At 45.7% G+C, this 72,089-nt stretch overlaps 2 protein-coding genes across 2 annotated transcripts in view; one reads left to right on the forward strand and one right to left on the reverse strand.

Annotated features, from left to right (window-relative positions):
- The first annotated feature begins 25,712 nt into the window (after positions 1-25,712).
- LOC125292875 (EMILIN-3) lies at positions 25,713-45,167 on the forward strand. Its single transcript, XM_048240395.1, has 5 exons — positions 25,713-26,243; positions 37,289-37,411; positions 40,728-41,053; positions 42,178-42,740; positions 43,187-45,167. The coding sequence occupies exons 1-5, from the start codon at positions 26,050-26,052 to the stop codon at positions 44,555-44,557; spliced, it is 2,577 nt and encodes an 858-aa protein (XP_048096352.1). The 5' UTR covers positions 25,713-26,049; the 3' UTR covers positions 44,558-45,167.
- Positions 45,168-61,130: 15,963 nt separating this feature from the next.
- b4galt5 (UDP-Gal:betaGlcNAc beta 1,4- galactosyltransferase, polypeptide 5) overlaps positions 61,131-72,089 on the reverse strand; it is a 41,760-nt gene continuing 30,801 nt past the window's right edge. The window contains exons 2-9 of the mRNA XM_048240446.1: positions 69,626-69,745; positions 69,092-69,205; positions 68,468-68,595; positions 66,808-66,924; positions 64,924-65,111; positions 64,137-64,259; positions 62,988-63,089; positions 61,131-61,371 (exon numbers count right to left, since the gene is read on the reverse strand). Coding sequence (XP_048096403.1) covers positions 61,224-61,371; positions 62,988-63,089; positions 64,137-64,259; positions 64,924-65,111; positions 66,808-66,924; positions 68,468-68,595; positions 69,092-69,205; positions 69,626-69,745 — 1,040 coding nt within the window. The 3' untranslated portion in view covers positions 61,131-61,223. The remainder of the gene's footprint in view (positions 61,372-62,987; positions 63,090-64,136; positions 64,260-64,923; positions 65,112-66,807; positions 66,925-68,467; positions 68,596-69,091; positions 69,206-69,625; positions 69,746-72,089) is intronic.

A 72,089-nucleotide genomic window follows, 5' to 3' on the forward strand; every position in this document is an offset into this window, starting at 1 on the left:
TAGAAGTGGCTACTTCATTCGCTTTCCTTGACTCATGGAGCAAGGGCGCGTGAATGTTATTACAACTTTTCGCCAACGATATGACAGTTTAAGTCCGCTTGATACTGTAAGGCGTAAGCCATTGGTTTCAAAGGAGATTTTATTTGTGTAAGCCAGCATAGCCTATTGACAATTTATGTTGTAAATAGGCCTACCTTATAATCCTACCTGTAGCTTAGGGAAGCTAACAACTTTCTATTAGGATCTAGTTTGTTAGTTACCGTTTTGTCATAACTCCCTGATGCATTTTTGCATTTAGAATAGCCAGAGCGTGTATATCTCAATCGAAAATTAAACAATATCGGGTGCCTATGGACTAGGCTGGGTGAACCCAGCCTGATCTGCCCGCTATTTATTTTTGATTTCTTAAAAGATTGAGCTTGGTCTGATGAAAGCCAGACTAGCCATGGACCTCAGTTAAACAATGCAAGGGAACATGAATCAGCCTATATTTGCACTAACAATAACGGACAAAAGCTTTTCAACTTTGGCCCGTTAAAATGTGTATGAACAGTCTAGCGACGATTTCATCAAGGCCCATTTGGACATGTCAGTTATTTGCACCACTGGTTAGATGTAAAACAGCATTTCGTTTCAGACTAGGCTACTGTTACTTAATTTGTGCATTAACAATAACGTTTCAGACTACTGTTACTTAATTTGTGCATTGACAATAAAGTATTACATGAACTAAAGATGACTAAAATCTTATGTAGAAGAAGAAACATTCACAAAAAATCCATCCATCCAAAAATGACCTTTGTTTTTGATAGCTGTTGAAACGGCATGGAACTGACAGAGATGTTTTTGTTTATAAATACATAAAAAATAAATAAATAAATAACATTATGCTGATACCTTTTGCTTTTCCCAAATACAATGTAGCCTACAGGTGTAAGTGACCTTTCATCAATCCAGTTGCAATGGATGAACTGTGATGAACTGCCCTACTTGTGATTGTTTAGAGATTTTAAAGGTTTTATAACAATTCTACATCTTCTTTGGCTATTCTACAATCTATTCACCTTTTCAGCACCAGTAGGGTACTTTCTGTGCAGCCGCACACACACACTCAGGCATGCCAAACAAGCATACACAAAAGTTTCAAGAGTGGGGGATGGAGTAAAATATGGAGACAAATTGAAGTGTGATTTATTTTCGCGGAACGGATGTACAGGACTGAGCGGCGGTCATATTTTGTACCGCTATGCGGTACATCTAGTTATAAAGATATTGTAGTACTTTTTTATATCAGTCTTTGAAAACTGAAAAAAAAAATGTCAATGTCAAAAAATCATTTTCGAGAATGAGGATTAAATACTGGACATAGATTAAATATTGCTGTTTTTCCTTTGTCTCCCTCACATTTTCATCTGTTCTTACGAGTAGTAAACAAAACCATATGATTCACTTAATGTTATACAAGAACAGAATAGAATTGAACAGAATTGAGTTCAGACTTGAGTTCGGTATTTTGGGTCCGGCCCTTCTAAACAGTCCCAGCTTGTCATGTGGCCCCTTGGGGAAATTAGTTGCCCACCCCTGCTCTATGTGGAGACTCTATGTGGGGAATCTATGTGGAGACTCTATGGGGAGACTCTATGCACTAAACAACCGGGAGCCTAAAAGCCCGTAGCGTCTCCAACCTGGCACCTTCTCACAGAGTACTGGACGCACTGGGTCAGTTCCACATATGGCTGTCAGAGGTTGATGAAGATAGTATCCACACACATACTCTTCTTGGTGCACTCTGCATGATGAAAATGATGGTCCTCGGAGAGTAGCGTTATGATTATGATGTTGATGTGGGGGTACTATGTGTGAGTGTGTGTATACGGTGTGTGTGTGTGTGTGTGTGGGTGGGGGTGTTTTGATGAGAGTGGCTTGCTCCTGAAACATCTGCTAATGATTTAGCAGATGTGAGTGAGCAGAAAGGAAAGTTTGTGTGTGTGAGTGTGTGTGTGTGTGTGTGTGTGTGTGTGTGTGTGTGTGTGTGTGTGTGTGTGTGTGTGTGTGTGTGTGTGTGTTGGAGCTAGGGGGGAGCGGGTTCTCTGTAACAACAGGAGCAGCATTGTGTTGTGACTAATTTGTGCGCTACGTTCTGCTTGTGTTTCGGTCCTCTGGGGTGGGGTGTGTTGCAAGACGGGGTGCTTGTGTGTGTGTGTGTCTAGTGGGGGGGGGGTGATGGTTCTATATTATTCTAACTGTTATTGTAGCCTTTACCTTCTCTATGCACACCAAATGTTTGGTGCTGTAGAGAGAGGTCAATGGTAGTTTGGATTGTGGCCCATAGTTGCTTATATCCAAACAATTGACCTCTAGAGATACACAGCCATTCAAACTGTTAGAAGTTACAAGAAATAAATCTCACATTTGAACTAATTTGTATAGTTTTCACTCACAGAGCGAGAGGCTGTGAAAAAAGATAAAAAGAAGAGAGATTTATAGAATAGAGTGCATCGATCCACATCAGCAGCTTGGAAAGGAATGTTGGCTCACTCCACCGAGGGGGTCCGTATAAATAAATTGTGTGTGTGTGTGTGTGAGTGAGTGAGTGAGTGAGAGGGACAGAGAGAGAGAGAGAGAGAGATTTACGTGTGTGTCCGTGAGAGTGTGCATTTGAAGAGAGAGCATGAGTCTGTGTGTGTATGCCCGCCTGTGTAAGAGTGTGTGTGTGTGTGTGTGTGTGTGTGTGTGTGTGTGTATGATCAAGAGGAGGGAAGCATGTGATGTGTATGGCGGCCCGTTGAGCACCAGTGCCTCCACTATCTCCGGTCCGCTCTCATCTCCGCCCCTCACCCTGCTCCGCCTCTCTTTCCCACCATCACACCGTCCACGTTGGGTCAAAGGCCCATTGTGTCTCTGTGTCTCTGTGTCTATGTGCTCGTCCACTCCAGTCCGGTCTGCGTCTGGGTCTGTGTTCTGGTGCGTTGCATTGCAGTGCATTTGAGAGGGCTGGCAAGGTCACTCACTGTCTTGCTTCGCTGCGTCTTCGCAGCAGCGCTTCTCCAGGCTGGCCATTCAGGACTCTGTTGGCCGGACATCTTGTCTGCTGCTTTTCTTTTTTTTGTTCTTCACTGTGGTTCGGTCATTGCCGGTAGCCATGCAGTTGTAGACACAGAGGAGTCTGTGTGTGTGTGTGTGTGTGTGTGCGTACATGTATGTGTGTGTGTATACTGTATATGTGTGTACTTGTCTGTGTGTGTGTGTGTGTGTGTTTGTGTAGACATATGTATGTGCGTGCGTGAGTATTTGTGTGTGTGTGTGTGTGTGTGTGTTGTGTGTATGTGTTGATGGGCGTGATTGCTGGGATTCCTCCTCTAACTGCTCCCTTTGCTCATCGCTCAACGCGAGGGATGTTTTCGTTCCACGGTCAAGCAGGCGTGATGGGAGGAGGCTTTTATCCGCCCATCAACTGTAGGTGAAGCCCCACAATGCTCCCGGCACTGAGAGCACAATGTGTGTAATGACTTTGAGTCTCCGTTTTGTTACCATCAATCCCAATGAAGTCTCGCTGCCCAAAGTAATCATTCCAGATTCACAGAGACCTGGTTTGGCCTTTAGGAAACAGCACTCCAACTGAACACTTTTGCTGGAAGGCAAAGGGAGGGGAATTTAAAGGAATTTGACCAAATATTATCAATTGTTATCTTTTATTGGCAGGTATTGGTTGATATTATTTTTCAGTATTAACATGTATTCCTGAGTTGGCGCTTGGAGCAACAGGAGAGCCTTTGTTCGTCTGGAAGAAAAGGGTTCAAGCTTCGTCGTGTCAATAACACAGAGATATAGGTACTTGTGTGTGTTCATGTGCACCCCCCACACACACACACACACACACACACACACACCGAACACATACCTACAGTAATGAATGATTCTAGGGCCTCTCTGCATCTGTCCAGAATAAATGTTGTCAAAGACTTTGCACTCTGTTGAAAAACATTTCCCAATTATGCCCGCCTTATCATTTTGTTTCTCTTCCTGTGCATAAATTGAGTGTTTGCTTGCATGCATACTTGTGTGTCTGTGCGCGCATGTGTTTTTGTATTTATGTGTGCCCATGTGTGTGTGTGTGTGTGTGTGTGTGTGTGTGTGTGTTTCTTTATTTTCCTTGCATGTCAGTGAGCTCCTGTGGGTACAGGTGCACTGCACACAACAAACACCTCATCCAATGGTAGCCCTGAAAGTGAAAACATTCGCTTTGATGCCTCTAATGCCCAAATTACAGCTGTCACCTGTTCAGCAAGACTAATTGCCCCGCTGGGCGCGAGGAGGCTGTGTGTGGATTTGAGTTAACTACCCCTGAGCCTTTGCCATACCGGGGCATTAACAGAGAGACTCTTAAAACAGAGAGAGAGAGAGAGAGGAGAGAGAGAGAGAGAGAGAGAGAGAGAGAGAGAGAGAGAAGCATGGAGGCCAGCACATGTCTGTGTTTCATGTCCAACATATCTGCTGTTCTATTTGCAGTTCCTGCTTCTGAGTCCATGTCTGCAACAGGGCAGGGACACGAATATGAACAGTTGTGAACATTCTGAGTCACTGTGAAGATCGAGAGGCTCATTTTTCTTCTGACTTGACATTCCCCTCTACCTGGGCCACCTAAAACAAACAAGAATGCATGTCCATTGTCCCCTGTTTGTAGTGACTGTGCTCACCTAACCGACCCCCCCTGGCACCACCCTCACCAACTCTGTCTCATACTAAACCAGCCTCTAGAGTCTGCTCCATTGCATACAGTAGTGCTTGGATCAACTCACGTCTGGAGTAAAATTATCCACTCCTTGCCTCTCCATCCCCGACCCCCCCACACACACACACACACACACACACCCCACCCTCTCTGCTTTATCCGTTCTTAATGACCCTAATTCCGTGGGCCATCTGAACGCTGTGGTTCCCATGTGCGGTTTGCATGGTGGGAGCCCTTTTAATTGCCATTTTGGAGCGGAGAAAACCATATGTAACAATTAAGGTCCTGCTGGGCTGCATTTTAAAATCGATGGAAGGGTTTTCAGGGGACATGGGTGTGTGTGTGTGTGTGTGTGTGTGTGTGTGTGTGTGTGTGTGTGTGTGTGTGTGTGTGTGTGTGTTTGGGGGGTTAGCAGTGGGAGGGATTTGCAGCGCTGCTTGCACTTTTTTCTGTTTATAATAAGGATTGGATTTTACAGGGTTTTACAGAGTAGCCCTGTGGCTATTCAAGGCATGGGATAACTGAGCCAACTGGAGCCCCATATAGAAGGCAGGCCGTGTCACCAGTCACCAGACAGCTCATTGTTTAAATAAGACCCAAGCGTAGCACACACACATGGCACGCCACGCAGGGAGAGAGAGTCGAACACATCCTGGGTAATGTGTATTAAATGACAGTGTGTTTTTGCCATGTCTATAACGGCATCACATCCGCTGTTGAGTTTGGTGACCGTGGCTCCATGGTTGTTTTAGTCGCACGACAGTGGCTTCGATCGCCGCCTTTGATCCAACACAAAAACCCCAATCCATTTTGGACAAACATTCGGCTCTAAAAAGGCAATATCATGTCACTGCAACATTTAACATCCTCCCGGCTTGGCACTTTCTCTCTCTCTTTCCTCTTTCTTTTCCCCTATTCTCTCTTTCCTCTCTTTCTTTCGCCTATTCTCTCTCTCTTTCCTCTTTCTTTTCGCCTATTCTCTCTTTCCTCTCTTTCTTTCGCCTATTCTCTCTCTCTTTCCTCTTTCTTTTCGCCTATTCTCTCTTTCCTCTCTTTCTTTCGCCTATTCTCTCTCTCTTTCCTCTTTCTTTTCGCCTATTCTCTCTTTCCTCTCTTTCTTTTCGCCTATTTCTCTCTCTTTCCTCTTTCTTTTAGCCTATTCTCTTTCCTCTCTTTCTTTCGCCTATTCTCTCTCTCTTTCCTCTTTCTTTTCGCCTATTCTCTCTTTCCTCTCTTTCTTTCGCCTATTCTCTCTCTCTTTCCTCTTTCTTTTCGCCTAGTCTCTCTTTCCTCTCTTTCTTTCGCCTATTCTCTCTCTCTTTTTGTCTGTGTGTCTCCTGCCAGCCTGCGGCCTGTGTTGCATGTGGCTCTCCAGCTGTTTTTTTCTCCATTTAATTGCTTGCCGCAGATATGACAAATGACGCCACATGCGGCGAGGAAAGAGAAAAGACAGCCAAATAAGATTTATGGCCCCGGCCGGAATAGTGTGGCCTTATTTATAGATGGACTTTTTTACTTCATTCTGCCCCAGTGTGTGTGTGTGTGTGTATGTGTGTGTGTGTGTGTGTGTGTGTGTGTGTGTGTGTGTGTGCTGGCGGCCAGTGCTGGTCCTTCATTCATGGAAGTCATTACCTCTGCGTTTTACCTGTCAGTCTGTCACTGCTGCACGTGACGGTCTTTGTGTGTGTGAATGTACAGTATATGCATGTGTGCATATATGTGTGTGAGTCTATGTGTGTATTTGTGTGTGTGTGTGTGTGTCTGTGTGTGTGTGTGTGTGTGTGTGTGTGTGTGTGTGTGTGTGTGTGTGTGTGTGTGTGTGCTTGAGGCCGTGTAAGTGTGGGATACATTTGTGTGGTTTTGAGTCCTTTGAGTATAGGAAAAAATTGGAAGAAAAAGAACGAAGGCATTTGTATGATACATGTGGCTGTCCATGAGAGAAACAGACATGAGCAAATGAATGCATGCATGTGTGTGCGAGAGAGACAGAGAGAGGGGTGTGTGTGTGTGTGTGTGTGTGTGTGTTTGGGGGGGGGGGGGGGTGCATGCCATGCTTATAGACAGATGCAATGCATTTGCATTTCCATATATGGAAAACGTTCTTGGTTCAGTTTCGTTTGGTACCATAATTATGTGGGTGGTCACCAAAGGACCGTCTACTGGACCACAGCCCTGACTGGGTAGCCAGTCAGCAGACCGGGTCACTCTCACTTCATCCAGTCATGTTGTAGCCATGCAGCCAAGGTCAGTGTTGAAAGACACACACACACACACACACACACACACACACACACACACATGCACACACACACACACACACAGACACACACACACACACACACATACATACTCTCCCAATCTCTCTATCTCTCACTCACTCACTGACTCTCTCTCTCTCTCTCTCTCTCTTTCTCTCTCTCTCTCACACACACACTCACTCATGCTGCCACAGGCCCTGCACTGCTTCCAAAAAGAGCCTCTTCTCCCTTCTCCTTCACTGGAAACCCACACAAAGCAGGAGTTGTGGATGTGGTGGTTAAATATGCAACCACATATGCAAATATGTTAATGGATGACAGAGTCCATGACCAATATCAGCGATCACACTCAGGAACTCCCACTGAGTGGCGGCTCACTAGGCAATCTGCTCAGGAGAGGGGACAGTCATTTCCACATGGACTTTTGTCTGACAATGCCCAGATGTGGAGTAGACACTGAGTGGACAGTCTGTTGCCATGACTTAAAGGAAAATTAGCACGTTGAGTCCCTTTTCTGGTTTGTTTTGGATGAACTAGACTGGTGGGTAACACTTTATAATAACTACACACAATTCATCAATTATTAAGCCTTTGTTACTTATTAGTTAATGGTTTGTTCATCATTAGTAATTTCTTGTTCATACATAATTTATCATCAGTAAAGCATTTGTTCACACAGTTCTAAATGGTTTGTTCATAGTAAATAAGCCTATATCTAAAATATGTTTATACATTATTGTTAATACTTAATAAATGATGCAATAATATGTGTTTTGATGAAGTAGTATTTTCATTATCTAACAGTTGTTATATACACATGCACTAATGATTAGTTAGGGTGAGGATACACATTTTATAAACCACTTCCTAATACTATAATTCATGATTAACTCAGGAGTTACAAGTGGTTAGTTAATGATATTTTGTGAGCTCATCTAAAGTGAGGACGTTTTATGCCTTGCAACTCATTTACAAATGAGTTATAAAGTTTACATTTGCATTTATTCATTTTGCAGACACTTTCACTCAAAGCACTTTGACATGTCAATGAAATTAAAGCAACACCAAAGAACTTTCCTTCTGTCGTACGCACGCTATTTGTTTAGCCAGCACCGGCTTTGCAAATAACGATGTCCACAGACAAGGTAGAATATTTTGCATGACTTATAAAAGTACGATGTATTGCGACATCAGATGCAAGTCAAATTTGTAGTTTCTTATGTCTCATTCCATCGAACTACAGATCCGCTACCCGATCTGGCAAACTTACATAGTACGGTTTTAGCCGATAGAGGGCCGCGAAGCGAATGCAAAATTGCCGTTCACCCTGTTACGAGTTGATGAACCACTGAAACGATTTTGGAAACATTATTTTAAGATAGAAAAAACTCTTTGGTGTTGCTTTAAAGGGCAAGCCCACATTGGTGGACGCCGGGGCTTGAACCCCCAACTTTATGGGTTACTGCATGCCAACCCGGCTCCCTATCCACTACACTACCTCTGCCCAGTGGTACACAACAGTCAATTTAAAAATATAATATAGATATGCGTGTTTACTATGAACAAACCATTTTAACTGTGTGTAAACATGATTTACAGATGAGAATTAATGTAGGAATAATGCTTTACAAACGAAGGATACAGCATTAATGATAGTTTACAGATGTTTAATAAATCCTTAACAATGTGTAGTAGAAGAAAACAGAAACTCTTGTATAGTTGTAGGTGTTTCTATCTGGGCCAGGGTAGTGTAGTGCATAAGGAGCTGGACTAGCATGTAGTTGCCTGAAAGGTTGAGGGTTCGATTCCCAGCTTTCACTGTTGTGTCAATGGCTTTCAATTTAACTGACATGTGTACGTCACTCTGCTAAATTAATGAATGTGAATGTAATCTTTATAACTCATTTGACTCATATAACTCATATGCCTTGCAACGCATAGAAAGTCCTCACTTTAGATAAGCTCACAAAATATCATTAACTAACCACTTGTAACTCCTGAGTTAATCATGAATTATAGTATTAGGAAGTGGTTTATAAAATATGTATCCTCACCCCAACTAATCATTAGTGCATGTGTATGTAACAACTGTTAAATAATGGAAATATTACTTCAACAAAATATTATTGCATAATTAAGTATTAACAATAAACATATTTTAGATATAGACTTATTTACTATGAACAAAACATTTATAACTGTGTGTACAAATACTTTATTTATGAGAATTAACATAGGAACAATGCTTTACAAATGATGAACAAAGCATTTTGTAATAGTTTGTAATAGGAAAATGATTTAATTTCTTTTTTCCCTTCCCATTCTCAACAACAGATCAATAGATGAGAGAGAGGAAAGTAAGAAGAAAATGAGTGAGATAGATTGGGGTCATGACATAGCCAGAGGGGAAAAAGGTGGTAACAGCATGGGCTGCACCATGTTTAGACAAGGTGAAGGTCACCTTTGGTTATAAGTCCTGAGGCCTCTAAGTCATTGTCCCTTAAAGGGGAATTCCACAAAGAATTTCACAAAGATCTATGTTTCTCGGGTCACCGAATACCGTTGATACAAAAAAAAAAAAAAAAAAATGTTTTTTCCTAGCTCGACATATAAGCTAGGTAAAACCGAATGTTTTCGGGGGTTTTTCGTATCGACAGTAGGCCTACTCAGTGGGTAGTTTGAGAAACGGAGATCTATGTGAAAAATCACCGGAATTCCCCTTTAACTGACCTGCCCTACACAGGACTCAGCCTGACCGTGTTTGATTTTGTAAGGTGATGATATATGCAATTTTGCTGGTCACATGATCGATTCCAAGTGTTCTGATTGGATGAGTGAAACAAGTTGCTCACCAATGACTGAAGTTCACCCAATAAAAATCAGTTGCCTGAACAGCATCACTCAGCAATATTGCCAGGAAACACTGCCATCTTCCCATCACATCCCCTTCATGTTACTTCAGAAGACTGAACCTGACTCCATGTATCTGATGCTACTAGGGTTTGGATAGGGCATCGTTTCCCAACTTTGGGGTCAGGACCTCATGTGGGGTCACCTGAAATTCAAATGGGGTCGTCTGAGATATTGGGTATTTTACAATTGACCAGTACATTACATTAAAATATACACACATTAAACATGGATGTTACGGCAGAGATCAGTTGCACTCTCTCTCTCTCAACATGTGAATAATTGGGCTCGCCAACATTTTGACCAAAAAAGCCAAAAAAGGTTGGGATTGGGAACCCCTGGGATAGGGCTTCTGTGTGTATGTTTAGTACCACACTATGCTTTGGGTCTATAGGCTGTGTGGACATAAGAAACTCTGTGCTTGATGTTACCCTCTTAGCTGAGTCTTCATAACTGTGTGTGTGTGTGTGTGTGTGTGTGTGTGTGTGTGTGTGTTTGATTGATGCTGCCCTATAGACTGATCCTAGCTGTGTGTGTTTGATGTTACCCAATAGGCCGGTGTTCCCCTTTAGGTTGGGCCTGAGCGTGTATATGTTTATTGCTACCCTCTTGGCTGGTGAAACCTCAGTATGAGCAATATATTCTATTTAGACTGGCCCTAGCGGTGTGTGTGTATACCCTCTAGCTGTGTGTATGTATACCCTCTCGACTGGCCCTAGTGGTGTGTGTGTACCCTCTCGACTGGACCGAGCTGTGTGTGTTTGACACCATACTCTGGACCTGGCTGTTGTAAACAGCCACTCCTGCTTTCTCACAGTGCCAAGTCAAGCTGCTCTGTGTTGGGTATTATTCCTGAGCTGTGTGTGTTTGATACTACACCCTGGACCCAGCTGTAAACACTAATTCCTGGCCCCTGCCCTTTCGATGGGCTGACCGCGGCCCTGTGTGTTTGATGCTCTGCGGTCCGGCTCCCGTCGTCCATTTGATCGCATGCCCTGACTTCCTGCCTCCGGTCCCTCAGGTTTGCTAGGCTGGCATTCCAGCGAGAGCCTGGGCCGTGAATCTGACCATATGAGTCAGATCGCTTTACTGCCCGGCACAGCCCTGCACTCTGCCGCTCCGCACAGGAAATTGAGAAAAACCCTGAGCTCACCACTTTCCTCCCTCTTCCTCCCTCTCTCTCTCTCTCTCTCTCTCTCTCTCTCTCTCTCTTTTGATGGAGAATTTATGAGTCTCTCTGTCTCTCTGACTTTCAACTTTTTGGAGTTTGTCTTTGATTGCAGTTTCTTCCTCTTCATCGTCTGTCTTCAGGAGTCGTAAAAACTGGGGGAGAGGAATGGGAAGACTTCAGGGTCTTTTTCCCCCTTTGTCTTTCTGCCTAGTAATTTGAAGAAATACTGAAATATCTTTAAGGTCCATGAACTGTCATCATAAATTCTCTTTGGTTGTCAGTGGCCTGGAGTTTTCTCCACTGCAGCTGCTGCATCATGGGACCTGTAGTCTTTTTAAAAACGGCCCACGACGGAGGCATTTAAAAGCCCATTTCACTTTTTCCAGGGCTCTCTGTTCACAGAAGCAGGTCTCATAAATTTCCTAGACACTCCACTTGGCATCCAAAGGGCTCTTAAGCCAGAACACCAGTCGAGAGAAAACAAAAGCGGTTTAAGAGGGTGAAGTGGGTGACGGCTCTTCCGTTTGCTGCCAATAAAAGTAGAAGTTGTGAGGAAGAAGACCCTCTGAGGTGGAGGTCTGTGGGAAATACACAAGTGTGCTTTCTCCAGGGGATGAAACACTAGGTTTGCATTTGTCAGTGTTTGGTTAAGAGTAGTGAAGTTTCTTTAGGACTCTGGAAGACAGGATAAATCCACTCAAAGGAGAGGATCTGGTTAGGCTATTAAGGTCTTTGCTGTAAGTCACGGCATGTCCAATCTGAAAATCCTAACCGAAACAAACAAAAACACACATAAATATATGCACCTGGACAGACACGCACACACACACACACACACACACACACACACACACACACACACTCTCACACACACACACATACACACACTCTAACACACACACAGGCATAATAAGGTATTTTGAGAGAAAGAAGCGTTTTATTCTCTCCTGAATTTAAATAGCTGTGATGTGGGCATGGTAACTGGCAGAAGAGCCAGTCACTTGGCCAGTACTCTAATGCCCGACTCAGTGCTGTCACTGTCCAGTTCAGAGGGCACTCAGAGGGTGTGGAGCCTAAATACCCTCGGCTTTAATCGTCTTTAATCTGCATAATTCAATTGGGAAATTCCCTTATCAGTATCTCACAGGCATTCCAGCATTCAGAATGGGATAGGAGTATGAAGCATGGATGTTTACCAGCCTGAATGTGTGTGTGTGTGTGTGTGTACAGTATGTGTGTGTGTGTGTGTGTGTGTGTGTGTGTGTGTGTGTGTGTGTGTGTGTATGTCTCTTGCTGACAACTTAAAGAAGCCCTATGCAGGTCTGGTTATTCCTTCGCTGTTTCTGGGTTTTCGCCGGATTTGGGCTCGCATTTTTCACGACATAGCTCCCCCTGCAGCTTCAGTAGCAAGTGACTGCTACGCTAAACCCCCACTAGCTAGCGAGCTAGCCATCAAGAAACCAAGCTAACACATACAGGGCTCACCCAAAGGTAGGCTACCTACAATTTCAACAGCAACAAAGCCAAGTCGGCGTCGGTTTTGCAGTCTTCTTAGAAACTACAATCTGACTACATTTTCGAGGCGCAATTGGCACTTCCGCTGAGCCACATCCGGATTTACCCGGACCGGGTCCAGAAAGTTGCCTATTAGTTTTTTCCGCGGAGAAGCGATAGGGGGAGACGAAGCACCCACCAAACGACCCAGAAAGTGTTGTAGAACTGTCAGAACGACTCTCAACCTGCATAATTAAGGTCATTTTTGCTAAAATTGTTGCATAGGGCTTCTTTAAGAGACTACAACTCTCCCCTATAGCCTCCTTCCATTGCCACAGGTCCTGTTTCAGAGGTCAAATCACTTAGCAGCCAATAAATATACAGAAATAAAATATTCAAACTTAATTCAAACACATGAAAAATAAATACATTCCGGCATAGTGCATTCAAATAAGGAAAAATATACCAAAGGCCTACACATAGATATTTGCATTTGTTTCTCTCTCTCCATTTCTCTATCTCTGTGTGTGTGTGTGTGTCTGTGTGTGTGTGTCCGCTGTTTTCTTTCTCTCTTCCATTTGGCTCAGTACCCCCAGTACCTTCCCAGCCCCGCTACAGTGCTTACACAGTGGAATCTTTGTTAGATAGCCACACCGTGCCGCACATATCTGAACACACAAGCCCTGAAGTCAACGTTTTTGGCCCTTTCCCCCAGACCCTTCCACTCAGTCAGCCACTCAACCAGGCAGGCAGGCAGGCAGGCAGGGGGTGCCAGCCACTCTGGAGCTGCCAAATCGGCTAGTGTTCTTAGGGTCTTAGGGGCCCTTAGCGCCCTCCTCTGTGGTCCAGACTATACTAGTGGGTCACCGGCCGGGGCACTGGGTGGCCAGTCTCCATTATAAACAATTCCAAAAAAGCCGCCTTGGCTTGGCAGTGGCATGCCATGGTGCTGCTGGTCAGAGTCTTTAAGCAGGAGGTAAAGAGAGGGTGCCAGCAGTGAGAATGGAAGCCCAGGTCCAGGGAAGGAGGGGGGGGGCTGTCTGTGTGTTATGGTATGGTAATGTTGGCCCGGGTGGCAAGGAAAGGGTGGAATTACTAATAGACTTGGCCTTGAGTGAGGCTGTGGAAAAGAAGCTGAAAAGAGAGAAGTGATTGACACATTAATAGAGAGAGAGAGAGAGAGAGAGAAGGGGGTGTGAGAGAGGGAGAGAAGAAAAGCAGGGTGTCAGCCAGAGAGGTAAGGGTGAGGTGTGAGGTTCTGGTGGTCCCGGTGAGGTCAGATGGACTGGTCAGTAGTCAGCCTCCATGGAACATTGGAACCAACATCCTTGACAACCCCATGGCGATCCACAAGGTTTCCACAGCTTTGCTTGAACCCATCATATTCTGTGTTCGTTTGGGGTTGAATCTGGAGATGAACTGTTTTGTTTTTTAAAAATGGCTGACCGCTTCGCCTGACCTGTGACCCAGACGCTTCAGAGCAGCACACAGTTAACAGTAAGCCCAATGTGCGCGCCAGAACCTCTTCCAGATTACATCTGATCAGTGCTGAAACGTCAGTTGGACCAGCGTTCGGGGTTTATTATGTCATTTGTTTTCTTAGAATGCACTGATAATGGAGCCGCAGAATGATTTCATCCAGCAAAGCAGAACATGGCTCTCCAGCCACCAGAGTAGCCAAGTCTACTGAAGCAGAGGGATGGCTGAGTCATTATTGAACTCCCACAGTGTAGTGTGTTTGTATGTGTGTGTGTGTGTGTGTGTGTGTGTGTGTGTGTGTGTGTGTGTGTGTGTGTGTGTGTGTGTTCGTGTGTGTGTGTGTGTGTGTGTGTGTGTGTGTGTGTGTGTGTGTTTGTGTGTGAGTGTTTGTGTGGGTATGTGGGTGTGTGTGAGTGTGTGCGTATGTGCGAACATTGTGGCTACCATCGACAAAGTATCCGCATAGCAACCACAGTTTGTTCCCTTGGCGTGGCACTTTACAAATCCGAGGGGACATACAAGCAGATGAAAGACCATAGCCAGGGTGTTTGGTCCAAGACGTATTACTTAGATTTATTGCTCACAATATGTGCCTGAACCCTGAGATTTTCTATCGCTGATTGATTATAATTGGCCCCTGTCACGATGAATGAGTGAGTCAGGATACAGTAAAAAAAAAAAAACGATTTGATTCCATACTGCTGTAGCATGCATGCTGGGATTGGTCCACTCTGGCACTGAATGTTCTGGCACTGATTTGGGCCGAAGCCTCTGGACCGACACTAGCCCTAGATGGGATCTGACCCAGCATCTGTTGCTATGTTGGACACGTGCTGCGTGGACGGACGTGAGTCTGCAACTCATCTGTAAGTGGACTAAATAAACACGCTTCACGCATGAGACGAAGCTGTGGAACTATGCACAGGCGCATAACCCGCATACCCGCATGTTCTCTGGCCCATAGCAAGAGGCTAATCAGGCAGATGAAGGATTTGCTCTGAAACCCTCACATATGTTCACTACACACAGGAACAAGAACTTGAGTGTGTGTTTTGCATGTGTGTGTGTGTGTATGTGTGAGTGTGTGTGTGAGAGAGAGAGAGAGAGAGAGAGAGTGTGTGTGTGTGTGTGTGTGTGGGGGTTCTGAGAGTGTAAGTAAGTCATTATTGTTGAGGAAACAAATCATAGGGAGGAAATGCTGTTTATCTTCAAAATAATGAAGCATTTGTCTTTCTGGTTCCTTAGAGATGCGTACAGTATGTATGTAGCAGGTCTAGGGCGGTAGCAACCCTGTAGCCCAGCATACTACTCCCTCTGCGGGGTGGATAGTCCTGAGGGACCCCTTCATCAGGCGAAGAGAGAGACCCATGGCAGCACACAGTGGCCCTGAAGTCCTTTCAGATGCGGAGCGGACCAACAGATCAGCGGAGAAGAGAATCTAAAGAACAGTCGTCCCATTCAGGCCGTGTAGCGTGTAGAGGAGAAGGGGGAGGACGGAGAGAAAAGAAAACACACTCAACTCCGTTTGGATCTGTGCCGGGGCTGTGCCGGGGCTGTGCCGGGGCTGTGCCGGGGCTGTTTTATATTTCTCTTTTTCTATCGCCCCCCCAGTCTCCCTCAGCGCTCTGCCTACGATAAAGCATGTGATCAGGCATGTGTGTGTGTGTGTGTGTGTGTGTGTGTGTGTGTGTGTGTGTGTGTGTGTCCACATCCACACCACCTCTGTCACTCTCTGTCTTCCATTTTAACTCTCTGTATTTCTCTCTCTCTCTTTCTCTCTCTCTCTCTTTCTCTTTCTCTCTCTCTGTATAAGGCCAGGATTTTTGGACCAAAGCAGCCAAATGACCACCCCACATCTCAAACAAAGAACGTTCCTTACCACACAGGGGTAACTAATTAACATACAGTCAATTTCTCCAAATTGACTGATGGCCAATGCAATTCTCATCTTGACGAGCGTCTGTGACGTCCCTTACAGGAATTCTTAGTTAAACTGCATGTATTTTGAGGGCTCGTCAGACTAGAGCAGTCCCTGAACTTTTTCAGTAAATTGCACCAAGCCTCTGAGCGGAAAGCTAGGCCTAGCCTGAAACTAGATTTAAAGGTGCCATGTGTGTTCATATGTGTGTGTGTGTTTGTGTGTGTGTGTGTGTATGTTCATGTGTGTGTGTGTGTGTGTGTGTGTGTGTGTGTGTGCGTGTGTGTGTTCATGTGTGTGTGTGTGTGTGTGTGTGTGTGTGTGTGTGTGTGTGTGTGTGTGTGTATGCGTGGAGAGGGGGAGTAGTCCAGCCCTCAATCTGCACGTTTTTAAGTGTGAATAATACCTGTTCAAGTGCGGCCTGTGATATCGGTCCAAAACTTTTATACTGCAGCCCACAAATTTGGAGAGCTGTCAGCTACTGTATAGAGGCAGGCTCGCTGGCAGCGAGACAGCAGAAGCTACAGCTGTCTAGGGAGGACAGTATTTTATTTTATTTTACTTTCATCCTGCGCTCTCTGGGCGTGAGCTGTACAGACGGATGGAGTGGTTTCTAAAATGGACTAGTGATTCTAAACAGGAAAGGGGAAAGTGAAGTTAATGTTTGGTGGAGGAGTGTGTGTGTGTGTGGGGGGGACCGGCTTTTAAATAGGCGCCAGCTCCAGGCCTGACATTGATTACTCTTCTGTGTGTTTGACAGAAAATATGATGTGTGTGTGTGTGTGTGTGAGAGAGAGAGAGAGTAAATGAGAGAGAGAGAGGGACAGACAGATAGAGGGAAAGAGAGTGCTGATGTGTTGGTTGAAGTCAGGGAACCTGTTGTTGAAATACACACACAAAAAAGCTGCTGCTGTTGTGGGTCTGGTAGATTGTGTCAATGGCCTTGAGCAAAGGTTCTCGCCAGTAAACCCCTTTTAATTGCTCGGCGAGTGCCGTGTTCATAAACATGCCTCCGGGCTGCAAACAAGGAGCTCATTGTAAAAGCCATGTGCATCTCGACACACCTCAAAGTCTCCCTGACCCCCATCCCCACCCCCCCCCACCCACCCGCTACCAGACCACCTCTCCTCATCCACCGGTACTTTGTCTGAGCAGAAAACAGAAGCACCCCCACACACACACACACACACACACACACACCGCTAATAATAAGTCAGCACTAACTGCACAATTTAAGGCGTACGTGTTTGAGCACGTGTGTGCTGCACAGCTGTGTCGCTATGGAAGCATCGGGGTGTGTGTGTGTGTGGGGGGAGGCGGCTGGGGGCCCGAGACTAACTGTGCCGTCTGACTGAAGAGAAGTGTCTCGGTGGACAGACTGTGTGTTGAGTGAATGTCTTGAGGTCCACCTTGAGTGTTTTTTTGTGTGTAAAGAGGGAAGTAAACTGGAGGAAACAAACGTTGGCGTGTGACTTAAGGAAAGCCAGGTCCAGGTGGAGAGATTGTGAGATGAGTGAGAGTGTTGTGTTTTTACATAAAGACAGACCTTGTGTGTTGTAGGACTCTGTGCTGTTCTGTGCTGAGATTGCGGTCTGGGTGCTGGATGAGATTGAGGGGGGAGGGGGGTTGTTGTGGGATGGGGGGGCACTTTGGAAGGGGGCAAGGGCAGTAATTAAAGCCAGATGCATGGTAGAAGTAGGGATATCTGTGGGGGTCTCTCGCTCTCTCTTTCTCGCTCTCTTACTTTCTTTCGCTCTGAGAGTGCAAGCTGGTTTGTGTGTGCATTCTGTTAGTGTGCATGCCTGTGTAACTGTGTGTGTGTGTGTGTGTGTGTGTGTGTGTGTGTGTGTGTGTGTGTGTGTGTGTGTGTGTGTGTGCTTGTGTGTGTGTGTGTGTGTGTGTGTGTGGGTTGATTGAAAAATCCAGGGAATATCATATGGCACCAACCACAGTGGCATACAGCATGCACATGATCTCATTCCCTTAAGTCCCATGGACACAACAACACGGTGTGATTAGACTGCTGGAGAAATCTGTGCACAGCACAGAGCTCACACACAGGTCAAGGAATGGAGAAACTGCTTACTGATTCAGCATGCCACACTGTGTACTGTCACATAGATATTGCCAGATGCCGTTGCGTCTTAACCAAATCTGTAGACGTTTTTGTTTGAGCTTTGTGAGATGGAGGCCTCTGTGGAAATAATGGCTTCTGAATATGGTGTGTGTGTGTGTGTGCATGCGTGCGTGCGTGCGTGCGTGCGTGCGTGTGTGTGTGTGCAGAGGTGGAGTGTTTTTGTACTGACAGGATCATATTTTGAGAGCTATGACAAAGTCTCTTCTGTTTTGGTCGATCATGTGCTCTGGAAAATCCTGTCCAGTCCAGCGTGGAGAGGGGCGAGGGGAGACGCAAGACGTGATGTCACTTCACCAGCCTCAATCACATTTACAGGGACTCCGCAGGGGGAAGAGGGGGAGGGGAACCCACCTGGCGGCCTGGAAAAGTGTGTGTGTGTGTGTGTGTGTGTGTGTGTGTGTGTGTGTGTGTGTGTGTGCGTGTGCGTGTGTGCACGTGAGCATATGAAACATGCGGCTGAGAAAGAACATATAAACATGTACTTTTTAAAAATAGATTTGATTTGACTTGATAAAGCTGGTATAATCATTATCAGTTTAATCAGTACGTGTAGGCACCATACATAGTGTACACATAAGCCACCTACGTAGGTATGTGATTTTGTCAATAAATGTGAGTAAACATATTGTGATTTTTGTGACCGACTAATTAACTGTAGTTAACTAATTAAACGTAGGTAACTTGAGAGCATGATTTGACTTTTTTGGTGATGTTCCAGAACTATTGCTTTACGTACAATGCACATCTTGAGAATATCAATATGAGGAGAATGAATTTGATTGGCTGAGGAGACCAGGAAGACATCTGACATTCAAAGCGTTTCAGAGACAGTCAGCATTTCAGAAAGTGAGATCCTAGGCAACAGGAAGGACTGTTTAGGCTCCTTCAAAGATCCCTGATTGCTGACCGCTTCAACCCTCTCTGACTCTTTCCTTTGTTTGTCTCCTCCATTCCAAAATGCCGGGGAGATTCCAGGAAGCTGCATGCAGACATTCCGGCCTCCCTCTGCGGGGAGGTGGGAGTGAAAGCCTCCCTGAAGGTCTGTGCGGAGGCCTCATGTGACCACTGGGCCACATCTGGCCTGAATCTGGGCCGCATTCCCCACAACGGTGTCCTCACCGTCCAGGTGAAAACTTTGAGGCATTTACAGCTTCCCACACACTGATGTGTACACAGTGGTGGCACTGAGCTGCCACCTTTTGTCCACTAGTGTGTATGTGTGTGTGTGTGTGTGTGTGTGTGTGTGGGGGGGTATCGAGTGGCGTCAAAGGTTTGGTTCTCACTAGGGGGATGGGGACGGGGCTGGGGGGTCAAAGGCGAAACCAGCCGCTGAAGTTTTAACAGAGACACTGAAGTGCTGGACGGCCCGCAAACATGGCATGGGCTAGCGTTTGGAAAACAAACTAGGACGAGTGCCCCTTGAAGACAAACAGTGAGAATGGTGTGCTGGAATCCTGATAAGAGTTTGACTTGGGCCGTTAAAAACGTCCTTTAAGAGCGCGTCGTAAATCTTGCCTTGCCGCACAACGACCTGTGAGGAGTCTGTGGAGAAGTACTTACCTTACACCCTAAATCTTTTCACCGTGGAGAACCTTGTGGAATGGGTCACCTGCCACTCACATACACACACACACACACACACACACACACACACACACATATATACACACACACAAGCACACCGCCTGGTGAAAAGGGAGCTAATTTACTGTTGTCCACTTGGTCCAGTTAAAGATGGAGATCTGATTTTATGGATGGTGTCAGATGTTAATGGTTGAGGTTTATTGTGTAAATGTTGGGGTCAAACCACCTATGATCACCACGCTCCAAACACACAACACACACACACACACACACACACACACACACACACACACACACACACACACACACACGCCCCACACACACACACACACACACACACACACACACACACACACACACACACCACAACTGTAGATGACTAGGAGGTCTTTAGGCAGTTTTGTGGATATATACCTCTTATTTCCTCCTCTCTGGTTGTGTGGGGGTTTTGCAAATGTCTGTTTGATAGAGGTTTCCTTTCTAGGGGAAATGTTGCCGTTCAGTCCACCACATCTCGACTACTAATCGCCTATGTCTTGTGGCTTCAGTGAGACACACTCACACACACTCTCTCTCTCTTTCTCTCTCTCTCTCTCACACACACACATGCTCAGACACACACTCAACCTATCAGGCTATTAGCTCTGATTGCCTGCACATGTGCGTGGCGCAAAGCTAACATTCCACTAAGGCGAAACTGCCTATAGGCTCTGCGGGACTACAGCTGGCGAGGGATTCCAAACGTGTATGAAATCCACATTTGAAAAAAAAAATAATATCCTGCCCATTCTCCTCTCCTCTCTCCTTCCCTCTCTCTCTTTTCTTCTACTTTCATTATTGTCATCGTTGAGTGCAGGCCATTTCCCAGGTCAGCACTGTGGGATAGTGCTCAAAGCATCGCTGGGCTAAGTGGCTTATGTCACGACTCTGGAATCCTCTCTCTCTCTCGGGCTCCTGCAACTGTGGCTCATAAACAACAAAGAATAGTCGCAAAGAAAATGAAAAAAAGAAGGGTGGTAAAGCCATATTGAAACGAGTAGAGAGCAGCAGTAGGAGGAGGTGAGGGTGTGTGTGTGTGTGTGTGTGTGTATGTGTGTGTGTGTGTGTGTGTGTGTGTGAGAGAGTGTGTGTGAATGTGTGTGTGTGTGTGTGTGTGTGTGTGTGTGTGTGTGTGTGTGTGTGTGTGTGTATGTGTGTGTGTGATGTGCGTGTGTGTGTGTGTGTGTGTGTGTGTGTGTGTGTGTGTGTGTGTGTGTGAGTGTGTGTGTGTGTGTGTGTGCGTGTGTGTGCGAGCGTGCGTGCGCATGTGTGTGTGCAGGATATGGATACGGTGGCTGAGTGTAAGCAGGCAGTGTGTCTGTTTCGCTAAAGAGGTTTTTCATTAAAACGCATCACTCATCACATTTCCACTATAGGCCCCAGCCCAGCTGGACGGAGGGCCACTGCACAAGCTCCCAGATGGTGGAGGAGATGGAGGAGAGGCCTCCTGATCACCAGACCCCTGAGTGCAGGGTAACCATATACACCTACACACTGCACCTACAGTATCCACACACACACACACACACACACATACACACACACACACACACACACACACACACACACACACACACACACACACACACCTCTGTTCACAAGGACATGATATACAGGTAAACACCACTGATCCAGGTGTGTGTGTGCTCACTGCCCCTAGTGTGTGTGTGTGTGTGTGTGTGTGTGTGTGTGTGTGTGTGTGTGTGTGTGTGTGTGTGTGTGTGTGTGTGTGTTCAGTACCCAAGAATGGGTCAGTGGCAGAGAATGAATTCCTGGCCACTAAGACATGATTTACTATGCACACACACACACACACACACACAGCTGGGCACAGGGACACAAGCTACGTCTAAACACTGTCCCAACAGCTTCCACACAGACCTCTCAGTGCTGGCCAATGGCACACCACTAGCCCCTGCTACAATAACCACACAAACAGCTGCAGCAACACACATTTGCACTGTGCTCCGCCAGACACAGGACGAGGCAAGGTCACCACGGCCGTTGCTATTGGATGACGTTGTTCAGGGGTTTGGATATTTGCTTTGGACGTCAGGCCCTGTGCATCTCATTCACGTCTCAACTCCTCCTTGTGCGATTCGCTCTCAAAGAGAGGGAGTAAAACTGAACATGGCTCGAAGATGACAAGAGTTTTTTGTGTTTCGCTGAGACACAGGGATGGGAAAGCAGATCTTTGCTGTGGCGTGGGCAGATTTTTTTTTTTTGCTTCATCACATTCGGCCTTTTTATGTGGCCATCTGATGCTGTGTTTACGAGATCAGAGAAAGAGCACTCCACAAATATGTTTATCTGCATAATATTAACATTTTCTAGAGGTGAGAGCACAGCACACAGAGCAGATATGTCAATGAAACCAGGTTTTTATTCTTTTTCCAAACACTTCAAAAGATTACGTCCAGTAAGATAAAAGCCACGTGGAGATGCAAGATAAGAGCGCTTATCACAAAGCGCTCACAGATGTTCTCATACAGCGTGCCCAAAAACAGAGGGGAATTGCGGAGCCACATATTTAACTAATCTACTGCAAAATTGCCGAATTAGAACGAGCCTGGCCGCAATTAAACAGATGCCCTGTGAGCCAGAGTGGATTTTGTGGGATCGCTTCAAAACCACTGCCATGCTGTTTCTGATGCCGCTAATTGCTTACCTCTTTGGCAGTAAGGAGTAAACAATGAAAAAATGTGAAAGTGAAGGAGAAAGTGCTCAGTGTGTGTGTGTGTGTGTGTGTGTGTGTGTGTGTGTGTGTGTGTGTGTGTGAGAGAGAGCTTTTATGCAAATACCGGTGTGAGATGATCACGGGTAAAGACACCTGCAGCTGGGTAAAATACCCCCTCTAAAATGAGCGTGTGATTGGCTATAGCTCCTCTCCCCCTCTGGCTTGCTCCTGAGTACCTGGTGTGTAGGGACTATCTCTAAACAGCTGTCAGCGATCATTCCCTCCCGGCCGCCCGGAGATAAACGGCCCTCGCAGGAGGCGACCGCGCCAGAAGAGACACATTTTCAAGAAACGTGATTTCCTCCTCTCATTCGAGTGTCAGCCGGCCTCACTCCCTGTCATCTCTCCCTCTCTCTCTCCCTCCCTCTCTCTCTCTCCCTCCCTATCTCTCTCTCTCTCTCTTTCTCTTTCTCTCGGCCCTTGCAAAAGATGGGTGAGGAACAGCACAGGAAGGAGGGAATAAGATCTTTTCCTTTTCTCTCTCTCTCTCTCTGGCTTCAGGCGTTGTTCCTTTAAGATAAAGAAAAAAAACCTTGACGACTCCACATGTTAAATGATCTGGGCCTCAGAGCTTGCGTAAAGAAACAGTGTCAATGCAGACGTCTTGTCATCTATTTATAAAACAAACGGCACCATACGTGGAAATGTGTGTCGGTTAACAGTCTTCTCTGGGGTTAGGGAGCGACGGATCAGATGTTAATCTACAGAAAACGCACAGCAACCAGATGGCACCCCTTCTCTCTCTTCTCTCCCTCCCTCCACAGATATCCCACAGAACAGATAATGTATTCCGCCCTACGAGACAGGAAAAGAGAGAAATTTGGAGAGACTCATGTTTTCAAGACATTTATCTGGGAAGGTCATCATGTCAAGTGTATCAGTATCACTCGGCCAGCTACGAAGTGCTTTACACTAGAGCGGAACAGTAGAGAAAGAGGACAAATATGCATTGTCTCTTCTCTTCTCTTCTCTTCTCTTCTCTTTTCTTTTCTCCTCTTCTCTTTTTTCCTCTTTTCTCTTCTGTCCTCTCCTTTTCTCCTCTCATCTCTTCCCTCCTCTCCTCTCTTCTCCTCTCCTCTTTTGTCCTCTCCTCTTCTCTTCTCTTCTCTCTCTTCTTCTCTTCTCTGCTCTCCCCCCTCCTCCTCTCCTCCTCTCCTCCTCCCAGCCTGTGCGGATCTGTTTGCCTAGTCTGTGGGGCTGAAGTGAATAGCTCTCTGCTCTCTGTTTGTCTCCGGGTCTCTTTGTTGACGACAGTGGCATGCCGATGCAAAGCAAACGGGGGAGTGTAAATGGCCGAGCTGGGCCATCACACAGGTGGGAAGAGGTCCAAGCGGACAGGCGAACAAACACAAAGGACCATGGCCTGCACCTGCGTTTCCTCTCCAGTGTGTGTGTGTGTGTGTGTGTGTGTGTGTGTGTGTGTGTTTGTGTGTGTATGTGTAGAGGGAGCACCAGGAATTCATTAGTTAATTGGAAGTTTGTTATGCTCGTCTACAGACTGATAAAGCCATAGCTGCAGGTGTTTGAGTGTGTAGTGTGTACTGAATGTGTATATTTGTGTGTGAGACAGATAACTTGTGTCTGTATTTGTGTGTGTGTGTGTGTGTGGGGGGGGGAGATAGGGACTTTGTTCGTTTGTTGTGTGTGTAAGACAGAGATATTTTGTGGTTGCCTGTGTGTGTGTGTGTGTGTGTGTGTGTGTGTGTGTGTGTGTGTGTGTGTGTTTGTATGTATGTATGTGTGTGGTCAAGATGGGAGATAGTTCCCTCCGTTGTTTTTGCAGTTATTGTTTTTCTCACAGCTGTGTTTCCCTGTGGCAACACATCTACAGAGAAAGCACATAAACCATGTTGACCTCACTCACCATGAGCCCCCCATGTGCAGGAGCTGGCCGTCCACTGATATGGCCCCATTACCCCTGACACAACTGCCCCCACCCCCCTCCCCACCAGTGCCCTCTCATTCTCTCACATCCTACTGTTGCAATAATAAGCAAACCAAGGCCTGACTGATCCAAGCATGGGTAAACACGACCTCCACTGTAGCCGTGGTCAGTGATGCACTCAACCCCCTCTCTCCAATGGAACGTGTTCCAGTTAGAAAACCATAGTCTGCCCATGTTCCATGATCTGCATTCTCTTATTCTCTTGCCCTCCCCCTCCCTAAGCCCCACAAACCAATACGATTAGCATTAATGAAAGTATGACACTGAAAAAGGATATTTTATATATTTGGTTTATTTTATTTGGGGGGGAGGGGTCAAAGGTCAGAATACTGTTCCACAAGGGATGTGGAGATGAGCCACATTGTCTCAGTTTGGGGCCGGGGCTTCTCCCGCAGTGCTGACTAGCTACTTTTCTACATCCTGAGAGAGAGAGAGAGAGAGAGAGAGAGAGAGCGAACAGGAGACTGTAGGTAAAGGATCATAAGGCTATGTCAACATGATTGTTTTGATGGTTATGGCTTTTTCGCTCCATCAGATTGGAGTGAGAGGGTGGAAGATGGAGAGAGAGAGAGAGAGAGAGAGAGAGAGAGAGAGAGAGAGAGAGAGAGAGTGGGTGGGGGGATACAGGGCTGGTTGTTCCCTGGGTGTCCCCTTTTTGGATTACATTTCAAGGCAGCGGTTTGGGAGGGGTATGCAAATGCCCCAGCCCTGGCTCCCTGCCCCCTTTGAAGAGGCAGAGGCAAGCTCCCGGTCAGAGAGGGAGGGAGAGAGAGAGAGAGAGAGAGAGGGGGAGAGAAAGAGGGAGAGAAAGAGTGAGAGCCTTCAGTCGTCTGCCTGCGAGAGCACAGTCAGCAGGTCCCTCCATCCCTCAGCTGGATTTGTGTATGTAGCTGTGTGTCTTTTCCCTCCTTCTCTCTCTATCTCTCTATCCCTCTATCTCTCCTTTCGCCCTCTCTTCAGACACTTTCTCTGTCATACTTTCAATGTCAGTCAACTTATTTCTCTCCCCTGTACCTCTCTTTTTCCTTTTTTATTTCCCTTTCTCCATTATCCTTTTTCACTCCTCTCTCCCTCTCTTTCTCCCTCTCTCTCTCCCCCTCTCCTCTCTCTCTCCCTCTCTTTCTCCCTCTCTCTCTCTCCCCCTCTCCTCTCTCTCTCTAAACCTCCTACTCTTCTCTGTGCAGTGTGTGATCTGTGTGTCCTGCTCTCTGTTTCTCATTGCGTGTTCTGCTCCCTCTAGCTGCATGGGGTGTGTTTCACACACGCACGGCTGCGCGTGTGTGTGTGTGTGTGTGTGTGTGTGTGTGTGTGAGTGTGAGTGAGTGTATGTGTGCAGGACTTCGGAAGGCGGAGAGACCATGCCAGCCCAGATGTTTCCACGGCTGCACGTCTCCGCGGTGACCAAGTGAAGGAGGAAGACGCTCCGGGTGGAACACTGAGGGGGAACGCTGCAAGGAACACAAATAGCCAATCACAGCCAGCGAGGGAATTGCACAGAGAGTGAACTTTTGGAGTTATTGAATCCAAAACTACTAAGAGACTTTTTTAAACATATTTTTTACCTTCCTTCTTCACCAAATTTGAAGTCTCTGAGATATTTTTTGGGGGGTGTTTGTTTATATTCTTTGACTTACTGACCAGTTGGATGATGGACATGATGGTCCCCAGTTGGGCTCTTCAGATTTTCACCCTTGGGGTCATGTTGGGTGTGTCACTGGTGGATGCAAAAGGAACTTTTTATGGAAACCCAGTCTATGGACACGGACACCGATATAACCTGTACAAGGGCACTGGAGTCAACCCACACTATAACCCTGGCAAGCCCATGACCCGTCACAAGTAAGTCACACCCTACTCACAGTCCTTACAGAAACCACCTTGTGTGTGTGTGTGTGTGTGTGTGTGTGTGTGTGTGTGTGTGTGTGTGTGTGTGTGTGTGTGTGTGTATGTCGGTGTGTGTATGTCTGTGTCTGCATCTGTGTCTTTGTGTGTGTGTGTGTGTGTGTGTGTGTGTGTGTGTGTGTGTGTGTGTGTGTCTCTGTCTATGTGTGTGTGTGTGTGTGTGTGTGTGTGTGTCTGTGTGTATAAGCCTCCCCATGTTTAACAACATTCACACGTCTGTGTTTGTGTGTGTGTGTATATGTCTAGTCTAAATCACTCTCCACTGGTTGACAGACACTGGTGTTGTTGTCTGCACACCTTTTGAAAATGCTAGATTGTGAGCAGCGTATGACAGCCACACATCATGCTGATGTCTGTGTACCTGCTCAGAGGAGATGAGTCACAAACAAACATGGAAGTTAGACATGCGGGGTGCAGACCAAATGAAGCGTTGTCTTTTTATTGATTATAGGAACTGTAAGCAGGCATGAAATAACTTAAGTCTTAACTGTCAGCTCTACAGAGTTGCACTGATTGACAGGGGACTTGTGATCTGTGCCTTGAGTTGTTGTGTGTTTGATGGGGAAAGGTGGTCTGTGTGGTGTGTTTTGAAATGTTTGAGGCATAAGAGGTGGTCTGAGCTCTGAGTTGTTTCATGTTTCATAGAGAAGGGATGACTTGGGCCTTGAGTTGTAATGTATTTGACCCGGGGAGTAATCTATGCTCTTGAGTTTTAAAATGCTTGATAGGGGAGAGGTGGTCTTTGCCTTGAGCTGCAATATGTTTGCAATATGTGCAGGTCTGTGCCTTGAGTTGTAATAGGTTTCATAGGGGGAAGGTCGTCTGTGCCTTGAGTTTAGAAATGTTTGATCGGGGAGAGGTGGTCTTTGCCTTGAGCTGCAATATGTTTGATAGAGAATTGGAGGTTTATGCCTTGAGTTGTTATATGTTTGATAGGGTAAAATTGCTCTATGCGCCTGAGTTTAGAAATGTTTGATAGGGGAGAGGTGGTCTGTGTCTTTAGTTTAGAAATGTTTGATAGGGGAGACGTGGTCTGTGCCTTTGGTTTAGAAATGTTTGAGGTGGCATGCTTTGGATTCTGTCTGTGTCCCTGACTGTGAGCTCTCGCCGGAGAAACCAATTACCAGTGAACTCACGCAGATGGTGTGTGTGTGTTTTGGAGTAGCCTGGACCACAGAGGTTATCTGCTCTCAGGCAGCTCTACCTGTTCAAAGGCAAAAAGGAGATGTGAAATATGTCCAGTCAGTTCATAGCTGCCAAGATTCATCTCCACACACCATGGCTGCCTCTGTGTCTTTTTGTGCCTATCACTCTCTCTCTCTCCCTCTCTCTCCCTCTCTCTCTTCTTCTTCTCTCTCTTTCTCTTCTTCTTCTCTTCTTCTCTTTCTCTCTCTTCCCACATTCCCACCATACCCGGACAGTACAGGGCTGAGCCAATTAGTTAACAAAGCATTAACCCACAACATTGTTTATGTGCAACTCAGTTCTCTGCCCCTAGCCATCAAACTGGGGCAGAAAGAGAGAGAGAGAGAGAGAGAGAGAGAGAGAGAGAGGGAGAGAGAAAGAGAGAGGCAGATAGTTGGTGAGAACTATGACAGTGGGGGGATGTATGGCCCTCTCCAAAGCATGTCTGCTCCCAGTTTATCTAAGTATAAGTAGTGCTGTATTTGTTTAATTAAGAACTACTCCTGTCACTTTTCAAGTAAGTGCACACTGTTACAAGTTACCAACCTAAACCTAAACGAAACCCTTACTCTGTATCGATCTACTTAGATAGATACTGAAGAAGTAAGTATAGTGGCTGAGGTTGATTAATATAATGTGTGACCAAATATATTCTGCTTAGCCCTTGTCTACACACACACATACCACACACACACACACACACACACACACACACACACACACACACACACACACACACACTGAACCTTCCGCCCTCCTCTCTTCTCTTCTTTTGCTTGGCTTGCTCCAGGAGTGGGATGTATCTGGACAGTTCCTCAGCTACCTGCTGCTCCCCCACCTCCTCTTTACACCCCACCCACCCCATGGGCCCTGCGACCACCCCACCCCTGTGGCCACGCATTCCACACCCAACCGGGACTTTTTCCAATCTCAGACGGCTCAGGAGCTTTGCTCTGCATTCTGGATGAAAGAGCTAAGATGCTTCAGTGATGTTGAACGCAGACACAGGGGAAAGTGTGGATGCACACATTTAAAACGAACAATTAAACAAACCAAAACAAACACACAAACAAACTGGATGTCAATCCAGATCTGTATCTGAATCTGATCTGAATCTGTAATCACAATACACAGGAAACTGGCTCCTTCCTAACTGCCTTTTAAACTACTTTACAAGTCTGTAGCTGTGACGCAGATGATCTCCAATTAGTAGCTGCCACAACAATAGAGGCATTCCCAGACTGACTGTACGCATGGACCATAAGCAGCCGAGTATAGATTTGATGTCATTTAGCGTACTGTCAACACACAGCTTATTTATGCATTATATGTGTATGTGTATGACGAGCGGCATGTCCTCTGTTGTTAACAGCTGCTTCTCTATAAATATGCACACAAACTCACTCACTGACACACACACACACACACACACACACACACACACACACACACACACATACAGTATGCACACGAACACACACACACACACACACACACACACACACACACACACACACAGACACACACACACACACACACATGCACACACACACACACAAACTCACACACATACACACACACACACACTCACTCACATGATTATAACCCAGTGTAGAATGCAGACGGCACTATTTGTGATCCAAACACCACGGTCCAGGCTGCCCCCCATGCCGTCCGCTTGGTGTACTCTGTGGCTGTGGGTCAGCTCCATGCCTCCGTCCGTCTGTCTGTCTGTCTGTCTGTCTTTCCCAGCGGAGCACACCGTGGGCTTTTCTTCCAGCCTCTGCCCCAGAGGGAGCCTATTGTGGCGCTGCCTTCATTGGTCGTGACATCTCAGACAATGACCACAATGGCCAGGCCCCACTGTAAGGAGACAGAGAGTCCAGCTGGGAGTCTCACACACCAACGCGCTCAGCTCTAAAACACAAGACCATTATCTGACCCCAGTGGCCCTGTTGCTGAAATGGAACTAGAAGAGCAAGGTGTGGATAACACTAAGATGATAGTTCCAGTACCCTTGAAGCACACATATGGATGCAAAACAATTGTACATCTGTACAATCATAATTTAAGTCACGCTGGACAAAAATATACGTACTTCATCCTGACAGTTGCATATTTGTGTACGTTGACAGCTGATGGCTTTGCTGGCTTCTGGTCTCCTACAGTCCCCTCCATATGATGTACTAGTCAACTCTGCCCTGGTGGCCATGGAGGTCAGCCAGACCTGGGCCATATCAGGGCCAGATCTGTCCAAGGGTCAGCTGCAGTTAAGTCAATGCATATTTAGAGGATTGTGCTTATTAACATAAAACTACTGTAAGTCAGACTTACTGAGAGTTGTGTGTGTAGTGGAATTGTGTCTACCTTACCTCACAAGAGCTAGATCTATTCAGCTTCAATGCATCTTCAGAGACCTGTATTAGCCATGGAATGGATGTTCAACCATGTATGGAACTTCCTAATGGGGACCTTAGTGACCATTGTTACCTATTTATTACAGATAGTTGTAAGTATGTGCACTTCTTATGATCTGAATATTGAATGATCAATACTTGATAACATGTATCATTGGACCCCCTACTGGTTTGATTACTTCCAAGTTAACAAGGATCATAATGAAGAGGGAAATGGCTCTCTCTCTCTCTTAAATTCTATGATGCTACATGATGATTGTAAAACAAGAACATGGACGGAGTAAGCTCAGTCAAAATTATGGATTACAGTGCCCAGGAGGTGTCATTGCATTGTCATTTCTTTTGTATTTCGAGAGGATGTGTGGTGCTCATTTCAGTAAATTGTGCGCTCATTTTTCTAAATTGTGCAATTGTTTAACTAAATCAAAACGAGAGCACAATTCAGTACAATGAGCGCACCATTTAGTAAAACAGACCATAATTTAGTCAAGTAAGTGCACAATTTAGTAAAATGAGCACACAATTTCTTAAAAGGAGTGCATGTTTTCTTGATTTACAACAAAAAATCTGTCAATGAGACCTCCCAGGCTCTGTACCAGATCTTCTAGGCTGAAGTTCTATTCTGAAGTTTTATAGCTGACTGACTATATATGCCATTGAATGAGCCAATCCACACTGCAGTAGATCCAGTCTTAAAGAGATTGATTTTCAAAGGCGCTTGCAGTGCGTTGTACCGAGTGAGGCTTACCAGGAGTTGTGTGTGCGTTGTGCAATCCTGTGTTTCAAATCTAGGATCATCCTCACAGCAAGATAAGCTAATGCTGCCATGTTTCTGCCTTAAATCAAGTTCTTTCAAGCAAATAGTAAAAAGAAAAACTGGCTTGGGATTTTGTTAATCGTCAGCAAATTGGCAGCTGATTTCTTTTTTTTCTTCCCTCTTTAAATACTCACAATTTCGAAAACATGTTTTTGGCATGGCAATCGAGTGGTAAACTGCGACCAGAAACTCAGTGGCCTCCTGTCAGGAAGCTCTGGTTTCACCCGAAAGAGATTGCAGCTCACAGGAGAGGGCTGAAAGCTTCTGCTTGGAGTTGGCTTTCTGTCTTCTCTGCTGTCTCCACAGGAGGGCTCATGTTGTCTGTCTAAGCGGGTTAGGCTGTCTGAACGCTGAGCCGGGCATGGATGGGACTGGTGAAGTGATGTAGGAGAACGAGGAGCAGGCAAACATCTTACCGCACAGTGCGTCTGAAGATGCCTACGGACAATGTAACAGATCATTACAAACAGATGAAGTGTGAGGGTGTGAGACAGTGTATTATGTGTGGGTACCTCAAGGTGTCTTAACGAGCGTTAATACAATAAATTAATTAGTATAAACATTTTCTGTCTTCCTGTGAGTTTTCCTGTGAGTATTTCTCTCACTCTCACTCTCTCTCTCTTTCTCTGTGTGTGTGTGTGTGTGTGTGTGTGTGTCAGCAATAGAGGCCCTACTGATAGCTAGAGGTCATGGATCAACCGGCATCCATCACTAGTCTGAAGTCAACTTCAAACTCAAGATGGGGGTCAGGTCACTACTGCACTCAAGCCATCCTTAGAGGCACATTTCAATAACTCAGCCTCCCTCTGCCTCTAGAAAGGCGAGCGCTGGTATTCAGCTTAATATGGTCTGAGCGCTAATCACTCTGACTAGCTCTCACTGTCAGGCATCTGTGGTTTTTTTTTTCTTTCTAAAAGGTGCAAAGTGAGATCTGTAAAAATCAGGGTGGCGCAGAATCAGCCTATAGAAGAGTGCGACTGTCCAGCCAAGCGGGTCCAGCCGAGGCTGATGTCATCTCTGTAGATGCGGATGAAAAGCCACGCAGTCAACGTTTTGTTTTAATGTTTTGAAATGTTTTCGGAGAGTGCTGCCAAAGTCACACAATGGTCCATTCTTTCCCTTCTGTGCGACGAGCCTGAGTGGTTTTTGATTAGATTTCGTGCGGACATCAAGCCTCACTCAGCCTGCAAGCGCCACAGATTCCTCGTGACGCATGCAGTGCAATTTCCATCATGCATTTTGGATAATAAAAAAAAATCCTGGAAATTGATCTCGGACTTTAATAAACACTTAATTTTTTGGAGCGCTTCCATGATTTAATATATTCCCCATGACTGCTAGGCGAGACTCAGAGCATTTAAAAAAAAAAAAAAAAAAAAAAAAAAAAAATTCTGAATAGTGAACTGTAAAAATGTGGAAGGATTTTCTGCAGTAAAGCAGATTATGTACGTAAGGAATTAGTGTGTATAATGAGAAGCTGTTGAATGGCTGAGTGTGTTTGCACACGTTCCGAATCAGCCTGTTAACTCTTCGGGATGCACACAAGGCCTCCGTGCCGTTCCCCCCACCCCTGCTGAGTGCTCGGGCTTGGGGTGGACCCCCTCTCCCCTCCCATCCATGGGGTAATTCACAGAGTGGGAGTGAGTTCTCAGGCAACATTGCTACAGAGTTTTTGAAAGTGTGAGTGTGTGAGTTTTGAACGGAGACACAAAGGCATGGTAGACCAAATTAATCCATGGATCTGGATCTGACAGCACTCTCACCCAGGGCTTTCCATTGTTTCTGAAGATGGATGGATTATGTGTGTGTGTGTGTGTGTGTGTGTGTGAGAGAGAGTGTGTGTATGTGTGTGCATGCGTGCGTGCGTGTGTATGTATATGTGTCCCTAAAACTCTCTTCCCATCCCGATGTCCCAAATCTTTCTGTCCATCCAGCAAACAGTTGCTCCAGGGCCCCTTAGCCGGCAGCTGGAATGTGTCAGGCTGCGTGTCTTTAAAAACTCTCTCCACCTAGTGATGTATCTGCCTATATTTATCCTTTCTGGTCTCTCTCTCTCAACTCCCTCTCTCTCTCTGGTCTCCCGCTCTCTCTCTCTCTCTCTGTGTAATAGGCAGCCCATTTGGGATGTTTACTCAACCCAGTCCACTCTCCTTCCCTGAAGGATTTGAGTGGCGTCTGTGTCCAGGCCTCTGTCCCTGTGTCTCCATATTTATGCTCGACAGTAATGATCCTCACTGAGGCCACTCTGACGTGGCGTTCCAGGAGTGACCCCACGATCTGTTGAAAGAGTGATTCTCTCTCGTTAGAGTCGACCAGACGACGAGGGAGACAGACACCGGCGACAGCTCTCTCACTTTCACTCGCTCACATTCACTCGCTCTCTCTCTCTCTTTCTTTGTCTCCCTCTCTCTCTCTTACACTCTCTTTATTTGTCTCTTTCTCTCACTCTCTTTCTTTGTCTCCTCTCTCTCTCTCTCTCTCTCTCTCTCTCTCTTTTCTTTGTCTCTCTCTCTCTCTTTTTTCACTTCTTCTCTTATTCTCACTCTCCAGCTTCTTTTTAAATCACATCAGTCTGCAGGTGCTTAGCTCATTCAGTCTGGCCCTTGGATGGAAGGTCATTTCAAAAATGGCCCTGGCACTTTTAAAATAGGCTTCGTATTAGAAGGGAGAAAAAAATATATTTAAAAAAAATAGAAGGAACTTTGGACGGGGCGAAGCAGCTGAAATAGAGTTGGGTGTTTTTCACTCCCCGTTTAGCGCCAATTTTTTAATATATATATATATATATATAAATAGGAGAGAGGATCACACTTTGGCTGCTGCAGGTGCTCAGAAATGGCTCCCTGAGATACAAGCCTCAGCTGACAGTTTAACAGAGGTGTGAGCGAGTGCAAAAGCAGTAAGAGGAAGGGAACAATAGAGAGAGAGAGAGAGAGAGAGAGAGAGAAAGAGAGAGACAGAGAGGGAAGTAAATGGGAGGTGTGCTGTTTTGGCTCGGCTGGGCAAAGATTCCCTGGAATAACATTTGAGCCCCGACAGAAAATTCCGCTTTCCCTCCGGGACAGCTGGACAGGCTCTGGCAGCCGTAACCCAACCCTGGCAATATTCACAGTGAGCTCAGTGGCACAGAGATGGAGCCACCATCTCTGGTCAATAGAGGGAATGTTGTCAGATTGTATGTGTGTGTGTGTGTGTGTGTGTGTGTGTGTGTGTGTGTGTGTGTGTGTGTGTGTGTGTGTGTGTGTGTGTGTGTGTGTGTGTGGTTTTTGATGTGGTAGGAGGACTCTCGTCACTCTCAGTCCATTTGTGCTGGTGATGAGGGTTCCTTATCCCAAATGATAAAAGAGACATACACCTCACACTCTGCAGATGACAGCTGAACAACACACATTCAGTCCCCAAAGACACACACACACACACATACACCCACTCACTGGAAATCCCTCTCATTTATAATCCACACTGTCTCTTGTGTCTCATACTGTGTGGTCTTGGTGGCAAACAGATGAAGCTTGTCTGGCAAGTTGTCTGACACATACAAAACACACACACACACACACACACACACACACACACACACACACACACACACAAACACACACATGCATACACATGCATACACACACACAAACACGCATACATTTTGTCTAGCGCATAAGCACCACACAGAAATCCTCCCTCACTGGCTGCTGCTATCTGGTTGTGGCCGGATCTGGGCCTGGTGAGCTGTTCTTACTGCCTGAAGAACTTGACAAGGTACTAATTGCTCTGTGATGTCCTCATCATCTGATGTGGTGTGAGAGAGAGAGGGGAAATCTTTTCTTTTTTTCACCTCTCTGGCTCTGGAGTTTGGGTGACAGAGTGAAGTTTTTCTGACTTCTACTCCCTGTCTGTTTTTCTGTTGTCACCGCGTTGACATCCCTCCCGAATATTCTCTCTTTCACTCTCTTTTGTTTTCTTCTCCTTTCTTTCTTCCCCTTAATAGCTGTCGTGGTCCAGACGTTTCTCCCTCTCACTGAGACCAGGTTGGCTCTGTCGTTCTCATCACTAAGACTGGAGACACCTGCCCAGATTAAATATCACAGTCAAGCCCAAATGACATTGGCAGACACTCCTAATAGGAAGGGGGTGACTGATGTGTGTGTCTTTGTGTCTGCATGTGTATGTGCCTGCACGTGTTTGTGTGTGTATGTGTGTGTGTGTGTGTGTGTGTGTGTGTGCACGTGTGTGCGGATGTGTCTGCAGGCGTGTGTGTATGTCCGAGTGTGTGTATGTATTTGCACATGAGTGGGTATGTGTGTGTGTGTGTGTGCACTCGTGTGTGCATATGTGTCTGCACGTGAGTGTGTGTGTGTGTGTGTGTGAGTGTGCGAGTGTGTGTATGTGTCTGCACATGAGTGTGTGTGTGTGTGTGTGTGTGTGTGTGCGTGTGTGTGTATGTGTCTGCACATGAGTGTGTGTGTGTGTGTGTGCGTGTGTGTGTATGTGTCTGCACATGAGTGTGTGTGTGTGTAGAGTAGGAGAGTCGGACGGACTCTTTCAGCACTGAACATCTGGATTCCTCTTGCTCAAAGGCTAGGTTTTTAGTATGAAGGTCACACTCCCCGGTTGTGCACCTGACAAACAAATCACGGATCCCTGACCATTTTTCAACCCCCTCAGGTCGAGCCCAGCCAGAACGCCAGACCCTTTTCCCTGTTTCCCGCCGAGTCGCTCCACTCGACCGTCAATCACCCCCACCGCCGCGCATCAGAAAAACTTGGCTTCTCCCGAATTAAACAGACAACAGGTCATAAAGGACCTTTATACCGTCAATAAATCCAGCCGTTATGGGGAGGAAACGGCTCTGATAAAACTAGCTTCGATTTTATGGTATGATTTTAAAAGCAGTGGTAACCATGTGTTGAAGAGCAGCTCAGGAGCTAAGTGTGATGCCGTCTGCATTATTATGTGTGTGTGTGTGTGTGTGTGTGTGTGTGTGTGCGCGTGTGTGTGTGTGTGTTTGTGTATGTGTGTGTGTGTGTGTGTGTGTGTGTGTGTGTGTGTGTGTGTGTGTGTGTTTGTTTTGTGGGCAGACCATCACATTTGAAAACAAGCTGTTATCGATTAGCATGGGATCAACAGAGTCCAGTGCTGCGCAGCCTCCCAATAAACATTAGTGTCCACTTGGGAGGACAGCGGCGCTCTTCAGAGAGAGTAATAGGGCAGTGCACTCACTCCTTCCTAGAATGCATTAACATCTTCCAGAGACAGCTTGATGGGTCAACGGGGGTGAACTATTAGAGTTAGAAAGCTTAAACACCAAAATACCAATTCAACAATTCATCAACACAACAAGCAAAGTATGACAACATATTTGGTGTTTGTTCAATTTTTGTGTGCCCTGTGGCTAAATCTGTGGAACAAAGTGCTCAAAGCACCAGAGAGATTTAGTGCACTTAACACAAGCCAGTCATTTTGTCCCTCTAGTTGAGAGAAGTTTTGTGAACATACAGTGTTAAGTTTATTACTTTCCTGAGCTATTTTGATTACACTAATCTTTTTTTTTTACAGTGCACACAAATTGAATGGAAATATGTCTACATTTGAAGTATAAAGAATGTACCTGTTGTAAAGGTATGCCCATTGGTAATGTGAGGTTTTGGTATCTAATTTTCCAAACATTTCACTGCTTTAAGTGGAACTAGAGCTGGCCCAGTTGTCCTGATGCTTAAGTGGCAGATCACCTTGGAGATGATCGCTTGGCAGGGCCTTGGCTTCTTGAATAGCGTGCTGTGTCAGAGACCATATGTGGCCGGCATGAAAGGACCTCTGTCACGGCCTCTTGGCCCGAACTCCCTGGAGCTACGCTTAACTGCTCTGTAAACAGCGGAGGTTAAAGTGTGCGCAAACTCTTCTTGCCACAGATGCTTGTGCATGCCGACATCAATAACGACTAGTGGATTGGCTAGAGGTATTTCTTTTATAGGTTGACAGCTTCTGTTAATGTCAGCGCTCTGTCGGAGCTGTTTGGAGTGCACACGTTTTCTCCCGTCCACATTTGCAGTGGTTGCAAACATCTGGCGGGTGGCCGTCGGAGACGTCAACGCACTCCATTGTTTAGCCATGAATCTCAGCAACGTCTCACATCTGAGAGAAATAGGAGAAGAGATACAATAACATCATTGCTTCCTCACAACTTGGGCCGAGTACAAAGTTATCTCGCTCTCTCTCCCTCCCTCTAGTTGCTATAGTTGCACTTTTGGATGAGAAAAGCAAACTGTTGGATTGGGCGGTGCGTTGCTCCGGGAGTAAAGATGCTTGGCGCGGCGAAGCCGATCTGCATGAGCAGTGTTGGCGGTCGTCTCCCATTTCAAACGCCCTTCGCGAATATGAAAGCACAGCTGCGCGGGCTGATGCATCTCATTTAGTGCTGGACTGAGACGTCCAGTCCTTCAAGACCTCATTATTGGCAAGGCCAGCACGGGACATCCTGTTATTGACTCTCTACTTCTTCTTCTTTGCAGAAACATTTCACCGTATGTAACTCTCTCTGTCTCTCTGTGACTATCTCTCCTCCACAGAAACCACTGCGCCTACATCGTCCAGAAGAACATCACATGCACCATGCAGGATGGGATGGCCACTTACGTGAAGGCAGAGTACACCACCAAGTGTATCTGGGGTCAGAAGTGTCCAGTGCTTATGTAAGAAATCCCACCAAGGCGTTTGCCTTTTTCTCGCTCGCTAGCATTTTTTTGGACAGGCCCATCGCACATGTGATGACATATTATGCGATACAATAAAAAAAGGGGGGGGGGGGGGGGGGGGTTGTGCTTTGGGCTGGGGTGGTGGTCACACTAACAGCTTGTTAAATGGTCCGGCCAAGACATATAACAAGTGATGAGTATGACCTTATGAAACTCACATTGCACAAACCACAAGAGACTGTGAAACCATCGTTTTTTTTATTTTTATTATCCCAACACTGCCCTATTATAGGTATAGGGTCTGCTATAGGGAGGGAGGTTACCATGCACAACATGCAAAACTATTATAAACACCAGACGTAAGACAATAGATGTCGATGAAAACGCACATGGAAATGTTTTCATGGTTTGAGTTATTTGCACTCTGCAGTCATGTGCAGCCATTGGTTTGTTAAGTCAGAGACTTTATTTGAGTCCGTATGGTGTTCATGTTGCACACTAATGCTGCCCCCTGGTGGTAGCTTACATAATGGACACAAGGGGGCTTTGACACTTTGACCGATGCATCCTGAAAACATTTATGCGAATCAGTAGAAAATACACATTTATACACATGTTTAGACACACGTCTATAATATAATGCAAAATAATATGAGTAAATTATCTTTTATCTCATAAAATATTGATAACTTGTGATGGTTACATTTGTTTCTATATTATTTTGTTTCTACATAATCCCTCTGTAATATGAATACCCATTTCAACATCTGAATATATACTTTACTTATTAGGAGCAGCCATCTGATCTTATTTGTCTAGATATTGTTAAACTTGGAGAGGAAAGGTTACAGTACACACACAGAAAGACACACCAGAGGTGGGAGTCAAGTCACAAGCAAGTCTCAAGTCATTTTCTGTGACAATCAAGCAAGTCAAGTCAAGTCATAGCTTGGGTCAAGCAAGTCAAGTCATAGCCAAATCATACAAATTCATAATGATTTAACCACGTTTTCATTTTAAAATAAGCTACAATAGGCTAGTTATGAACTGCTGGAGTTTTATTTGCATCAAACAAATAGACATTGCATTCATTCAAGCCACATACATCTGAACGGTTTACAGAATAAGATGAAATGTATACAAATAAAAATAAATGTATTTTAAGTAGACCTATTATAAAATAGCCTATTATTGTTTCAATATGCCTCAAATATTAGGTGGTCCGCAAGCTATCCCCTGCGAGCAGACGTGGTAAAATATAATATGGATGAGTTGTTTGCAATATGTAAATCCAAACAGTTCTGCGTGTAAGATGATTTAAATCATATGAATCCTCTGACACAATAAGCAAAGTGCAAAGACAATAAGCAAGGTGGTTCAGTGGGTAGGCCTATTGTGTAGGCTAATATACTGTTGAAGTAGGTCTAATCTTTTTTAGCTAGGTGGTCCATGGGTTTCTTTTTTATTGGTTAAGTGGTCCTTCGTCTGAAAAAGTTTGAGAAACATTGGGCTACATCAAATCATGAAAATATATTCAAACAGTTCAAGTTACACCTGTCCTGACCTGTCACATCTCCAAGGACCCAATAATGTTGAAAAAGTAATCAATTAATCAAACGCTGCCACCGACGTCACTGCCAAACTTTTGACAAGCGTAATGGGTTTTAGGAGGATTTGGGGCCGTCAATGCTATATCATATTATACATAATATACATAAACATATGAAGTAAGCTACTCTTCTATGCTGATTGCTGGCAGTTAGCTAGGCCTACTTACTGTTGTTACTAGACTGTAACGTATGGAACAGGGACGTGTTTAAGAGGGAGGGAGAAAGAGAGGTGCTTACTTTAGGTTACATTGCAACATTTTCGCTAGCATATCAAGATTAAACTTAGACAAGAAAATGTTTCACTTTGCCATTTCACACATTTTAACCTAATATGGCGTTAACTAAAAAGCATAATAGATTCAAAGCCAACTCTTAACATGGCTCAAATTTGACATTAGGTTTCTAACACGACTAACTTCTGACGGATGAAAATCAACGTGGTGGTGGTTATGTCGCTAATTTGCACACTTGCAGACTGCTGTTCATTTCTCCTTTGAGTTGTCAGATACTTCATCTGTGTAGCCAAACATTATTATGTTTTGGTATAAACGTAGAGCCTATTTGCAAGTTAGCCTACCTCAGTCTGTCTCATTTGATCTGGCACTTGCTGTTGGTCTGTCGCGTCACTTGGTAACAATGACAGGTTCGCTCGCGTGACACATGCAACAGCACCTAAGCAGATTTTCTAAAATCGTAAAGTTAACTCCTTAATATCTATGAAAAAAAAAGTCAAGTCATTTGTCTCAAGTCTAAGTCAAGTCTCAAGTCATGAATAGCAAGTCAAAGTCAAGTCAAGTCTTTTATACATGTTGATCAAGCAAGTCTCAAGTCCTAAAAAATGTGACTCAAGTCTGACTCGAGTCAAGTCATGTGACTCGAGTCCCCCATGTCTGACACACACACACACACACACACACACACACACACACACACACACACACACACACACACACACACACACACACACACACACACACACACACACACACACACACACACACACACACACACACACACACACACACACCCTACTGGTAAGCGCTTTGGACTTGTAACCGGAGGGTTGCCGGTTCGAACCCCGACCATTAGGCACGGCTGAAGTTTCCTTGAGCAAGGCACCTAACCCCTCACTGCTCCCCGAGCGCCGCTGTTGTTGCAGGCAGCTCACTGCGCTGGGATTAGTGTGTGCTTCACCTCACTGTGTTTACTGTGTGCTGAGTGTGTTTCACTAATTCACGGATTGGGATAAATGCAGAGACCAAATTTCCCTCACAGGATCATAAAAGAGTATACTTATACTTATACAGTACACACACACATGCACCACTGCTGGCTGAGGTCAGGGGGAAAGCCCTTTAAGTCCACAGGGGTCTGTAGCTCATCGTTACGGGGAAGCCCGGATGAGAACCAGGCATGAGTGTCATGCTCAGCCTGCGGTAATCTTAGCCCAAATCCCCTAATCCGTTTGCAAAGGCTGCTAATCCAGCAAAATATTTCATCCCCTCATTGCCTTATAATACAGTATAAATAAAGCGATCATGACCAGCCAGTTAGCTTTGAGTGGTGCAACAGCATGTAGACTCTCATTGATTTGTTGCAATGTGTGTGTCTGTATTTGTCTTTGTGTGTGTGTGTGTGTGTGTGTGTGTGTGTGTGTGTGTCTCTCTGTGTATGTGTGTGTGTGTGTGTGTGTGTGCATACAGGTACCGCACATTCTTCAAGCCCAAGTACAAGGTGGGTTACAAGACTGTGACCGAGCTCGAGTGGCGCTGTTGCCCTGGTTACACGGGGGAGAACTGCTTCGATGGCCCCGCCTCGCTGCCCGATGGCATGATGCCCCCCTTTAAGGGCATTTTGCCCCGGCCGGCAGTGAAGGGCTACCCCCGGGGGCAGCCCAAGGGGCCTGAGCCAAAGCCTGTCCCAGGAGGGAGCCTGGAGCCTGGGAAGCCCTACCCTGTGCCCGACGGGCAGCCCGATGGGCGCACACAGGTCCCCACGGGCCAGCTGCCATCTGGAGGCCCCAACTATGGTAAGGCTGGAAACTCCCCCTTAGTGCTTTTCCATGCATGGGGTGACCAGTCTGGTAGCACCACAGAAATCTCCCTTTTAAAGGAAAAGGAGGAAAACAAGATGGGATGGCATGCACACAACATAGCTCAGCCAAGTCATCTTGTTCGTTGGCTGAATTTAGTTATGTGAACATGTAGTGTCTAGTTCAGTGCAGTGGTGTACAGTAGTCTACGTGATACGCAGGACGATGCAGTATACCCACTTAAAAAGGCATCACCATTTCATTATACCCACTTAAAATAGGCAAGGATACATTTGGGGTTGATCACAGTATACCCACTAGCGCTAACTAGACTACACCACTGGTTCAGTGTAATAAAAGTGATATGACACATTGACATTACTGAACTCAGTCAAAGCAACAAGATGACTTCACTCAGGCTATGTTGGGTGTGTTGATATTTTTCACAATGCATGTGCTCTTTTTTTCTTCAATACTTAATAATACACATAATACACTTTCACAAATAGCTATTCAAAGATATTGTCCCCAAGAGCTATACAATTACAATTTCCTCAGTGGGGACACCCCAGTTCTGCCTCAGGCACTGGACCAATATAACCTGCAGGTCCTGAACAGATGGCAGATGCTATGTACTATGACACATTTTCATGATAGATTATCTCCAATGATATAATAGCATCATTGTCCATTAATTGCAATTGCCATGACAGTCTTTATAATGTTTCATGAAATTACAGCTTTTTCTCATAGATAGATTATTTCCGGTGATATTACACCGTCGTTATCCATGATCTGTAATTGCCATAGCAACCTCAGTGATGTTCCAGAAATGTAATCGTGGGATATAGCATTGAACAAAAATGAAATCATGGGATATAGCATTGACCATGGCATGTTAAGTTAAAAGTTATGTTTGATATGTTGTTCTCTCTGCATCTGCCAACTTTGCTCTTGCATACAGTACATGCCCCAACTCTTGTCCTCCAGAGCCTAATGCACATAATAAATCAACATATTTCTCATATGGATCTTTTTAAAATCAGAATTGCTTTGTTTTGCCAGATGTTCTGTCCTCATTTTCGTTTATCTCCTCTCCTCTTTCTGCCGTTCTCCTGCAGGTCCTAAGGTGGGTGTCTCGGGCGAGCGTCTGGACCGCATGGAGGACGACCTGCGGCGTCTGTCCCAGGGTCTGGACACGCTGAATGGCATGGTGGCGGGCCTGGAGAATCGTCTCCGCGTCTCACTCCGGGACGACACCAACAAGCTCCTGACCACCCTGTTGAGCGGCTCCCCGCCGCGCCTGACCCCCGACTCCTCCGTGGGCTTCGGGGTCATCCCCGACGGCAACCTGGACGGCCTGAGCGGCGGCAGCAGCACCGACGGCGGCGGTTTCCTGGGCTACGGCGAGCTGGTCGGCCGCGTGACGGAGGTGAAGGACGAGCTGCGGGTCAAGAGCGACATGCTGGATGAGATCCACGGGATGGTGATGGGCCACGACGGCCAGCTCAAGAGGCTCCTGGAGGCGGCCACAGGCCGGCCCATACCGGGTGGGGTGGTCAACCAGAGGCTGCTCGAGGACATGGTGGACTCCAGGCTGGCGGGAGTGCGGGCCGAGATTTTGGACGGCTTTGAGAAAAGGCTGCTGGAGATGGAGGGACACTGTGATTACCGCATCGGGCAGGTGAGGGGCAGGTGTCTGTGGAATCAGGAACTGCATGGAACTGCAGCCTTGGTTCCCAGTGCAGATCTACTGCAACTACTTGGGCCAGTTCGGAATTCAACAGCAAAATTAAACTAATTACCAAAAGTCAATGTTAATAACTGTTGATAAATGTATCAAACATGGGTAAAGAAATGTAAAATTGTGAACGTTTATGGTTTTTACCTGTCAACTAATAAAATATTCTCTCAGTCATTGCTCATGAACAAGCCATGAACTCAGATAATATTACCGTATTCTCATTGGTTAAGTAATTACTGCATTTAATTAATATAAGTGACTGCATTATTACTTTGACAATTACAACATTAACACAAAAAAAATAGTATAGAGTAGACGAGTTCACTTCCTGGTTGCACTCTGTGTGTGATGCCCTTTGACCCCTCTCTCCCCCTCCTCACTCTCAGGTGCAGAAGCAGTGCCAGAACGAGCACCTGGACGGCCAGGAGCAGATGCAGCAGTCGCTGGACGGCCGTGAGACCGGCCTCCGCAAAGAGCTGGGCCACTTGCAGGAGCAGATCCAGGGCCTGACACTGACGGAGAGCTGCTGTGGTCAGGTGAGCGGCCTGTCCCAGCGTGTGCTGCTCCTGGAGGAGGCCGTCAAGGGCCTGACCGAGTCCCAGCGCCAGCTCCAGGTGGCGCTGTCCGACCAGACCATCCACATCGAGGCTATCCTGGAGACGCGGCTGGAGGACATCGAGGGCCGGATCAACACCACCGAGAGGGGCCTGCCGCCGCCAGACGCGGGGAGCCCAGATGGTCAGCCTCTGGCGCCGCCCGGTGGAGTGCCCACGTCCCTGGACGGGTTCAACACGCTGCTGGACGAGAAGCTGAAGGCCCTGGAGGAGCGTCTGTTCGTGGCCGTGGAGGAGCTGAGCAACGCCACAGCACCGGCGCTGCTGGAGGGCCACGTGGTGCCGGCGCTGGAGACGGAGATCGAGTCGGTGCGCAGGCGCGTAGAGGCCGACCTGGACGGCGTGCAGAAGCAGCTGACCGACCTGGAGCTCCTCTGCACGTCCTCCTGCACACCCGGCTCTTCCACGGGCGGTGAGGGAGAGGACGGCAGCCGCCCGACTGGGACAGGGACTGGAACGAGCACAGGGACAGGGGCGACGGACGAGGACTGCGAGGAGGTGGACAAGAGGGTGTCCGGCCGCCTGGACACGCACGCCGAGCAGCTGGAGCGCCTGAACGGCACGCTGCAGGGCCTGCTGACGCGCATCGTGGAGGCGGAGGAGTCCGCCGGCGTGGAGGGCGAGATCACGCTCCTCAAGATCAACGTGAACTCGGTCAACCGCACGCTAAAGGGCCTGCGCGACTCAGTGAGCCTGATCTCGCGCGAGGTGGGCCGGGCCAACTCCACCTGGACGCAGCGTGAGGAGCGGCTGGCCAACCAGGTGCAGGGCATCACGCAGCTGGTGGGCCGGCAGGCGTCCATGCTGGGCGCGGGCGAGCGCCGCCTCATCCAGCTGAAGGGCGAGCTGCAGGGCCTGCGCCGCCGGCTGGCTGGGGAGCTCCAGGGATGCCGCAGCACGGCGCTCGGCGTCCAGAAAGAGGTGCTGGCCGTCGACAGCCGCGTCGCCCAGGTCGAGGGACAGTGCAGCGGCCTGTCCGAGATGGCCGATGAGCTGGAGCGCATCCGCGGCGAGCTCGAGGGCCACTCCGACCACTTCCTGGCGCGCATCAACGGCACGCTGTCCACCCACTCGCAGCAGCTGGCCGAGCTCAAGGACGGGCTGGAGGAGTGCAGGGACAAAAATGGCCACAGGGGGCAGTAGGGAGACCAGTAGCATTTCAGCTACAGAGACAAATGAGGTGGGGCTACAGCTGTAAAGATATGGCAATATTGTTTTTATCATTGTTATTATAATAATTGTTATTATTTTTACAGGGCATTTTCTGTTTCACCCTATACTTTGTTTTATTTTTTTTTTTCTTTGTTTGTTTTCCTCCACATTTTATATTGATTTTAACGTTTTAACTTATATGAAGACAAAGTGACTGCATTGTTATTAGAGATGTATTTGTACAAAAATATGAGAATAACAAACGTGATGCCAGACTAATACGCTGCTATGGGTCTCTACTCTGCCATTATCAGTCCACTCTCTCCAGGCCCATCTGTCCTCTCTTCTCAAAATACTGTATGTCCTCATGAATGGTGCTAATTTTTGGTAAACAATTATTTTGTGTACAAAAATGAAATGTAATGTAATGTTTCTTTATACTGTTGGAGAATATAATAATTTTCTGTGACTAAAAGGACAAAGCTGGAAGAAGAGTGAGCTTTAGATTGTAATATGGACCAGCCTGCCAGATAGTTCTCTCCACCAGGTGTCAGAGATAAGTCATCTGAGGAATAAAATAAACAGATAACATTTTGGAGAACCAGTTTATATACTTCCTGTCATTAATTACACACCACCATGAAAACATGATCTGATATATTTAGGCATATTTTTGACATTTAATGAATTTAAAGAGTTTACATTGTAGAATCAGCTTTATTGGCCAGGTTTGTGTAAACAAACAAGGAATTGGACCTTGGTTAATCTTTGCCCTCAAAGTACAACACTCACTTAACATATAAAAAAAAACAAAAAAAACATAGAAGAATAAAAACAGAACAGTAAGAATAGAATGAAGAGCAGTAGAATATGGCTATGTATACAACGTACATTTGCAATAAATACAAGGGGGGGGGGGTCTCTTGTTTCACCCTCCCTGTCTCAAATTTTGGTTACACTTTCCTTGACAGTATCGACATAAGAGTGACATGACACCTAGCCTAGCCAACTAGCTCGCTGGTGGGAAACGCATGGGATTCATTAGCGCTGCCGCTGTCCTATTGCGTGCAGAGGGAATTTGAAAGACAACTGATTATCCCGCCCCTCGGACTGAGCACTGCGAACGGTGAGTGCCCAGACCCTACATTTTAATGTGGGTCTGGCTTGCCAGGCTAAGCGTAACCTTCTGACAGAGTAGTAGTAGCAGCAGCATTGTGGCAGAGTGATAAATAACATTGATAACATTTACATGAAGTTTAAACTTGTGCTTGTGAGTACTGTATATTTACATTGACATGCAGTCATTTCAAGTATATCAGGCTTGATATAAAGCAGCAACACGTTAGGCTGCGCAGTCACAGTGCAGTTCCACAGGGCGGTCCTGGGGGTGGGGGGGGGGTAGGGTAGACAGGATCCTAGGTTCCTAGGTTCCTGGCTGGCTGGTGGGTGGGGGGGCTGTCAGTGATGGGAGAGTGGGTAGAGTGTTCAGCATCCTGATTGCTTGGTGGATGAAGCTACTTGCAAGTCTGGTGGTGCGGGAGCGGAGAAGAAAGAGAGGGAGAGAGAGAAAGAGAGGGAAAGAGAGAGAGAGAGAGAGAGATGGCAGGCGCACTTGTGTTCAGCTGCACGTGGTGTGATGCAGCTGCCAGCGGAAGTGTCCCTCTGTGGCTGAGGTCGAGAGCCCGCTGGGAACGGGAGCCTGACACACAGCGAGGCGGCCGCACTCCCACCGAGCCAACAGACGCTACCGCCACAGCAGCTGGACACCTCTCTCTCTTCCTCTCTCTTCCCCTCTTTTTCTCTCCCTTTCTCTCTCTTTCCCTCCTTTCTCTCTGTCACACTTCACCTCTCTCTCTCTCTCGCTCTCTCTTTCTCTCACTATCTCTCCCTATACCCTTCCCACAATCTTTCATCCTTTAGCTTTCATAAGCTCTTTACATCTTTGCCTCTAGAGTATCCAGCTCTCCTGCTGTTTAGCGGGCCTCTCTTGGCCTGTTACGTCAGCCTTTGCTGGCATTTATTTGGATGACGTCAGCATGGCTCAGCATGACAATTAGTTGGTAAAAATAATGCAGAAATAAGCCATCAAGAACACAGAGTGTCCACGACTTCCTCTCGCTGTTTTTATTGTCTCTTTTCTCTCTCTCTCTCTATCTCTCTCTCACCTCTCAGATTCACTGTCTGTCTCTATCTTCATACTCTTGCTCTTGACAGACTCCTTATATCCTTGCCTCTGGAGCTCTTTCTCTCTTTCTACTTCTCACTGTCTCTTTCTCTGTGTTCCTCTATCCTTTCTCTTCATTTCAGATTCACAAGAGTGTTATAGTCCTTGTGTTATAGGTAGGGAATTAGCCACAGTGGCCAATCAACAACCAAGTCTGACCTATCGACCAGAAATAAACATTATGGTATGCACAGCCATCTTAGCATGTGGTACGCACCAGGATGTGGCTAAGATTGTATCTAGAATGGGACGGTATCCAGGACAAGGTCATAACCATAATATACTTTGAAGGGGACATGCCCCTGTGTTCTTTTTATGTTGAACTAGGATAGTGCTTAACTACTAGCTGCTACAAACTAGTGTCAACTAGTATAATATATTGTAGGCTATACAAGGCCATATCATTTTTTATCTTATGTGATCATAAGGGGCAGCTGTGGTTAGTGGTTAGCGCTTCGGACTTGTAACCGGAGGGTTGCCGGTTCAAACCCTGACCAGTGGGCCACGGGTGAAGTGCCCTTGAGCAAGGCACCTAACCCCTCACTGCTCCCCGAGTGCCGCTGTTGTTGCAGGCAGCTCACTGCGCCAGGATTAGTGTGTGCTTCACCTCACTGTGTACTGAGTGTGTTTCACGGATTGGGATAAATGCAGACCAAATTTCCTTCACAGGATCAAAAGAGTATATATACTTACTTACTTATACTTAAACGATATTCAAACCAAAACAATTGCACCTTAGACTAAGTTATGACACTTTTTAAATAGATACATCCGTTTTTGCTCCTTTAGCCTACTCACCCCATGCCACCTTCTATCCCTGCCCAATTGGCCTCATCAATAGGCACAGGGGATTTGTCTGTTCCTCTACTCGTAGCTAAGTAGCCTAATGGTACGCACCATAGATATTGTAGCGTGGCTTGGACATGCTGACATGGAAATGTGTTACTGTTATGCCTTCATGCAGTGCATTATGGAGAAATGTACGGCTAAGATACTGGGTAAGCTTCCTAATGTTATGTGTTAATCACCGGTGAGTGACTTGTTATGTATGTGTGTAAACTAGCCGGCTGTTGTGTTGTCGGGATGAAAGGGTTTATGTTACAGGATGCCACCCAGGTTGTGTAGTATAGCCACTGGGTATAAGCTGACCTATTCCAAGTTGTGTGTATTGTTCTCTATAAATGCTGGTAATAACTGTCTAATAACAGCTATACACCTGCAGGCCAGGGGCGTTGTTAGGCCTATTTTGGGGGGGCTGAAGCTACCCTGAGATTATCAAATGCCCCCCTGAAAAATATATAGTATTTTCACCCGGAGAGAAGAAATACTCTTTTTTGACTGGCTGGTGGGGTGACTATTAATTCTGAATAGAGCTGGTAAGTCCCGCCCTTTCCGCTATCCCCACTGGACCTCTAGATTGAAAAATCGTTAATGCAAGTGAATGTGAGAAAATAATTATTTTCTGATCCCATTTGAATTTTGCCACGAATGTGAACATATGTTGTCTGTGAATTTTTAATATACATTTTCGTGTAAAGATTGCTACAATTGAGCGGGTAGAAGTTTGATGCGGTTAAACTTTGTGTGAGAGCACTTTGTGGATTACAACTTTCCGCTAAACCACAGCTAACTAGTTTCCCATAACAACCATCAGTTGGTCGAGATGTAGAGGGTTAAGATCGACTTTGAACACAGTGAACCATACAACTTTACAATCACACTGTATCATAGTGTTAATGTGTTGAGTGAAGCTAGACATGTTTCGAATATTTTTGTTACCATGTGTTTATTCCTGCCGTTACAAAAACTAGCATCTCAGTTAATGTTAGCGATTAGAGCTAGCTCACGTCACAGGCGACATGTAGTCTTTCTCGTTATGTCTTTTCCACAACTGATAGCCGAAGAATCATATAATATACTGTCAAACTCGTGACATGAAAATTTATATTAAAAATTCACAGACAACATATGTTCACATTCATGGCACAATTCAAACGGGTCCAGAAAATAATTATTTTCTCACATTCACTTGCATTGACGTCACATTCACTTGCATTGCATTGCATTGATTTTCAATCTAGAGGTCCACTGAGGGTTTAGCGGATGGGCGGGACTTACCAGCTCTATAATAAAACACCGTTCCATATAAATGCTTATGAATGGTAACTATAACAACCATAGTAGGACGACGGTTGTAGCGCTCTAGAATCTTTGGTTGCAGGCTTCGCAACAATGGAATCAACTGTAAACAAGCTAACTGTCCATGCTATCGCTGTTATAGGGCCAACGAAAGTTGTACAACAAGCTGAACTAGTGAGCTTTTTTTTAAACGGAACCGCGTGTTTCCTTTGCTTTACAGTGGCAACCGGGTGATAAGCGGGATAACGGCCTTCGAGGTGTGTCCAGTTATACGGAATTAATGGACTCGGGCGGAGTTTTTTGCCACTCGCTCTCGTCCATTAATTCCGTGGCCTATAACAGGACACCTCGGATCAGTGCGTGCAATTACCGGAGCCTGATTCTGAAGGGGAATATATGCCTTCAGAAAATGACGGTGATTCGTTTAGTGAGGCTTCAGATGCGTCCCTGCCTTGCAATGATGCAGCTGGACAAAGTGAGAGTTTAGCTTACACCAAGCACAAACGTTGAATCGTTTGCCCAATGTCAGTGGTGGGAATAATGTTTCACGGGGTCGGAGTGTTAATCGGGAAGTTAGCAGGGTGTTAGTGGTGTGGCGAACGAGGCTGGAGGTAATGTCCATGTAGCGCTAGCTTCTGTCTTCTGACCGTGTGCCTCTCCGCAATCGCGGTGACAGTAACGTGGTGGAGCCTTTGTCTAATGCCACTGGGTATTTTAGAAGAGGTCGAAGTGGACAGTTAGGGGGGACGTAGAGGCAGTGTGGGGAGTCGCAATGAGAATGACAGTAGGCCTAGTCCGAGCTGCGCAAATTCTTCCACTTTGGCGCCGGCTAGGCAGATCTGGCCATGCTGCCTGCTGCAGCAGGAGCAGAGGTGGTGACACGGGGCAGGGGAGCCATTAGGCCATGCATAGTCTATCACAAGATGATGGGAATGCCGGCCCTGTATAGATAGGGATAGGGAGTCATTATCTCTACAGCTGACAAAGACACACACATCACAAGGACATGAACACACAAAAAAGAACATGTATTGTATGTCCTAAATAGTCAGGGAAATAGATAGCAAATGAACAGTGCAAATCATTACTAATAAATGGCTGACATTTTTTTTTATGTAGCAGGCCTTTTGCTGTAAGAAAAAAACAACAAAAAAAACATCAACAAAAACAACAAAAAGAAAAAAAATACTAACATTGTCTCTTGTCTTGTCTCGTCATCTCACTCCTGGTCTGTACCTTGCCGTGGCAAGTGAGCTTTTGAACTAAACAGGTCTTGTCTACTTGTGTTTGTGTGTCATCTGAATAATATATATGTGCCCCATACATGGAATCAGAGTGCCTACTGTATGTAGTAAATGGAAAATCTCTACAGCAAAAATTTATTAGTAATGATTTACGCAGTATGTTTACTACTTACTATTTACCTGAGCATTCAGTATTGTGCAATATAGCATACAGAAGGTGAGGGACATTTTGGGGGGAAAGAAGTGGTGCATTTTATCATTCATGCAACTTTTCATGAAAATTCTATAATCCAAGATGGCCGCCGCCATATGACGTCATAATATGCCAATTAGATATAAACATTTAATCTCTACATAAACTTTGGGTCATTCTTAATATTTCTCTAATTTACAGAAAGTCTCTATCTCTTATCACTTTTAAGATATAGCCTTTTGAAATGAAGATGTCAAAATCAAACGTTTTGAAAAAAAACCTGTGGCACCTTAAGGGTTAAAAAGAACACTGATCAAATTATCAAATGCTACATGAGAGGAAGAACAGAGAGAAAAGTGTGACATTTCTTAATCTGTAATCTGCTTTTATAATTCCATGTTATTCTGCAACTTTTACATCCAGTCAGTGATGGCTCAAGAGAGGATTATTGTGCAAGTCAGTGTTCTCTTAGTCAGGTTTCACCTCACTTAACTGAGTAACACCTTGCAAAAAATAACTATAGAAATCTTTTAGTATTTTGTATTATATATTATTACAAGCATGATCACATCATACTTTTCAGATATGGGTAGCCTATACTGTGTTGAAAACTATATAGCCTAACAGATGGCCCTTACAATGAGCTTACTGTAATAGTAAAATTACACTGAAATAGCCTAGGCCTCAAAGGGTACCTACAATTCATTGAAGCCCTTTTAAGGTGTGATGACATTTTACCTACAACCCTGGGGGCTAAGGGTGTGTCTTTCAAGAAAAGTCTTTCAATGTGTGTGTGTGTGTGTGTGTGTGTGTGTGTGTGTGTGTGTGTGTGTGTGATGCATACATTGTGTGGGCATGTCTGTGTTTTTGTGCATGCCCATGAATACATGTCACAGTGTGTGTGTGTGTGTGTGTGTGTGTGTGTGTGTGTGTGTGTGTGTGCATGCTTATGAGTACATGTCACAGCGTGTGTGTGTGTGTGTGTGTGTGTGTGTGTGTGTGTGCGTGTGTGTGTGTGCATGCTTATGAGTACATGTCACATGTCTAAATGTGTGTTGTCACTGCTGTTGTGTCCTCTCTCTCTTTCTCTCTTTCTCTCTTTCTCTCTCTCTCTCTCTCTTCTCTTTGCTTTCTCCGTCTTTCCGAATCTTTTCATTAAAGGGACACCAGGCTAGTTCAAAAGTTTAAGTACTTAATGAGGATATACAGGGCTTTTTATGCCTTGACTAAGTTGATGTTGCCTATAAACAATTCATGTTAATAGAAACAACAAGGTCACTAAAACATAATATATTTCATACCTGTGTTGCAGCATGTATGCTAATGTTAGCAGCATTATAATGACATTCTAATGTCTGAAAGGCTAATGATTAGCCTATCGGCTACCTGAAAAGTTAAGTGTTTAAAGGGACACCAGGCAAGCCTGATGCTGTTTCTCTACGAAACTCCCCCTCGCTCAGTCTGAAGCTCTTTTCCTTTTCTTTGCGTCTTCCATCAAGGGTTTTCGCTGCTTCTTCGCTGGCTCTGCCATTATACACACGCTTTGCAAAATCTCTAGCGTTTTAGTTAGCCTGCCTCTGTGCTGTAAACTGATCCTGCTTCGGTCGGCGGGTAGGATACACCGAACTTGCAAGTGGGATATTCTTCCTACAGGCATTAGGGGCGGGCGAGAGAGCCTTCATTCGCCCCGTAAAACTTACGAAGATGATTAATTAACACGAAAACGTTGCCTGGTGTCCCTTAAAGAGGAACTATCTGTTAAAGGGTCTCTCTTGAGTGACCTCACTGCTACTGGGATGACGATAACATTGCTCAATGCTCAGCACGACAATTAGTTGGTTAAATGAATGGAAAATGAGTAGAATGTCCACAGCTCTCCTAATTTCCACTTTGTAGAATACTTTCCTACTCTCTCTCTCTTTTTTTTCTCTCTCTATCTCTCCCTCCCTCTCGTTCTTCTCTCTCTGTCTTGTTCTGTTTGTTGCATTTGCACTCTCTCTTCTACTCTCTGTTGATCTCATCCATCCTCCCATGTCTTCCTTTCCCTTCCTCTCTTTCCTCTCCTCCTCTCTCTTTTTCTCTTTCCCCACATTCAATTTCTTACCCCACTCTTCCTCTCTCTCTCCCCCTCTCCCTCTCTCTATCCTCCCATTTCTCTGCTCTCTCTATCTCTATCTAACCAACCCTCTCCCCCTCCCACTCTTTCTCTCCCCCTCTCCCTCTCTCTATCCTCCCATTTCTCTGCTCTCTCTATCTCTATCTAACCCTCCCCCCCTCCCACTCTTTCTCTCCCCCTCCCCTCTCTCTCTATCTCTATCTAACCCTCCCTCCCTCTCTCTCTCTCTTTCTCTCTCTCTCTTTCTCCCTCTCTCTCTCTATGGGGAGAGCAAAAGAGGCTCTCTGGGGATGCAAGTGAGCTCATGCGTGTCCTGTGCAGTGTTGCTCTATTGTATCAAGGGGCAGCAGAGCTCTGCAGCCTGGACACCCACACCTCTTCTATCCCACGCCACACTTCCCCAAACTGGCCTTGCGCAATGACCCGAGAGAGAGAGAGAACTTTGACTTGAACTTTGAACTTTGAACTTTGAACTTTTCAGAGGAAAAGCAGTCCATTTCACCAGTTGAAAACAAATCTCCCACAATCATTTGCAAGAGAGAGAATTCAAAATGTCTCAGTGTGTTTGAAAAGCACACCTCACTCCACTCAGGCATATGGCAACCTCAAACACACCCTCTCTTCCTGGAGGTTGGAGCCCGGCCTCAGAAGCTTCAGATTTGTGGGGTCTCCATCTGAGCTGTGCAGAACAGTGTTCGTTTCCAGGCTGATTTGTGTGTGTGTGTGTGTGTGTGTGTGTGTGAAAGGGCCACACTGAGACGTTCCTTCCTCTCCCCAACAAGGAAGTGGAAGCACTACAGAGGGCAGACTGTGTGGCTTCTAAAGGTCAAAACATTAGGCCCGGGGGGAGGAGTCTCTCTGTGTGTGTTGTGTGTGTGTGTGTGTGTGTGTGTGTGTGTAGCAGCCGCGGTGAGTACATTAAGGCCACTCAACTGGCGAGCCGATGGCATGAAAGTCGGCACCATGGTAATGAGGACATTTAACCCTGTGCGACCTGACAGTGCTGGCAGAGCCTTTAAGTTGTTTACGTCACAGTCACTTTCCCCACAACACAATCCCACACTCAAACACGACAAACAGCACAACGCAGGCGGTTTGATGGGAACAGGGCACTTACGCTAACAGCTCGCCTGAGGCAAAGAGCCTCTCTTTCTCTCTCTCTCTCTCTCTCTCTCTCTCTCTAACTTTCTCTTTCTATCTAGCTATCTATCTATCTATCTATCTGTCTCTCTCTCACTCTGTCTGTCTTCCAATAGTAAATGGTAGACAATGCAAACTCTGTACAGGATAAGACAGGCCTGTTATGCGGAAGATTGTGTGTATTGCCCTCGGCATCTACGGACGGTACATATCTGGAGACAGCATGAGGCCCACTGTTCTTTCAGGGGAGGTGTTGATGTGTTATAGAGACAGACATTCTCAGCTATGTATACTTGTGCATGTGCGCACACGCGCACACACACACACACACACACACACACTCTCTCTCTCTGCTGCTGTGTTGCTCTGTTTCTCACCTGTGTTCACCCCTGCTAATGCTGCTGCTGATGATTATGATGATGAAGATGATGATGTTTCATATCGCATCTTCCATCCACCCAGACCTCTCTCTGGAGCTCCTCTCTCATTCTCTCACAGTGTGATTCGTCTCTCATTCTCTCACAGTGCAGTCCATCAGCACAACTTTCTTATTAATGGCCACACTTAGCTCAGCTCAGCCCATCTCTGGGAGTGGGTAACACAGTCACACACAGTGCCGTGTCCATTGCAGCTAATGGATCATTCTTGCAGCACAAAATCCAGAGACAAGCTTGCTGAGTTATGGGATCCAACCTTTGATTTCCATTTGAAAGCTTATTTTGTGTACCAGTATGTGGTATGCATGGTATGGGAGATAGCATTAAAGTATGCTATTTGTATCACTGTACATCTGCTAGAATAGTCAAGGTCTTTTAGTATTTGGGAGGTGGGTGGTTATATCATGGGGAAAGGAATGATATCTTGTTCCATCTGTGTTTTTCCCATGTTAACAGGCTGCTTATTGTTGGGATTGTGTTGAGTGTGGCAGTTGTGTGTGTGTGTGTGTGTGTGTGTGTGTGTGTGTGTGTGTGTGTGTGTTCAGTGCCCTCTGATCCCAGCCTAAAAATACCCGGCTAGCCCGGGAAAAGCTCTCTCCGTCTCCCTCCCTCTCTCTCCGTCTCCCTCTCCCTCTCTCTCTCCCTCCCTCTCTCTCCCTCCTCCCTCTCTCTCCCTCTCTCTCTCCCTCTTTCTCTCTCCTCCCTCTGCCTGTCATCTGTCCTCTCTGTGCAGACAGCTGGCCTGCTTCGCCTCTGCTCTGCTCTGCTCTGCACTGCAACAAAGATGCAGACTGTGTGCCGAGCCACAACACAACACACCACGCCAACGACATGGTCTGCTGAATTTCTAGTCACAAACATGGCTTACAAACATTACAGAATTATGTGTGATGACTAACTAATGGTTATGCTAACACCCCAAAGAAGGCAATCACTGCAACACATTGGACCATCTTTTAAAATGTTGACACGAGGCGTTTTAATGCAGTTTATTAATGCAGAAAGTATGGGCACCGTAAATTGAGGGAAAGTAAGGCCAAGACAGTGGGCCATCATAGAACATAATGGCCAGCATTATTATTATTATAGACCCTTTCAAGACAGTTCCATTATCAGCATCATAGTTGGCCCCACAAAACTTCCTTTTTAACATTCCATATGTTATCTTAATGCAGAGGAATTAGATCGGGAACCAAATAGAACGTTCAAGCATTGTTTTTGTTTTTATTGTTGAAAGGGTCAGTATTCTTCATGTCATATCATATTCTTTTAAAATTGGGAAAGGAGCTTTTTTCCCCCGTTTTGATCCCTTCCATTCTCACTACTGCTGTGTTTGACTAGGACTCTCTGACAGATCCAACCTAAGACGGCGTTCATCAGCAGGTACACACCGTAGGTGTCTGATGTGATGGGAGGAATAATGTTATGTGCATTATGTCGCATTATTCATGCTGCCGCTCATGTCATGCCACACTGGCAGAGACACAGCAACTATGAGCCATGGTTATGATCATGACAGCTCATACAATTTTACCTGCTGGCAGAGTTTAATTGGCATGTTAATACACTGTCACATATAGGTTAAATATAATGATGATACTGTATAATGTTGTTTAATCACCAGAAATAGAGCATCATTAAAACCTCCCACAGAATATGGCATGTTTATGACATGATATGGATGCAGTTTCGATGTTTTAGCACTGTTCTTTTTTAGGAAGAGTAAAGCATGCATCTTACACTGCAACATTAGACAAGGTAGTACACAGTAAATGGCTTCAAATTTATTTATTTTAGTGTTCTTCAATCAGTTTAACAACAATGATAAAAAAACAAATCTCACTCCATCATACAAATCTTTTTTATCATCAAATAGAAGCTAAGACACAAACACGTAAGGCTGACACAATTGTACAAGTGGCAGATGGCTTCAACTTCAAGGACTTAGCGGCCCTTGCACAATCACATACATTGTATTCATGTACTCATTTTTTCATGGTTTAGTTTCATTAAGGAGAAAGACACTTTTAAAAGAGGATGGAGTTGGTTGTTGAGTTTGGCTTGGTCGCCAGCAAGAACGATACTCAAGTATTGTGTCTACTTTTGGCTCATGTTCTGCTAACAGCCAGCTGGAGCTTGGACAACTGCTGTCGCTTTGCCCCGTCTGTGGTTAAAAGGTCTTATGTTACAGTAATGGTCACTCTACGAAATCAAACAGGAGACTCCTAGGAGCATCTGGAAATGGTAAACAGTCATGAGAGCTATGCTATATACTCCTACGCGTAGTCATGTTTGTTCAGAGAAAACAAACAAAAAACAAGAGACCATACAAACAAACATGGGATCCTTATAGGATTCCAGTCTTGACATTTAGCGGCTAAAAATACCCAACTGGGCACTGGCTACTAAGTTGCATGTTCTGCTTGGGACTCCTTCATCTGATTCAGATGACAAGAAAGGATGGATGGATGGATGGCTACTTCCCATGGCATTCACAAGACCTGCAAGGTACCAAACCAACCTCTCAACACATACTCCGAATCCTTGTTTATCAAGCTAGCCAGTTTTTGTGACTAAGGGTCACTTTTATCTTTCAACACGTCAACAAAGCACAGAAGGACATTTTGTATAGACATGAAATGTGAATAAAATGTTAATGTGTATTCATATACTATATTGATATAAAAAAAAAATGTGAATATCAAAATAAATAAATTAATCAAAGACTTAAGGCTGCCAGACGGTCAGGAGTGTTCTCCGTCATTCATGCTGGCATAGAATGAACCAGGCTTTTTTTTTTTACAGCTGAGAATCGAATGGAGCTAGCCAATGAGGGTGAGTGTCAAGGGCTTTGTAGAAGACAGGGGTGGTCGTAAGGTCATCGGGTCAAAGTCAAGGCCATGCATGGGTTGGCTGACCAGCTCAGAGTTGGTGACTTGGAGAGGGGTCAAAGGTCATGCACAATCAGTGACTTCACAGATAAAAAGATATTTCCAGGCAGTCCTTCTAATCTGTGGGAACGGTGGTCTGTCAGTGTGGGTACTGCTCTCTGTGGGAAACATTTGGCTGATCTCTCTCACATGCCCAGACCAGTCCAGAGAAATATCTGTGCAAGGTAAGATCAAGTGGAGGCCCAACATCTTGCAGGGACCTCTTAAGGAATGTCGGGAGCAGGGCAGGGAGTTGCACTTACAGTACACTAAGCAGATGCTGTGGTGCTTTAAGTAGTTTCACAGGCATTTTCTAGAGGAAAACAGCAGAATACAAGTAGAGAGAAAGCCCCTTTAAAATACCCCTGATGATTGGCAGCTTGGCCACTTCATTCAGACACTGGGAATGATGGGAGGATGACTGGCGGTTTGGCCTCAGACAGTTTTTATTCCCACTCAACATCTCAGAAGTGATTGGTTGCCTGCAGTGTACTCATACTTCTGATTGGACAATATGTTTAAGAGGGAAAAAACTCTGTCGCTGTTGTAAACAGAGTGAAGGTAAACTACTATAATGATAACTTGGGACTGTACATTACCTACAATCAGACAGCATGGTGTTAGGAACCAAATCACACACACACAAACACACACACACACACACACACACACACACACGTAAGTCAGCACCATTGATCCGTAAATAGTGAAGTGGTGTTGAGTGGACAGCACCATCAGAGCTTCCTCCCAATCACACCTCCCACCTTCCCAGTGTCATCATACAAAACGGCACTCCATTCATGTTCAATAGATGAGTAGTAATCCACATACTTAATGTCTCTATTTAGATAACTTCTGACACTTAAAACACATCTTTTGTCATTTTTTTAAACATCACAATCCAGGTAAAGTTTCTAATCTGCATGTAGCCATTAAAAATAAAAAAAAATCAACATTTGTGTCATACTCAGAAAGAAAAAAAAATCAGATCAAATAAATATGCAAGGTCCTGCCTCGCTGACATTACAAGAACACGTAAATTACCTCGAACACTACATCTCAAGTAAATTGCTTCCAACAAGGCTAATGATTATGATCCAATATCTAATGGGTAGTAGGTGGAGGACATACGCTAGCTCAAATACGAGGGCACACACCTGGGCTAGTGACTAGAAGAGGGCACCAATGGAGCAAAGAAAACATGAGAAGCAGAGAGAGAGGGAGAGAGAAAGGGAGAGAATGAGGACGGCTTTTTGTTTATGTGTTGGTGAGAGGGATTGGGGGTGCCCTAGTGGGCTGGTGTCCAGTTCGACACCCAGATTAAACCACACTCGTGGTGGTGTGTGTGTGTATGTGTGTGTGTGGATAGTTAAATACTAATACTCTAAGAGGGAGGTAGTAAACAGAAGCTGCTGGATGTGAACAACACACACACATCAGTTTCATTCATGAGTAAAGTAATCCTCCCCTTCCATAGAGAAAGGGGAAGCGATGAACCTCGTACCCAAGCCACCACATCCACAAAACAAAACTAATCAACCAAATGCACACACATGCTCTCTCTCTTTCTCTCTCACACACACACACACATCTTCATTCAAGCAGAAGTCAGTGCCAGAGAGTATTTTGGTGGTTCTTAAATAAACTCTGTTGCAACAGCTTAGTCTTGGAGCATAACACACTTCTTACAATGTCTCACTCCTACTTTTCTTTCTTTCTTTTTTCTCTCTCTCTCTCTCTCTTCTTTCTGTCCATATTTCTCTCTCCCTTCCTTTGCCCTCCACCTTCCTCACACACTCTAGTCAGTTTTAGTTCTGTGTCACCATCAGGTTTTAGGAGCAACTCCACCATGTCTAAACTACTACTAAATACTCCAATTCTACATTTTTACACTTATAAAATAATAAAAAAATAATAATAAAAAAAACATTCTCTCTATGCAAACACATCGGTATGAAAGGGGAGGGGGGGGGGGGCATGGAAAAGGTATAGGGGAGGAAAGGACGCGAAACGTGGATCCAGGGGATCCTGAGGACTCGTCTCGACAAATATAATCTCAACAGGAAGCTTTGCTCTACTGTATAGTCCAACTAGTCCATCCGCATTAAGTTCACAGTGCATCTTCCGCAGCTTGAGGGGTGCGAGACCCCAGGCTGCTCAAACGTTAAATTACATAAGGATACGTTAAGTAATGCTACCTTACCATTACGTTACCACTTTGCTTATATGCAGACTCATGGCCAGCAGTTTAACTCAGTGCGTAGTTGCATAGTTCTTTCTCAGTGTGTGTATTTCTTTGTCTCATACTAAACACACTCACACACACACACACTTACATTTACACACACACAGACAAAACATACAGTATACACACATTCGAGCATAGTACAGTGTAAAAGTCTTTTTTTTATCCAAAACGAAAGACAACAAAGACACAGTGCACACATGCACTCCCACTGGGGATGTTTTCCATGTTTGCGCGGGGCGGTGTTTGTTTTTAGGGCAGATGTCTCCACATGGTTTGCATGTAGCCTGCAATGCAATGCGTGTTCTCTGAGGAGTTCTAACCTGGCCTACCCTCTCTGTTCTCGCTAACACTTAGCGTTAGCGTCACAAAGTCATAAAACCCTGTGGTTTTGCGCTTTTTATGTAGCACACCTGTGTGTGCGCACACATCTCTATTCAGGAGGTTAGACTGTTTTAGCTATATGACTTTTTTTCTCTATGATAAGACACCACAGTGAATTTGCACAAAGATGAGGCTGTGTACGTGTGGATATGTGTGCAAGGGTGTGTCTGTGTGTGGGGTTGTCTAGAACAGTGTTTCTCAAACTTTTTTAGACCAAGGACCACTTAACCAATAAAAAAACCCTCACAGACCACCTAGCTAAAAAAAACAGTTGATCTACTTCAACAGTATATTACACAATAGGCCTACTCACTGAACCACCTTGCCTATTGTCTTTGCACCTTGCTTATTGTGTCAGAGAATTCAATTTGCAAAATTTAAATTGGTGTCGCTTACATAGCCAGTGTTGTTGCAGAACTGTTTGGATTTACATACAAGTTGGTTCAATATTGCAAACAACTCATCTATATTATATTTTACCACCTCTGCTCGTGGACCACTTGAGACCACACTTTGAGAAACACTGGTCTAGAAGATGGACATTATTGGTCATGAGCAAACAAAAGCTGTTTGCTTAAACGATCAGTGCATATTGCCCGCCTCCCCCCTGCCACCGCGTGGGTTGGTGCCTTGTTTGTTTAGGCAAATGATCGCAAACACGTGCGGGCGTGCATGCATGCATATGTGTGTGTGTGTGTGTGTGTGTGTGTGTGTGTGTGTGTGAGAGAGAGAGAGAGAGAGAGAGACTATCAGTGCATGCTCGTCTATTTGGTATGTCACAGAGCCAGCTGTGAGTTGTATGAAAGGGTATAGGCGTACTGCTGAAAGCGCTCCAGGTGATGGTCATTGGCTTTTTCTTCCTAAGCCCCCTCCGCACGCTCATTCGTATTTTGTAAACCTCGTGACTCTGTTTCCTCGCCTCCCGCCGGGTTAACCGGACGAGTCAAGGCAGGGGAAAAGTGCTGAGGGTCAAAGTTTGCGGCGATGGTGGGCTCTTTCCAGGCAGAGAGGTGAAGGACTGCGTGAGCGAATGGAGTTGAAGAAAGAAATCAACGGAAAGCCACACAGATAAAAGGCCAGAATGGTATGAAAGGCAGATGACAAAGTAGACCAACGCCAAACGAGTGGAGTTTGTAAAACAAACAAACAAACTAAAAAAAGAAACAAAAAAATTACACATCATCTAGGCTTCCCTCAAAGCATGACAAATAAGTGGAAACCCACACAGTTCTACAACATCTCTCCATTCTTCACAATCACACACACACACACACACACACACACACACACACACACACACACACACACACACACACAAATCAGCCTGGAAACAAACACTGTTCTGTGTAGTAAGCAGACATGTCCTTCAGGGGAATGCAGTGAGTGGTGAGGACACTGTCCTGGAGTCTTGGAGGGCTTTGGCTGCAGAGGGCAGAGCTGTCTCTACTCTGAGAGAGGGGTACAGTAGGAGCTATCTGGACACCATGTCGGTGTGTGTGTGTATGTGGGGGGGGGGGTCCTTGGCCACGCCCGGGCCAGGTTGGCTGGATGGTGTGTGGGTGTGTGTGGGTGGGCGATGCAGCTTGGTTTGGTGTAGTGGGTGGGTCAGTAGTCGTCCACAGGTGCCATATCTCTGCTCAGGCTAACGGACACATTAGTGTAGAGAGTCCTCCGGGACACTAGAGGAGAGTAGCGCAGGTTGTTGAGACCGTCCAGGCTCTGCCTCTCCTTGGAGCGCCGCAGTAAAGTGTACCTGGGGGAGGGGGTTCAGTTTTGCTGTTTAGCAACACACCAAACCAAAACATTACCATACAACATACCATAGTCCCATAGCATAGCCACATAACATAACCACACAACTGATGGCAATCAGAGGTTGATTAGCTTCCCTGAGAGGGTGTCCCCTGTCTCATACCAAACCTGCCTGAACCTGTCAAGTAATCATACATCCTGTCAGTAAGTCAATCATGTTTATGGAGGTCAGCTACTGTATGTAAACAGGGTCTAAAGTCTATATCTGCCATCTCCCTCAAGTATGTCACACCTACCTTAACAATTTTTACAACAGTTTTTAGTCTCTTCAAAAGCTCATGACATGATTAGTTCAAAAAGGTGCAGAATTAGAACATGAACCCCTGCATCACAACCAATCATCTTACTTAAAGGAGAATTTCGGTGTGATATTGACCTAAAGTGTATTGAAACATGATACCGAGTGTGAACGTATGTCTCATAGCCCATCTTGGCTTGTCCCCTGCACTCCAAAATCTGGCTAGTTAGCCCGATGCTACCAACAGCTTTTTCAATAGTGGTGCCCGACATCGGGCTAACCATGCAAATAAATCACTGTTTTACACCCATTTCATGAGGCTCAATGTATCTCCACACTTCATTGGTAGACTTCGAGGGCCCTGACATTTAAAGCGAGACATTGAGAACTTTGAAAAAGCACTGGTAGTTTACTTACAAGGCGATTTATACAGACAGTATCTTCATCGAAGTTTGGCGTTTGCAGCCATCTTGAATTTAGTCACGATAAGTCGAAGCATCGGTAAGAATGAACAGGTATGATAAGGGATCAGATTCCAAAAATAATTCAGTGGAAATGCATGGATTCCAGTTTCTTCCAGTAGCAGCAACTGGAATCCATGCATTTCCACTGAATTATTTTTGGAATCTGATCCCTATCATACCTGTTCATTCTTACTGCCGCCGAATTTATCGACTAAATTCAAGCTGGCTGAAAACGCTAAACTTCGTGAAGATACTGTCTGTATAAATCGTCTTGTAAGTAAACTACCAGTGCTTTTCAAAGTTCTCAATGTCTCGTTTTAAATGTCAGGGCCCTCGAAGTCTACCAATGAAGTGTGGAGATACATTGAGCCCTCGTAAATGGGTTTAAAACAGTGATTTATTCGCATGGCTAGCCCGATCCCGATCCCGATGACTTTAGGTCAATATCACACCGGAATTCTCCTTTAAAACAGACTGACCAAAGCATGTCATTAAAACATTATAACACATGCCATGTCTCCTCAGTGGTAATCATGGCACTGGCTGTTCACTGATACAATGGGCATTTATGAGTATGTACTAATAAGCTGTCATAGCACCATGGATTTGAATTTAAGACAACATGACACTGTTATATTAATAAACACTGAGCGTCATAACAACTTTTAATAGTATCTGTTGTGAAATGCTGTTGACTCATAATAAAGAGGTGTAGTACCAGTGATCATGCGCCAGTGAGGAACGGCCTGACTAATGGTGCTATTGCCACATACCACTACCCACATATATATATATATATATATATATAGAGAGAGTCAAGACTCATGGCATGAGTATTATGGGGTGTGTCTTCACCTTCCAAGGAACTGGACTTCTCCACGATGGTGGTGTGGGATGGACATGTAGCGACCAATATCTCCAGGTGGTCGGCTCACTGAGTACCCGGCATACTGGACCCTGTTCAAGATGGCAACACACACACAGACACACGTTAAATCAGTGCCTTGTATACACTTGTAGCTGGCATATTTATTAATTTACATATTTTGCTGGTCAAACTTTTTAAATCCATACACATGGGACATGGATAACAATTCTCTCAGAAAGACTCAGAAAGGCAGAATAAGATTTAAAGGTTTAATTCAGAGAATTTGACAAAGTTCCGTAAAATTATCACTAAAACAACTAAAAGTGTAGCGTTGGCGTAGGCCCAGACAAAGTGTGCCTTTTTGCCATGTCTGCATGTAGTGTCCATTTATCCCCTTATAATCACTCACTGTGGTCACTAGGGCATCTGATTCTCATATGCAGCTCTAGTGAAAGTGACACTGAGTGACAGGGAGAGACAATGGCAGAGGCAATGCTGTGGGTTCACTGACATACACACATGCAGTCACACAGAAATGCACACACACACACACACACACACACACAGACACACACACATACAGACACACACAAGCACACACGCACGCACACACGCACACACACACACACACGCTGCTTTAGTACAAACACACGCATGGCTTTTCACTACACAGACTTTGTAGTGAAATTTCATGCTTTGTTTGAGTTTGTTTTTGGCTAGGTAGACCGCCCTCAGAAAGCCAGTTACTGGAAGAGTGGACGGTGTGCCCTTTAAAACACACACACACACACACACACACACACACACACACGCGTGCACACACACACACACACACACACACACACACGCGTGCACACACACGCACACACACACACGCACACACGCGTGCACACACACACACACACACAGACAGACACACACACACACGCGCACACACAAACACACGCGCACACACAAACACACGCGCACACACAAACACACGCACACAATGGTGCTTATGTGCAAACAGAGATGCCAACACAAGCCTACAGGAAGTGGAAAGGTGGTAAGAATCGGGCATGAACTGAAGTGGGCCACATCATAAAACAGACAGGAACCATCTAGGTCACAGTTGAGCTAGTGGCAGCTGGTCTCACCTGTTCCACAGGTCGTCATCCTCGCCACCCCATCCCCAGAATGCATTGGGAAAGCCATTGATCTTCCTAAACTGCTCCACAGTCAGACCGCTCACACCGCCAAAGAACTCGTGGTATGGAAGCCTGTGAGGCACATTTAAATATATTTAATAATATATATTAATATATTTTTTCAATTTAACCAATGCTTAAACTCAAAGCCATTCATGGGGACATAAATGAATGCCATTAGAAGTACTGTGTCACAGGTCCCCTTATCAATGGAAGAAACTCAGGGTGTCATTACATTACATTTGGATGCATTTTTTAAACCAAAATGTCATAATGAATAGACATGAGAAGGCGATCTGAGAAGACTCTTCACCTACAGTGCTGCTATTCACATTTACATGATGTGTAATTCATCTAGCAGACACTTTATCCATAGTAACAGATGGTGCTGATACAATGCACATTCATATCAGTGTGTTGTCAGCATCTCCCTCTACATATGGAGTTCCAGAAGCATGTGTCAGTGTAATATGAGGCTGTGATAGGCAGAGACAGGGAGTACACATCTCAGCTTCGGAACATCAAAGTTCTAGCACATCATTTGTTTCAACACCATTCACTTCATCCAGCTGATTCCAGCTAGCACAACTCTTCAGCCAGGTACAGTTGATCATCTAGTTAGTGATTATCACCTGTGCTAACTGCACGTGCAGGTAGATGGAATACATGGCAGGACGTCTTGATGTCCTGATGTGTTGACGTCCACCTCTGGTGAATGGCCATATGTTGGACTTACATGTAGGAGTACTTGTTGAGTTTGACGGCAAAGTGTCGCGGCATCTCTCCGCAGCCGTAGTAGTTGCGGTCGTTCTCCATGATGTGGTCCACGTCGTGGAAGACCATGCAGTCCCAGTCCAGGTCCTTCATGGCCTCCTTGAAACCGACGTTGAACAGCATGGCGCGGTTAAACGGCTCATTGCCCGCCTAGAGAAGAGCGTGTCCCCACACACACACACACACACACGCACACACACACACACCACCACGCACACACACACACACACACACACACACACACACACACACACACACACACACACCACACACACACACACACCACACACACACACACACACACACACACACACACACTCACACACACACACACCACACACACACACCACGCACACACACACACAAACACACCCACACCCACACACACACACACACACACACATACGCACACCACGCACACACACACACCACTCACACACACACACCATGCACGCACACACACACACACACACACACACACACACACACACACACACACACACACACACACACACACACACACACACACCACGCACACACACACACACACACACGACACACACACACACACACACACACACACACACAGTCAGTTAGACCGTGGGTGAAACTGTCCATCCAGCTGTGATAACATCACTTGTATAATCACGCATAATTGCCTGGTTGCCTTAGATCACTTGTTTGTTACACGTGATGGAAAATGGGATGTGTTGATGCGTGAGTGACGGTGTGAGTCATATCTCACTATTAGGGCAATTACACCATGTTTTCCATTAGGAAAGCATGTAATGCATGTGATAAGACACACAGCAGTGAGTGTTGCTCAACATTACACTACAGTACACAATGAACTCTGAACAGATGTGTTAACACAGGACAGGACTCTCTCTCTGTCTCTCTCTCTCTCTCTCTCTATCTATTTATTTAGCTATCTACCTCTGTGTGTATGTGTGTGTGTGTGTGTGTGTGTGTGTGTGTGTGTGTGTGTGTGTGTGTGTGTGTGTGTGTTGATGTTTGTGTGTGTGTGTGTGTGTGTGTGTGTGTGTTTGTGTGTGTGTGTGTTTGTGTGTGTGTGTCCGTGCGTGCGTGCCCACTCATGCACTGATAAGTTTTAATGGTGCTTCCGTTATTGCACCATTGCTGTGTGCTTGACATACTGACTGTTCATTTTTTTCCCAAGTCCTCTATGGTTTCAGTGCAGTGGGTTGTGAAAACAGGATGTGTGATCAATGTCGTGTCTGTGGTGGACAAACCGTGTCTGTGGTTTTTAGTGCCGGGTGGGTTGTGGGGGAGGGGCGGAGGAGGAGGCCTACCCAAAGATTGTTAAGGCGGAGCAAGATACTTCGTTGTAGTTCATGTCTATGGGCGCGAAATGGGGATCGAATCCTGTCTGCATAAAGAGGCGTGTCGATGACGTATTGACGAGCGTAAGTTGCAACCGGCCAACAGCAGCGGCAGAAATAACCGGCGCACACCTGATATAAGGTTGATTTTCTCCAGACTGGATTGCTCAAAAATGCTAAAAATGTACCTGAAATGTTCAGAAGGGTTTGAGGATCATGAAAACGTGCCCGAAATTCACATTCCTAACTCTATAGAACCAAGACCTTAGCATATGTGGTGAAATTCTGATCTATGCCCGTAGACTTCAATGGAGCAGTCGCTGCCACTGCTCTGCATAAAGGGGGATTTTGACCCCCCCCCCTCGTGCGATCCGGGTTCCCGGAAGTGGCTCCTGATGAAATATCTTGCTCCGCCTTAACAATCTTTGGCCTGATCATGCGGAAGTGCGGCCTGCCCAGGGCAAAAGTTGGGTTGTGGGGGAGGGGCGGAGGAGGAGGCCTACCTGTTCAATGACGTAGAAAGCAAACTGCAGTCGCTGTCTCTGTAGGATCGGTATCAGATGCCTGAACAGGACGGGCAGGTGCTCGTGACGGTTCCGGAATGGCACCAGTATCGCCACCTAGAACATGGGAGCGAGAAATGCAGTTGTGTCTCTTCTCAAGTTTCTCTCTCTCTCTCTCTCTCTCTGATGTGATCCAAAAGAGATAAGAAGGAGCTTTCTGGCAGACGTTCCTCTGCTCTCTGCTTAAGCAAGAGGGCTCCCTGGATGCAAACAAACCTGTTTCCGCACCTGTCGCCATGGCAACTGTAACTCTCCCCACAACCCCCACCCCTTGTTTACCCTCTGGAGTGCCAAAACCCAGTACAGTTTTAGAACAAGAGTCAGGCATCAAACGCGTCTTTTCAAAATGAGCACCCATGGCTTGATGTGCATAGTTAATCTCTAGCGTAGATGAGCTGACAGCGTAGATGAGCACAAACCACCCGCACACATAAATGTAAACACACACACACACACACACACACACACACACACACACCCGCGGGTCTCAGACGGTGCTGACTGACTGGCAGATGTCGGTGCTGAAGATGACAAAGTGAAAAACGGTGCTGTGTGATGAGCAGAGGAGAGACAGAGGCCATATCCCTCTCAGTGCAAAATCAGTATACAGAGAGCTCCCTGTGTAAATAGGGAGGGACTTAAGGTTGAAAGCATGATCTTGAAACATCAACACACACACACACACACACACAAACACACATGTGCCTTTTTGCCATGTCTGCATGTAGTGTCCATTTATCCCCTTATAATCACTCACTGTGGTCACTAGGGCATCTGATTCTCATCCGCAGCTCTAGTGACACTCAGTGACAGGGAGAGACAATGGCAGAGGCAATGCTGTGGGTTCACTGACATACACGCATGCAGTCACACAGAAATGCATGTGCGCACGCGCACACACACACACACACACACACACACACACACAGACACACACAAGCACACACGCACACACACACGCACACGCACACGCACACGCACACGCACACGCACACGCACACACACACACACACACACACACACACACGCTGCTTTAGTACAAACACACGCATGCTTTTTTACTACACAGACTTTGTAGTGAAATTTCATGCTTTGTTTGAGTTTGTTTTTGGCTAGGTAGACCGCCCTCAGAAAGCCAGTTACTGGAAGAGTGGACGGTGTGCCCTTTAAAACACACACACACACACACACACACACACACACACACACACACACACACACACACACACACACACACGCTGCACACACACACACACACACACACACACACACGCGTGCACACACACACACACACACACACACACACACACCTTCCATGTGTGCATGTGCCTTGGAGTTGAAGTTGAAAGAGAGCCTGTATGACGCAAACAAACTAAAACCGAGTATGCGTGTGTGTCTGTGTCTGTTGGTTGGTTTGTGTAAGTGAGGTTGTGTGTGTGTGTGTGTGTGTGTGTGTGTGTGTGTGTGTGTGTGTGTGTGTGCGTGTGTCTGTTGGTTGGTTTGTGTAAGTGAGGTTGTGTGTGCGTGTGCGTGTGTGTGTGTGTCCGCATGTGACGAACAGAGCTCATTATTGTGGCTGGGAGGGTGTTCTGCGTCTCACCTTCCAGTGTGGGATGCAGTCGTGAGGTTTCCAGTGTCCACCCCTGCTCAGGCTGGGCTCCTGCTGCAGCAGAGACCTCTCCACCATCTCCAGGCCAACCTCACTCATGTTCACGTCCACCCCACCCTCTGCACAGCACACACACACACACACACACACAACACAACAACAACAACAACAACAGAACCATCAGTACACAGAGAGCGCAGTAGTAGACAGAGGGCAGTGTCTGGGGCCACCGCAACGTTACTAACTTTACTTCAACATTACTGATACAAGATACAATAGGAAGTACTTTTCCATGTACTCTAAATATGTTTAGATAATATAACATATTATGCTCTTTTTATGTCCAAAGCAGTTATTGTTATGATGATGCATTAGGCATATTTTCTATTGAGAGGATTTTTTTGTCAATTATTTTTTATTGATTCAATTTGAGACCAAAGACAAACAAACAATAGCAATGCTTTGGAAATGAGTTGGGGGAAGTGGGGCAGGATGTTTTATTGTTTTTTTTTTTACAATGCTTTTCCAGTGTTATCAAGAGCTTGTTTCTTTATTTCATAATGTTTAGAGTGGTACTAGCTTTTTGTGGCTGTGTGTCTGGCAGCCCATACTCACTCATAGAGGGCAGTCTCTCTGGGCATAACTGGCTGGGCAGGTAGGTGAAGCCCTCGGGCAGGAAGGGGGTCACTGGCACGTCGGGCTCACTCAGGTTAAAGTCGTAGGCATAGTCTGGCAAAGTCAGCAGTAATCAATCGGTCAGCATTTAAAAAGTGTGCCTGGGCTCTGATCAACATCATAGACAGGGCAAGAGAACCCACCCCCCACCCCAAATTCAATTGTGAAGCCTTATTGATTTTTCTGGCTAATATGTCACACATTAGCCACACTGTCCAGCTTCCTTCCCTCTCTCACCTCACCTGACCCTGTGTGTCTCACTCTGTCAGTCTGTCAGTGAAACAGTCTGTTGGCCCTCGTCTAACAATAGCAGTCACATGGAGGGAAACACTGGGGAAAAGCTGATCGTCTTCCTCCTTCTCCTCCTCCTCTCTTTTTTCTTTCTCTCTGTCATTCCGACTTGACTGTCTGTGTTTTGTCTTGTCTGTCTATGTGAGTCTGTCTGTGTCCAAGTGTGTAGCTTCCGACCATTACCTGTGCCATTGGCGCTGTAGGCACTTCGCACCACCTGTTCAAGGACCTTTTCACCCATGACCCGCATGTTCTCCTTGATCTGGATCCCACGGGCCTGGACCATAAACAGGTACTCATTCACTACAATCAGAAACGGGAAACAGAGACAGAGAGAGACAGGGAGAGAGAGAGAAAGAGGGAGAGGGGGAGAGAGAACTTTAGTCAGGGTCCAGAGCATAAAGGGGGCACTCAAAAACAACCATGTGTCCATGAACAATACAATAGATAAATAAAATGCATAATCAGTTCTGGAGACCATAACTGGGTTTACTCATTTACTTTGAGAGGAAGAGCAATCAAGGCCCTGGTACAATCAGAGCCAAACATCTCTAATTAGAGTCTCATAAGCTGTATCAGCCTAATGTGATTGTTTGGTCTTAATTCTGTTTTCATTGCTACATGAGAAATCATGAACAGGAGAAAAAATAAACGTCTGAAAGACCTATAATGTTCGACGGCCCAAAAATGCACATGCATCTCTGTCAACTGAAATGTAGTTCGGTGAAGGTTTGCTTCTGTAGAAGGCCTGGCTGTGACCATTTAGATAGGGAGTGAAAGGTAGATGATAAGTCAGAGGTGACCGGGCCTGAGGCCAACAGATAACATGTGAGGAGGAAATTGACTCATTGCAAATAGGTGTGAGGGGCAACCAAAATGGAGTGTGCGCACACACACACACACACACACACACACACACACACACACACACACACACACACACACACACACATCAAAACGGAGTGAAGCAGTCGGCGTGATTAGCCAGGAATGTTAAGTGGGTGCTGTGAACTCCACAGGCACAATCCCACATTGTTTTCTCCCCTTTTGTCTGAGATCTGCCGTGCCACCTGACCCAGAGCAGCTGACTGTAAAGACCCGTCCACACCGCCGACCACAACTATAAAGACTGACTATCACTATAAAACCAACTGACCATCACTATAAAACCAACTGACCATCACTATAAAAACAATTGACCATCACTATATAAACAACTGGCAAAAGCTATAAAGACAACTGACCATAACTATAAAAACAACTGTATTGTCAACCCCAACAATATGAATGCCCACACTGACCAAAGATAAGGAAAGTCTCCCGGGAACATTCGCAATGCTTATTAATGTCATTTCTAAAATTCGATGGGAGGCTGATTGGCCGTCAGCGCTTCTATAGTGACTAACAATATTGTTCTTCATACAGTATGCAGTGTGTCCATTTGCATATAGTTCACCTAAAAACATTGATTCAGAAGTGCCAAACATGCACATTCAGCACAATCTCAGCCCCAATTCTCTGAGAACAGCTCATGACAAACATCCTGAACATATTTCTTTGTTCAAACAAACTGTAAAGTAAACACACACTTTTCATGGCTGGTGAATCACAATGGAGGTTGAACCAAGTGGGAAGTTAGGAGTAGTGTTAATGACCAACTGGCACTGCATACCTGATACCTGACGTGCAGGAGAACCAGTAGTGAAAGCAGCACTGCAGTGACAGAACGCCAGACAGTGGTGAAATGGAATGAGATTCTCTATTCATCAGTCAAGGAAGTGAAAGAGCACACACACACACACACACACACACACACACACACACACACTTCCTCATACTTTACATCTTATCAGATAAGCAAATGCTAGAAGTCCATTTTTGTTGTTTTTCGTAATGGCATTGCTTGAGTGATGATTCTCACTATTGTGTGGCATCACACACTTCACAACCATGACAGACAGAACACACACACACACACACACACTCACACATACACACAGTCCTCTCAACTAAGAGAACAAAGAGCATCCCCACGGCTGCACACTTCACGGAAACTGACCCTGTGGTGCTCTCATCTCACCCAGGACAATTGCACTATTATTAGGTGTGCTCTCCCTTCCTTATAAGCAGAGCAGAGCAGTGGACTCAACAGTCAGCCAGTGCCTTAGTCACCCAGGAGTGGTCACCCTTGGCAGGCAAGCGGGCTTAATGAGCGGCCTGCGAACCACGGAAAGGGCTGCCCTATGGCCAGGTTAGATACGGTCAGTACACAAATAAGAGGCTTCGTAGTACCTGGGCTTCACTACCCAGTGGAGGAACTGAAGTGGTACTCTACTCCAAGAGGGGACAATAGAAGTGTATTACTAACATATTTATATAACATGCTATTGTAGTTACTACTGTAGGTAGGGTAGTGTGATTGTGATTGAGTTCATATTCAAAATGTATGTGAATGCACAGAGAGAAGTAGTCTGACTGTGTGTGTGTGTGTGTGTGTGTGTGTGTGTGTGTGTGTGTGTGTGTGTGTGTGTGTGTGTGTGTGTGTGTGTGTGTGCAAACTGAGGACACAAGGGTTGTGCCTGTGTGTGCTTTATTAGATCACTCTTGTTATTTTGGTGAGTTTCAGTCTCTCCAGGGGGGTACAAAG

The sequence above is a fragment of the Alosa alosa genome, chromosome 4, assembly GCF_017589495.1.
Source record: "Alosa alosa isolate M-15738 ecotype Scorff River chromosome 4, AALO_Geno_1.1, whole genome shotgun sequence".
Classification (NCBI taxonomy): Eukaryota; Metazoa; Chordata; class Actinopteri; order Clupeiformes; family Clupeidae; genus Alosa; species Alosa alosa.

Excerpts from the sequence above, each read along its gene's own strand:
- LOC125292875 (XM_048240395.1), top strand. The coding sequence starts at position 26,050 with ATGATGGACATGATGGTCCCCAGTTGGGCTCTTCAGATTTTCACCCTT. Across the intron at positions 37,412-40,727 it reads CAGAAGTGTCCAGTGCTTAT|GTACCGCACATTCTTCAAGC; the intron begins GTAAGAAATCCC and ends GTGTGCATACAG. Across the intron at positions 41,054-42,177 it reads ATCTGGAGGCCCCAACTATG|GTCCTAAGGTGGGTGTCTCG; the intron begins GTAAGGCTGGAA and ends GTTCTCCTGCAG.